This window comes from Lactuca serriola, chromosome 2 (assembly GCF_051521515.1).
Source record: "Lactuca serriola cultivar US96UC23 chromosome 2, Lser_US96UC23_V15, whole genome shotgun sequence".
NCBI classification, from domain to species: Eukaryota; Viridiplantae; Streptophyta; class Magnoliopsida; order Asterales; family Asteraceae; genus Lactuca; species Lactuca serriola.
Window position 1 is genome coordinate 61,755,934 of NC_136409.1, and position 72,089 is coordinate 61,828,022.

The following is a 72,089-nucleotide window of genomic DNA, read 5'->3' on the forward strand; positions in this document are numbered from 1 at the left end:
TTAGCCAAGGAACCAAGGGATCACGGGAGATCCAGACACATCGACAGAAAATACCATTTCATCAGACATCGGATCGAAGAAGGACTCCTCGTGGCAAAGAGGGTATCATCGGATGAGAACCCAGCAGATCCCCTCACGAAGGGACTGAGTAGGGTTAAGCATCTTCAGCATGCTCGGAGCATAGGGCTGAAGGATGATATAAGTTTTAGTAGTTAGATAACCCGGAAATTTGTAAAGTGTAATTGACATTTGATGATGAATAAAAGGTGTTTTATTTATGAGTAAAGTGTTGCTATCTCTTGTCAATCGTTTACTATATTTCTTTTGCATGTTTTGACTTCCAGAATAATTTTGTTTGGTATAACATATTACTCAAACCTCCACAGTCGGTCATATGTTGGAAGTAGATATGAATCAAGACTGTCATGTTTGGTTGTAGAGGTCTTGGACAAGGCTACAACAATCATGAGTGCTCATAAGTTCTGAGCATTGGACACAACCCACGCTCACTGGAATCACTTCATGGAATTTTATCTCGAGTGATCGTGAGACGGTAATATCATATAAGTCTTCAAACCTAGAGATATGATTTGTTACTTACAAGTTGGTTATGCATTGACTGTACGAAACCGCATTGGTAACTCGATGTTATAAAACGTACTTTTGTGTGTAATTCAATAAGTGGTAGAACAAACATATGAGTCGAAGTTTATCTGTTCCTTCTTGGATTAGAAACTGGTATCTGGGCCCCTCGATGATTTTGTTTTGACCCATGTACCGGGCCCGGTCAGAACTAAGTTGATGTGTTCAATTAAGTTCTGTGTCAAACAAATCGGAAATCGGGAAACAAATGTTGGACAATAAGCAAGACATGTTCCATGTATTTGTCTGGCTGATATCTAGAAGAGAGGATTATATGATCACCTATCTTAAATGGCGTATCATCATCTTCTCAGTTCCGAGAGACCTTGAAAGAGCAACGATTGCCGGTCGGTTCCTGAAGTACTAGAGATATAGTTATTAGACTTATCCAAGTGGGAGACTGTTGGATAAGGTGTCTAAGTCCATAACTATTTCGGGCTTGTACTTGACCCGACCCGGCATGGTCCATTTGGGTTGCATGGCACCATGCAATTGGATAGACTAAATGAGAGAAATAACACTTGGAGATTACTAATATATTATAAGTTCTAATATATTAATAATAATATTTAATTAGTTGATCAAAGAATTAATTTGGAATTAATTAAGTGATCAAAGGATAACTAATTAAATATATGGGTTGGTTATGTAAATCATCCATATCTTGTATAGTGGGCTAAAAGGCTCCATGGATTATCAAGTTAGGTTCTACCCATAGGATGCTCCATGGATGCTCCATGGGAGTTACAAACCCATGGGTCATGGAAATGAAGAGTCATGACACGTTAGGGTTTACATGGTGTAACCCTAGATGTGCCAACACTATATAAGAGTCCCATTCTCCACAAAATTGGCAACACAAGTTGAACACTAAGAAACTAGAGGGCTTGGCCGATTTTGAGAAGTGTGTGTTATCTCAAGAGTCTTTCCAAGAGCATTTGGTGTTGTGTGAAGCATTTGAGGCATCACACTTGGGGTGCTAGGCTCACAAGGTTTCAAGGAACACAAGCAACAACAAGGTAAGTTATTCTATCTATGATTCAAGTTAAAGTTGTTCCCCATGTATGCTAGATAGGAATATAACCTTGGAATTCAACTTTGCATGATAATTAGACAAACATAGATCCAAGGTTATTAGGGTTTCATGTACACTTAGGAAGTGTTAGAATGCTTAAAACCCATCAGTGACAACCCGAAATTTCCATTCTGAACAAACCAATTCAATCCAATAAAAGTTAGAACAGTTACAGTGAAAACTCAGGTTTCGAGTATAAGTTTTGGCAATTTTCAGGATTTTACACTTAAGGAGATATTAGGAGAGTGGATGCACTAGGTTTTTGTGCAACACTGTTATTCCAATACTCTAGGACATTAGGCTGTAACTATATCCGGTTGTGCATGGTCCTTTTGGGTTGCCTTCACCATAGCAACTTGATAGGATGATTTATTAAGAGAGAATAAATATTATTAATATATTATGGGAATAATATAATGAATAATATATTTGTTATTTGATTAATATATAAGTCATAGAATTAATTAGAATTAATTTGGTGACTTAAAGAGATTAATTAAATAAAGGGGTATAAACTGTCAATTGTTTGATAGTTAAGCTTTAGACTGTAAATCCATTAGGATATGGTTTGGACGGATTCTAAGAGCTTTAGGAAAGCTAAAATCGTCCATTAGAGTTATCTAGGAATGGATTTGGATAGCCTTAAGAGAAGATTATCTGATAGGGACTTATCTGTAATCCTTAAGGAGTCTACAAGTATAAATAGACCCCATGGCATAGGGAATTCGACACTTCTGAAAAAGCAAGAGAACTCTGGTCGAATTCCTCCCATCTCCTCTCTCCCAAATCATCCTCCTTGCTTTGGTGTTTGTAAGCCATTAGAGGAGTGACATTTGTGACTCTAGAAGCTCCAAGACCTCAAGATCAACAAGGAACTCAAAGGTATGATTCTAGATCTGTTTTAATGTTGTTATTTAACCTAATTAGTAATTAGAAGTCTTGGATTCAAAGCATGTTTATTAGAAAGCCTAGATCCAAGCATTAGGGTTTTGCATGCGCACATAGGAAAGTTCTTATGGCTAAAACCCATCAGTGGTATCAGAGCCTAGCTTGGTTTTCTGTAAATTGTTGCTTGATTAACTGAAACAAACCTGCAAAATTCGAATTTTTGGTTTCTGAGTCATGGACTCGGCGAGTCTCAAAGTGGACTCGGCGAGTAGGCCTGACTCGGCGAGTCCATTTGTGCACTCGGCGAGTCCAGGCGTCAGGAATGGCCAGATTCGGGATTTCTTTGTGTTTATCTTATCTTAACTTACCATAAACTAATTAGATCAATATTAATTCGTTTTTCTGATAAATATGACTATTATCTTGATCTAGTTAAGGGTAATTATCAACTAATTAAATATTTAATTTCCTTATATGATAATTAATTAATTATTTTAATTATTTTGGTAATTATCTTAAAAAGAAATCTTGAATAAATCAAATATAGATAATTAGGATATTAATTGTTAATTGGAATTATTTGTTATTTGATCCTCCATGTTTTAAATGTTTAAAACCTACCCTCATGTTTTGAAATTTACTTTTGTGATTAAAAGCTTTAATTTAGACAACTTAAATTTCAAGCCCTAGATTTTAAAAGTTTTAAAATACAACCCTATACTAATATGATATTACTAGAATAATATATATATATATGTATAACTAAATGCTAGTCTTACCGTTAGTAGGCCTCATTCACGAAGCCGATCTATAAGGTGGGTATAAGGTTGCGGCCTATAAAATGGCGCTTAATGGGTGTACACTCTCACCTACCGCTCGCTTGATTGGTGGAGGGTCGTTAGCCGAACGGGTAGGATAGGGCAACCTCATCCTCTCATTAAAAGTATAATAAGAAATATAAATTAACTACACATAAAATTTCCCAATCCTAGTTACTTTAGGAAAAGTGAATTGATGCAATCCCATGAAATTACACTTTGCACCTTGCTAAGATGTTAGTGGAGCGTGTGTGGTTTACCGGCACACTAATTGGTTCTAAGCGAAGGTGGCAAAGGGTGATTCGTTGTTTATCATAGTTCGATGGAGCGTGTGTGGTTTACCGGCACATCGAATAGGTGATTGTTACAATGAAGGCGCCATGTGAATTTGCATGGTAATTCACACCCGCTTTGTGATCCTCGGCATCCCAGTCACAAACAAGAGGGGCATATCGAGATTTAAACATGCCATTGAATAGTTTCAATGAATCTCATCCGAACCTAGGAATTCTCAAAAAACACTTAGGACTAATAGTTTAAGTTTCGTGATGGAGAATCAGTGAATCGTCATTCACTTACCTTCAATTTATTTGCATGTTAGATTACGGCATCCCTTTTCTAGTATGTAAATGTTATTGTTGGATCCTAGCCCTAATTTTCTTATTGGGTGATAATTAGGGATTCTTATTCTAATCTATCTTTGTCCTTTTCTAATTATAGATGTCGAACGCAAACAACGCTGCTGCTAGTTCTTTCACATTGATGAGCCTTTGCCAAAAGGTCACCTTCGATGGAACGAACTTTAGCGAATGGATAAGATACATTCGCACCATTGCTCGCTATGAGGACAAAGAGTATGTCCTTGATGAGAAGCTCGAGAAAATCAACACCGAAATCGCTACTCCAGCCGAAATCACCGCCTTTGAAACTCATGAGCGAGATGCAACGAAGGTACATTGCATCATGATCGCCACCATGAACTCCGAATTCCAAAAGTCCTACGAGGACATGTACCCGTACGAGATGCATCAAGACTTATTGGAGAGGTACCACCAAAACGCGAGACAAGAGAGGTACGAGATTTTCACTAACATGATTTCCGCGAAGATGGGTCATGGAGAATCTCTTACCGTGCACTTGCAAAAGATGCAAAGGTATGTCGACCGCCTTCGCAAGTTAAATGTTGACTTCGGTGAGGATTTGGCAATCGACATGGTGCTTCACTCTTTACCTCCGATGTACAACCAATTTAGGATGACCTATCACATGAACAAAGAAGAGGTCACCCTAAGCAAGCTCCAAGGTCTCTTGAGGGTTGCTGAGAGCAACTTTAAAGACAAGTCTGTTGCACCTACTCCCAATCCGCCCGCTGCTCCTGTCTTGGCTATTGGACAAGGGAAGGGAAAGAAGAGGAAAGCTTCATCGAAGAACTATCGCAAGGTGAAAGCCCGAGATGGTGCCTCTTCTAGTGGGACCAAAGTTGATCCCGCCAAGCCCTGCTCTAACCCGAAGGAGGCAGAGTGTCACCACTGCCACAAGATAGGACATTGGAAGAGAAGCTGCCCGGATTACCTGCAAGCAATCAAAGAAGGAAAGATCAAGCCATCTTTCGCAGGTATATATATACAATCAAATCTAACGATTCTAATCATGCTATTTCTTGGGTTCTTGATACCGGTTGTGGTTATCACATTTGTTCTAATGTGCAGGGACTAAGAAGAAGTAGGGATGTGGAGCAAGGAAGGATCAATCTAATCATGGGGAACAGAAGATCGTCGCCTGTAACCAAGATTGGAGAGTATTCCTTAGTGCTTAGGAATAGTTTAGTTTTAGATTTGAACAATTGTTGCTATTCGCCAGAAATGGCAAGAAACATCATTTCATTTCATGGTTTATATAGACAAGGTTTTAGATTTTCTTTTAATAATGAGAATGGTTCTATTTTGGCTTATCTAAATGGTGTCTTTTACTTTGAAGCTATACCATGTAATGGAATATATGAAACTGTTATGATTGTTGATGACTTTGGAAATGATGTTTTGAATATTGATTCTTCCACTAGTATGGATAAAGCATCCTTGTGGCATTGTCGTCTTGGACATGTCAACAAGAAACGCATAGCCCAACTCCAAAAGGATGGAGTGTTGGAGTCATTCGACCTTAGGGAAGATGACACATGTGAGTCTTGTTTGCTTGGAAAGATGACTAAGTCGCCCTTCACAAGTACTTGTGAAAGGGGCGAGGGGCTATTGGACCTAATACATACCGATGTATGTGGACCGTTTAGATCAACCACGAAGGATGGGAACCGCTTCTATGTGACTTTTACCGATGACTATAGTAGATATGGGTATATCTACTTAATGAAGCAAAAGTCAGACACCTTTGAAAAGTTCAAAGAGTTCAAGAATGAAGTGGAGAATCAATTGGGCAGGAAAATCAAGATGCTTCGATCCGATCGAGGAGGAGAGTACCTAAGTCTTGAATTCCACGATTATCTCAAGGAGTGTGGAATAGTTTCGCAATTGACGCCTCCTAGGACACCGCAGTTGAATGGTGTGGCAGAAAGGCGTAATCGAAGCTTATTGGATATGGTTCGCTCTATGATGAGTCGTGCTTCACTACCAATCTCTTTTTGGGGGTATGCCTTAGAGACTGCCGCCCATATCCTTAACCGAGTCCCTACTAAGAAGGTTGCCAAAACACCTCACGAGATGTGGACAGGGAAAGCTCCCTCGTTGGCACATATCAAGGTTTGGGGTTGCGAGGCTTTCGTAAGACGAGATACTCACGACAAGCTTGAACCTCGAAGTGAGCGATGTATTTTCATCGGCTACCCGCAGACATCCTTTGGATATCTCTTCTATAGACCGAAGGACAATGTTGTCTTCGTTGCAAGGAGAGGAGTTTTCCGAGAGCGAGAACTCATAAGCCAAGGAGACAGTGGGAGGCAAATCGAACTTGAAGAGATTCAAGAGTCGATGGATGAAGGAACCTCTACCGCTGGCACTCAACCCGAGGAGGAAACTCCGGTTGAACCAATTGACGAATCCTTACCTCTTAGACGTTCCGATAGAGTTAGAGTTCATCCCCAGTTCTATGGCTTTCATATTACTACCGAAGGGGACACGTATATTAGTGATGGTACACTAGTAAATCTTGATGAACCTAATAGCTACAAGGAAGCCATGGCAGGCCCGGAGTCTGTAAAGTGGAAAGAGGCAATGGATAGCGAGATCCAATCCATGTATGATAACCAAGTTTGGAATTTGGTTGATTACGTGCCCGGACGTAAGACCGTTGGGTGCAAATGGATCTTCAAGAAGAAGACCGACGTGGATGGGAACGTACACACATATAAAGCGCGATTGGTCGCGAAGGGCTTTACTCAAACTCCCGGAGTTGACTATGATGAGACCTTCTCACCAGTTGCGAAGATTAAATCTATTAGAGTGATGTTAGCAATTGCCGCATTTCATGATTATGAGATTTGGCAAATGGATGTCAAGACCGCTTTCCTTAACGGAAAGTTGGCTGAGGATGTTTACATGGCTCAGCCAGAGGGGTTTGTGGATCCGAAACATCCGGATAGAGTGTGTAAGCTTGAGAAGTCCATTTATGGACTTAAGCAAGCATCTCGCAGATGGAATCTTTGTTTCGATGAGAAAGTCAAAGAGTTTGGATTTGTACGAAGCGAAGACGAATCTTGTGTATATGTCAAAGCCAGTGGGAGTATAGTAAGCTTCCTCGTTCTATATGTCGATGACATATTACTCATAGGAAACGACATCCCGACTCTGCAGGAGGTAAAGTCCTGGCTCGGGAAGTGTTTCGCTATGAAGGACCTCGGAGAGGCCTCTTACATTTTGGGAATAAGGATAATAAGAGAAAGAAGTAAGAGACTAATTGGACTTAGTCAGAATACTTACTTAGAGAAGGTACTAAAACGTTTTAGTATGGAAAACTCAAAGAAGGGAGAACTACCGATACAAAGTAATGCCAAGTTGAGTAAGACTCAAAGTCCGAGTACCGAAGCTGAGATAGCAGAAATGAGCCGAGTACCATACGCTTCCGCAGTTGGCTCAATCATGTACGCTATGACTTGTACTCGCCCTGATGTAGCCTTCGCTTTGAGCATGGTTAGCAGATATCAAGGGAATCCTGGCAAAGCCCATTGGATAGCGGTGAAGAATATTCTTAAGTACCTTCGGAGGACGAAGGAATGGTTCTTAGTCCTCGGAGGAAGTGATGACTTGAAGGTGCGAGGGTATAGTGACGCCAGTTTTCAAACCGACAGGGACAACTACCGTTCGCAGTCGGGCTGGGTCTTTACCCTAAATGGAGGAGCAGTGACATGGAAAAGTTCCAAGCAGGAAACCGTAGCTGATTCAACGTGCGAATCAGAGTACATTGCAGCGAGCGAAGCGTCGAAGGAGGCAATATGGCTAAAGAACTTCATCGGTGATCTTGGAGTCGTACCTGCCATAAAGGAGCCAATGGAGATTTTCTGTGATAACGAAGGTGCGGTTGCCTTAACCAAGGAACCGAGGGATCATGGTAGATCAAGACATATCGACAGAAAGTATCACTTCATTAGACATCGTGTAGAAGAAGGACAACTCGTAGTTAAGAGGATATCATCAGAAGATAACCCAGCAGATCCGCTTACGAAGGGACTGAGTAGGGTTAAGCACTTGCAGCATGCTAGGAGTATTGGGCTGAAGGATGATATTAGCATAGATTAGATAGTATTAGAAACGTGTAATAGATAAATGTAATTGACATTTGATGATTAAATAAAGGAGTTTTATTTATGAGTAATGTTACTATCTTATGTTAATTGTTTAGCTATTGTTTCACTTTGCATGTTTTGACTTCCAGAATAATTGAAATTATTAGGAATAATAGAATTGTTCAAATGGTCCACAATCGTTCATATGTTGGAAGTAGATATGAAAGAAGATTGTCGTGAATTGGTGTGTAGAATGTCTAAATGGTGTTAGACATAGCAAAGGATTGCTGCAACGTTCATGAGTGCTTATGAACTAGTTTTGAGCATTGGAATAAACCCGCGCTTGCTGGAATCACCTTATGGAATAAGATAGAAAAGGTGATCGCAAGACGATAATATCATATAGTCTTAAAACTTAGATATATGGTTTATTATTTGTTAATTGATTGTACATTGATAATACGAAAACGCATCAGTAACTTGGTGTTATAAAACGTATTGTTGTGTATAGTTGGTAAATGAATAAGTAAATGCATATAAGTCGAAGTTTATCTGTAACTTTTATCTAATAAGGTAAAAGCGATATCTCGGCCGCTCGATGATTTGATTTGACTTATGTGTCGGGCCCGGTCAGAACTGAATTGATGTGTTCGATTAAGTTCTATGTCAAATAAATCAGAGATCGAGAAACCTAAATGCTTGACTAACCATTCCATAGGATTGTCAGCATGATATCTAACAGAGGACTGTACGTTCCCTTATCTAAAGGACAAGATTGATTAGATCAGAGTTGACAGCGTCTTTGAGAGCTATGATTGCAAACCGAATTGTACTTGTATAGTTACTAGACTTATCCAAGTGGGAGACTGTTGGAATAGTGTCTAAGGCTGTAACTATATCCGGTTGTGCATGGTCCTTTTGGGTTGCCTTCACCATAGCAACTTGATAGGATGATTTATTAAGAGAGAATAAATATTATTAATATATTATGGGAATAATATAATGAATAATATATTTGTTATTTGATTAATATATAAGTCATAGAATTAATTAGAATTAATTTGGTGACTTAAAGAGATTAATTAAATAAAGGGGTATAAACTGTCAATTGTTTGATAGTTAAGCTTTAGACTGTAAATCCATTAGGATATGGTTTGGACGGATTCTAAGAGCTTTAGGAAAGCTAAAATCGTCCATTAGAGTTATCTAGGAATGGATTTGGATAGCCTTAAGAGAAGATTATCTGATAGGGACTTATCTGTAATCCTTAAGGAGTCTACAAGTATAAATAGACCCCATGGCATAGGGAATTCGACACTTCTGAAAAAGCAAGAGAACTCTGGTCGAATTCCTCCCATCTCCTCTCTCCCAAATCATCCTCCTTGCTTTGGTGTTTGTAAGCCATTAGAGGAGTGACATTTGTGACTCTAGAAGCTCCAAGACCTCAAGATCAACAAGGAACTCAAAGGTATGATTCTAGATCTGTTTTAATGTTGTTATTTAACCTAATTAGTAATTAGAAGTCTTGGATTCAAAGCATGTTTATTAGAAAGCCTAGATCCAAGCATTAGGGTTTTGCATGCGCACATAGGAAAGTTCTTATGGCTAAAACCCATCAGTATAGTGGGCTAAAAGGCTCCATGGATTATCAAGTTAGGTTCTACCCATAGGATGCTCCATGGATGCTCCATGGGAGTTACAAACCCATGGGTCATGGAAATGAAGAGTCATGACACGTTAGGGTTTACATGGTGTAACCCTAGATGTGCCAACACTATATAAGAGTCCCATTCTCCACAAAATTGGCAACACAAGTTGAACACTAAGAAACTAGAGGGCTTGGCCGATTTTGAGAAGTGTGTGTTATCTCAAGAGTCTTTCCAAGAGCATTTGGTGTTGTGTGAAGCATTTGAGGCATCACACTTGGGGTGCTAGGCTCACAAGGTTTCAAGGAACACAAGCAACAACAAGGTAAGTTATTCTATCTATGATTCAAGTTAAAGTTGTTCCCCATGTATGCTAGATAGGAATATAACCTTGGAATTCAACTTTGCATGATAATTAGACAAACATAGATCCAAGGTTATTAGGGTTTCATGTACACTTAGGAAGTGTTAGAATGCTTAAAACCCATCAGTGACAACCCGAAATTTCCATTCTGAACAAACCAATTCAATCCAATAAAAGTTAGAACAGTTACAGTGAAAACTCAGGTTTCGAGTATAAGTTTTGGCAATTTTCAGGATTTTACACTTAAGGAGATATTAGGAGAGTGGATGCACTAGGGTTTTGTGCAACACTGTTATTCCAATACTCTAGGACATTAGAGTTCGTTCCAGGAATAAAAATATTTTCTGCCAAAAATATCTCTGGACTATAAATAGAATTCTGAACCAAATTGGTTCATTAGTTGAATTCCAATTAGAGAAAAGCCAAAATTCTCTCTCACGGATCTTCGGGTTTTTATCCCAAAATGTGAGTACTTCGATCTAGTTATGTTATATAGCTTAGATTGTGTTTAGAAATGCCAATTACATATCAAATCTATGAGACTCGGGAGTTTACCGCCCAAGAACGTTCTTGGGGAGTAAACTCCAAAAAGTGGCTTAAATGCTACCTAGTCCTTTCCCCGTGACTTGTAACTACGTTAGACTTGTATGCTACTGTGTATATGACTAGAAAACATCAAAATCAGATTAATACCCCAAGATTTGGGAGTTTGCCGCCCAAGAACACTTGGGGAGTAAACTCCATTTTAAGGTCCTAAAGGGTTCCAATGACCCTCAAAGCTTTAGAACTCGAACTAGAAGCCTTCATTTCATATTTAGGACACCAAAATCATTTCAAAACATGGAAGAAAGAGAGTTCACAGCCAATGATGTTCCAGGGCCGTGAACTCCATGTTAAGTGCCCAAAATGCCCTAAGTGCCTTCATTTAGCCAAGAGACTAGCCTAGCACATTACCTTGATGTGTCTAAGACCCAAAGCAATCAAAATACCAACACCTAGGAGTGTTCATGGCCATAAACACATGGCCAATTGGTTCATGGGCCGAAAACTCTAAATAGGGGTGTTTTGATTCCACAAACACTTCCTAAGGCTTAGGCTTAAATTAGGACAAGTACCCTAAAGTTTTTAAAGCCTAGAAAACATAAGGAATAACAAGTATTGAGGAGCTTACGGCCAAGAGTAGTTCTTGGGCCGTAAACACCTATAAAGGGGTCAAATGACACCCTAACTCCTTCCTTATGCCTAGAACCCAACATAGATCATTACCTTGAAATGTTTGAGACTTGAAAACACCATAAACACCCTCCCAAGGGAGTTTACGGTCGTAAACTCCAAGGGTATATGGTCCCCGGGCCGTAAACTCCTTAAAGGAGTTAATATGGCACCCCAAACACTTGATTTAGCCTTGAAACAATTCACCACATGAGTTGTATAATTGATAGACTTCATTTAGGGGCTTTGTTGAGAGTTTACGGCCAGGAGTTTACTCCCCTGGGCCGTAAACTCCAAGACATATGGTCATTTGACCATAAACTCCCATTAGAGGCATTGCACTCCTTTGTTGCAACCCATTAGCCTCCTAGCACTTGACCAAAAGTGTTTTCCTCGCGTTTAAATGTTTATAATTGTATAACTAGTGTTTTAATCACTAATTATTTATATACATATGTCTTCATATGTAATTAGGATCATTGTGTGTGTCTAAAGTCTTCACTTGACACCGAGCACTTGCCCGATCCTTCCTTACGATAACAGTCCGTTCAATTCCAGTCACTTACTGCAGGTGAGTTCATACCCCTTAACTAATGTTTTAAACTATTTTTAAATATTTTATGGGGGGGATACAAGTAGAATCATGCTACTTATTATATCAATCACATGTGATTAATAAGTAGAATTATGCTAGTTATTACATCAATCACATGTGATTAATATACAACATTCAAATGATTTGGCTACTCATTAGCCGTTTTACCAAACAGTTTCCTTCAAATGATTTTTATAAACATTTTATATGTTTTAAACTCCTTATTACACTGTATATTTTACTCTGTATATCACATTTCAAACTTATTTACAATTGTGTTTCAAACAAATGTTTCTTTATACTAAACTGTTTTATCAAACCCATGCCTTCAAATTGTTTTATAGGTTGACTTCAAGTCGATCTTTTCTTAAAATAATAATTATGTTTCAAATGTTTTACAAAACTTATTTATGCTTTTATATTATAAATTGCATGCCTCTATATGTATAGTTATATAAGAAATGTTTAAAAGACTTAGGAAGGCTATCCACCCTATTTCCTTTTCGCGCTTGAGATGTGCTCTGGTGGGATATCGGGTACTCGTCCGAAGGTCGTTTAAATATTAGTTATATATCATGTGTACATATATAGTCATAAAAGGTCCTTCCAGTTCATCCCATTCCCTTGGGTAGCAAGGGTATACATCCATGTTCATACATACCAGTTATATTACTAGTAAACTACCATATGGGTAGTTTAGGAAGATACTAGAACAATTACTAGAACGCGATATCATACAATGAGTTAGTTCATTCATGAGTCAATACTTTCTAGAACATTACAATACATTACATATACAACTATACTAGGAAGAGAACATATACAACTATACTAGAATGATTACATTACTATACTTGCTAGGTAGAGAGCACATACATTACAGCTAGAACAGTTCATTACATTACATATACAAGAATACGTTAATTATTGTGATTTAAATCGGAGCATGACTTAAATGTCATGACCCGAGTTGTAGCCAAAGTCTCTTGGAGGAAGAGCGTGAGTTTGCGTATAGATCTATACTGGATTGACAATCCTACACCTTGCTGCTAGCTACAGCCGGACCTGCAGGTCTGCGGGTGCCAAACGTCATTCCGTTATTACGACCATTCGTATGTCGTTGTTACTAGTCGATAGTATGGTGCAATTTATCACATAATGCCTTAATATAAATCCGGTTTAAAGTAATTAGTACAGCAGTAGTTCTTATAGCGCTACATTTTAGTACTACATTAATTTTCCCTGTACATATATTTAGTGATCTTTTCACTTAAACTATAAATGTAAAAACTATATTTTGATAATGATAGTTACACTTGGGAAAAATTACACACTTTTACAAGAGACGAACATATGGAACAGTTAAGTCTTGGTAGAAGACTACATAGAGAATCAGTTAAGTCTTGGTAGAAGACTCCCAGTTATAATAGTAGGAATCATAGGGATTCCTAGGGTTTTTCAAACGTTTACAGTTGTTTTACAAACATTTTCATACTTACTGTTCACATACAAATTCTTACATAAAAATTAAGACACTAAATACTTATGATCTCACCAGCTTCAAAGCTGATACTCGCTTTCAAAATTACTTGTATCCTCAGGTCATCATAGACAGGTACCGATGCAAGGAGAAAGGAAGATGGAGCTTGTTCAAGACTCATCTTTCATTTTGATTTATGCTTTAGTGTTTATCAAAATTTGATAGAACATTCTTGTATAATAATTCTATTATTAATGCAATGGGTGATGTTGTTGATTGTTTACTACTTTTCATTGTTGTGATACTGTACATGACGTCCTCCGCCCCAAAACGTTTCCGCCTTTCTTGGTTTTGGGGTGTGACAATACATGATCGAGCCAATAGCAGAAGCATATGGTAATCGACTCATCTCAGCTATCTCGGCTTCTGTACTCGGACTCTGAGTCTTACTCAGTTTGGCATTGTGTTGGTTCGGTAAATCCCCTTTCTTGGAATTCTGCATGTTGAACCTTTTCAACACCTTGTTCAAGTAGGTACTCTGACTAATTCTAATTAGTTTCTTACTCCTGTCTCTCAATATCCTTATCCCTAGGATATAGGCAGCTTCTCTAAGGTCCTTCATAGCGAAACACTTCCTAAGCTAGGACTTCACCTCCTGCAAAGTTGGGATGTCATTTCCTATGAGTGGTATGTCATCCACATACAATACCAAAAAGCTAACTATACTCCCACTAGCCCTAACATATACACATGCCTCATCGTTGCTCCTCGAAAAGCCAAACTCTTTGACTTTCTCATCGAAACAAAGATTCCATCTACGAGATGCTTGTTTCAATCCATAAATGGATTTCTCAAGCTTACACACTCTATTAGGGTACCTAGCATCGACAAAACCCTCTGGCTGAGCCATAAAGGAAAGCGGTTTTAACATCCATTTGCCATATTTCATAATCATTAAATGTAGCTATGGCCAACAAAACTCTAATAGAATTAATCTTCGCTACTGGTGAGAAGGTCTCATCCTAGTCAACTCTCGGAGTTTGAGTAAAGCCCTTCGCTAGCAGTCACGCTTTGTAAGTGTGTACTTTCCCATCCATGTCGGTCTTATTCTTGAAGATCCACTTCCACCCAACTGTCTTACGACCCGGTACATTGTCAACCTAGTTCCAAACTTGATTGTCATACATGGACTGAATCTCGCTGTCCATAGCCTCCTTCCATTTAGCAGACTCAGGGCCTGTCATGGCTTCCCTGTAATTATTAGGTTCATCCAAATCTATAAGTGTACAATCACTGATAAATGTATCACTTTCAGTAGTGATATGATAACCATAATAAAAATCTAGTGTGTTCCTAACTCTAGTGGAACGCCTTGGTGGTACGGACTCATCTATCGACTCAACAGGAGTTTCCTCCTCAGGTTGGTCGCTATTGTTTGAGGTTCCTTCACCACTTGACTCTTCAAGCTCTTCAAGGTCAATTTGCCTCCCGATGTTTTCTTGGATTATTAATTCTCTCTCACGAAAGACTCCTCTTCTTGCTACAAAGACCACATTTTCACTAGGTCTGTAGAAGACGTAACCAAAGGATCTTTGTGGATAGCCGATGAAAATACACCCATCACTTCGAGGTTCAAGCTTGTCATGAGACTCACGCCTCATGAAAGCCTTGCAACCCTAAATCTTGATGTGGTCAAGATTGGGCACTTTCCCAGTCCACATCTCGTGAGGTGTTTTGGCAACCTTTTTAGTAGGGACTAGGTTGAGGATATGGGCAACAATCTTTAAGGCATACCCCTAGAATGAGATTAGTAACAAAGCTCGACTCATCATGGAACGAACCATGTCCAACAAGGTCCGATTGTGCCTCTCAGCAACACCATTCAGCTGTGGTGTCGTAGGAGGTGTCAATTGTGAGACTATTCCACATTCCTTAAGATAGTTAAGGAACTCAATACTAAGATACTCTCCTCTCCGATCGGATCGGAGCATCTTGATGTTCCTGCCCAATTGATTCTCGACTTCCTGCTTAAATTCTTTGAACTTTTCAAAGGTTTCTTACTTATGCTTGATTAAGTAGATATATCCATATCTGTTGTAACCATCATTAAAAGTCACATAGTAGCGATTAGCATCCCTTGTGGTGGTTTTGAAGGATCCACACACATCTGTGTGTATGAGGTCCAACAAACCCTCACCCTTTTTACAAGTACTAGTGAAGGGTGACTTTGTCATTTTTCCAAGTAAACAAGACTTGCAACTATCATCCGACTTTAGGTCAAATAATTCCAAAACTCCAGCCTTTTGGAGTTGGCCTATGCGCTTCTTGTTAACATGTCCAAGACGACAATGCCATAAGGATGCTTTATCCAACCTAATCGAAGAATCAATATGAAATACATTATTTCCTAAATTATCTACAATCGACATAGTTTCATATACACCATCCCAAGGTAATGCTTTAAAATAAAACACATCATTATAAAAAGCATCAATAGCACCAATTTTATTATCAAATGAAAATGTCAATCATTGCTTGTACAAACTATGAAGGGAAATAATATTTCTCGTCATTTCTGACGAGTAACAATATTTATTCAAATCTAAAGTTAACCCATTATTAAGCAATAAAGAATAAACTCCAATCTTGGTCACAGGTGATGCTTTCCTATTGCCCATGATAAGGTTTATCTCCTCGTGCTCCCCTTCTTCACTACTTCTTAGGCTCTGCAAATCAGTATAAATGTGAATACCACAACCTGCATCAAGCAACCAAGAGTTAGTATGCAATGAGTTACTAGAAAATATAGTATAAATACCTGCATGGGTGGGTTTAACTTTCCCATCCCTTACATCCTGCAAGTATTTGGGGCAGCTTCGCATCCAGTGCCCCTTTTTGTGGATGTAGAAGCATTGTGCTTCCTTTGGGTTTGAAGAAGGAGGAATGAGACCATTCTTGGTCCCACTTGAAGAGGAGCCATCAAGGGACTTTCCCTTGGTACCCTTCGAAGGCGTCTTCCTCTTCTTCTCCTTTCCCCGCCCAATTGCCAGAGCAAGGGCTGTTGTAGGAGTAGGAGTAGGGGTAACAACCGATTTTCCTTTAAGGCCATTCTCAGTTGTCTTTAAAAGCCCTTGAAGTTTGCTAAGTGTGACTTTCTCCTTGTTCATATGATAAGTCGTACGAGACTCATCATAAGTTGGAGGTAAGGAATGGAGAATGATATCAATAGCCATGTCCTTAGGGAAGTCCACATTGAGCTTTAGCAACCGGTCCACGAACCTTTGCATTTTTTTGCAAGTGACCGGTGATGGGTTCACCATCCTTCATCCTGGCTGTTATCATGGAGGAGATGATTTCATACCTCTCCTGATGCGCACTCTAATAGTACCTGTCCATCAGATCCTGTTGCATCTCATAGCGGTAGAAATCTTCATAGGATTTCTGGAGTTCGAGAGTCATGGTAGCCAACATAATGAAGGACACTTTGGTAGCATCCCTCTCATGTGCAGTGTACACCGCAACCTCCTCAGGAGTAGCAGTGGACTCATTGATGACCTTAAGCTCCTTATCAAGGACATATTCCTTATCCTCACAGTGGGTAATCATCCTGATGTTTCTAATCCTTTCATTGAAGTTAGACCCATCAAAAGTGACTTTCCCACACAAGTTCATGAGGAAAAAGGAACCTTTAGGGTTTGAGCCAGCAGTAGTGTTGTTAGACATTTGAAAAGAAAGAAGGACAAGTTTAATTAGATAAAGAGTCCTTAATAAATCACCCAAATGAAATATTAAGGCTAGGACCCTACAAACTATTTCATAACTTGGAAGAGGGATGACGTAATCCAAGCTATAAAATATTTGAAGGTAGGTAAATGACGATTTACCAATTTCCACGATGAAAACAAAATAAATTATTAAGTTTTAATTAGATTTGAAATTCCTAGATCTTTTGAGATTCATTGAACTTTCAATGGCATGTTTAAATCTCGATTGTGCCCTCTCAAGTTTGTGACTGGGATGCCGAGGATCAGAAACAAGGTGTGAATAACCATGCAAATTGACTTGGTACCCTTAATTTTATCACCTAATCGATGTGCAGATTAACCACACATGCTCCACCGATCAATGATAAAACTTAAGTCACCCTTTACCACTATTACTAGTCCTTATTAGTGTGTCGGTTAACCACACACGCTCCACTAAAGACTTGGTAAGGTACAAAGTGTCATTTCATGGGTTAGCACCTATTTCACATTTTCCTAAAGTAACTAAGATTGGGAATTTATAAAGGTTTAGTTAATTTATAATTTCATTATACTTTTAATGATGTTTAAGGTCCTATCCTACCCATTTGGCTAACGACCCTCCACCAGTTAAGGAAGCGGTGGGTGAGAGTGGACACCCATTAAACTGCCATTTTATAGGCAGTAACCTTATACCCCCCTTATTGACCGGCTTCGTGAATGAGGCCTACTAACGGTAAGACTGGCTTATTCTTATACATATATATAATAATTAAACTTTTAATACTATAGAAGTATAAGGGTTGAATTTAAAATTTAAAATTCTAAGGATCAATTTTGGAATTAAAGTATTAATGTGTGAGACGTTACAAATTCCAAAACTTAAGGTGAAGTTTTGAAACTATTCAAGGCTCTTCAACTTCATAACTTATGAGTTAATGGCCAATAAAATGAAGACTCTTCATTTTATGTAACCTATGAGTTCTTTAAATGATTTTAATGAAAAAGACATTTGGTAATCCATAACTTGAGGACAAATTATGGACTCCATTAAAACATATAATCATGGATTTAACTAAGCATACTAATCAAATAAACATACATACATGATCATATTCAAACTCATAGTGCAAGACAATTCATATCATAAAATTTCAAGACATTTAGCATAATCATATTAACACTAATCTTGAAAGTATGACAATTACCTTGAAATTGGATTAGGATATTCATTACCATATCATAAAAAATAGTTTAAATGATTCAAAACAGTTATAGGTAATGATCCTAACCCAATTCTGGTGAAAAACTCGAACAACATGCAGTCTGCTCAACAAACTCGTCAAGTTCCTTGAAGAACTCGTCGAGTTCATGCCCCAAGTCATGAAATCGTCAAGTTTACTACATAAAATCGTCAAGTTTTGCAGTCTGGACAGATTTCAGCTTTGCAAAATCACATAAACATCAATATAACAGAAAACAAGCCTAGGCTCTGATACCACTGATGGGTTTTGAGCATCCTAACAACCTTAAGGTACACATACAACCCTAGAAGCTTTGGAACTATGTTTTCTATATTATACATGCAAAATTATTTCCAAAGCCTTAACATATCTAGCATGCAATCCTAGGTACATGAATAAAAAAAATTCTAGATAGAATTACATACCTTTTCTTTGTAGTGAGTAGCTTGGAGTTTATGAGCCTAGCACCAATAGTGTGGATGCCTCAAATGGTGTCATAAATCACCAAAACAAGTTGGAAACTCTTGAGAGAATAAGAACACTATATGAAATCGGCCCACCTTTATGCTCACACACACACTAGTGCCAACTCTAGAGCCAAAGACCCCTTTATATAGTATGGAGGATTAGGGTAAACCCTAATGACCATGACTCTTCGTTTACATATGATCCATGGGTTAAAAGCTCCATGGACTATCCATGGACTTCATATACTCTTAGCCTATCCTAAATAAATCTTAGGCCAATCCATATACATGTACGAGTCTATATTTAATTAGCCTCATTTGATCATTAAATTAATTCCAAATTAATTCTTGATCAATACTAATTAAACAATATGATTTCATATTAATATATTATAACTAATAATATAATAATATATCATAAACATCTTATCCTCAAAAGTATATCCATACAAATTGTTTGGTGAAGTGCAACCTAAATGGACCATGCCGGGTCGGGTCAAGTTGATATTAACTATAGTTACGGACTTAGACACCTTATCCGACAGATCATTCCAAGCTTGATGATAGAGCTGTTGTCACATCCCCATTTTCACGACTAGAAAAGACTGATTTTGTTTATGCTTTATAAAAATCAGAGTACTTCTTTTAATAAAAATGTTGTGGAATTTGTTCCTAGAAAAACATGATAAACGTGTTATCAAAGTATTTCCGAAGAAATGTATTTTATTCCTTTTAAAACCTTGGGATGCCATCGTCAATACAGAAACATAAGCTTAAATAGAACTTACATTCATTTACACTAGTGATCTACGTCTCCTTAATCTCTCAGTGTAATGTAACTTCATATCGACACCTGTGATACAAATAAGCTTGAGTGGGTCAGGTTGGGAAACCTGGTGAGTACATAGGGTTTTCAACCCACAATAATATAATTATTATGTTTAAACATCAACAGTCAACCCAATTACCCATCTCCATTATCTTCCTTACTCTTAAGGATCTACCCTAAGAATCATCTATCCCGCATTCATTCATTTCGAAGCCCATTGCTTCCAGGGTTTATATGACAGGCACTAAGTCTATAGCTGCCAATGCTTGTTTGCAAAGCACTAATTCCATAGCTGCTAAAGTTCATTCATCGTGTACTAAATCCATAGCTATCGGTGTTTATCTAGTAAGTACTAAATCCATAGCTACCAATGTTTATCTATCAGGTACTAAGTCCATAGCTACCAACGTTTATCTATCTGGTACTAAGTCCATAGCTACCAGCGTTTATTCAATTGGCACTAAGTCCATAGCTACCGATGTTATTTATTAGCCACTAAGTCTATAGCTAACTATGTTCACTCATATCATCATTCATCTCCCCATGTTTACCCAACATATTTGTAGATATAAAATACATATATAGTTTATATCATTTAAAACATGTATAAAAACGTTCATCCAACATAGACAGCAAGTATTCAGACAGTATGCACACATAGCATGTTGTTTATATAATATACTTCATATCTATGTGTAAGATGAAAGTAACTATGCACTCACCTGATAAGGTGGTGACTCGGTTCTCGGACAACACTTCGTTTACTTTAAAACAACTTCTTTTGACAAAACCTAGTATCATTACCACTAGAGTTTAGTCGAACGTTCAACGAGACTAATTAAATGTCTAATTATTGTTACTATTATATAAGTGTTAACATAATACTTTTCACCCACTATGTACAAACAGGGGCTAGACATGGAACACCGGAGGACAGGATCATTTTGGCATAGAGCACTTCTGAAATCCAACAACCCAAGCTGCCCTCCAAACCAGATTCCCCATACCACGAGTGGTTAAAAATATATTATAACGACACTTATATAACTCATAATAATAGCCCAAATACTAATTTTAAGGTCCTAATAACATTACTCTATTGAAACATAAGTTATACTAAAGTTAGGGTAGGCGTAGCTCATTTACAGATAGTTTTTCTCAAAACCGGGCTCCACTGGAGCAACATTCCCGAGCCGAAAGGCTCTTCTTCTCGGAGCCGTTGGGTGCTCCGGGGCTTCCTCCTTGTGCTAGGGAGGTTCCCTAGGCTTTTTGGGGGGTTTAGGGGCTAAAGAGAGGTTCTAGAGAGAAAGAGAAGTGATCGGAGGTGTGACGAAGAGTGGAGGCCTCACCTCTTATTTATATGGGGTTGGAGGGTCATTCACGTCATAATTTTTATGATGCGCACATCGTGAGCCAGCTGGAGACACCCAGGCACAGCCTAGTGCTGACACGTGGCGTCGCACACACAGTGTAAATTAGCTGATTTACAAAAATTCATAACTTTCGCATACGAGTTGCGTTTTCTATGTATTTTATATCCACGCGTAGGTAGAAATAACATCTACAACTTTCCTCTTGACTCCGTCGGTTAATTCCCAACCGTTCTTAAATTTAACAGTACGAGGAGAATATACTATTAAATGTCCGCATAAAATTCATAACTTCTACACACGGACTCCGTTTCCGTCTGTCTTTTTACTATTGAGTTCCTATTAATGAGATCTTCAATTCTCATTTAGGTCGCGTTGGGCAAAAACTGCTCGATCTAAAATTCGAGTTTTGGGTCTTGCACTGCTAAGCCAAATCTTAGAAAAACCATAACTTCTTTATACAAAGTCAAATTTGGGTGTTCTTTTTATGTACGCTCTCGGTTTAATGTATACTACAACTTTGGTATAGATTAATAAGGCCAAAAATTCCTCTATCGTAAATTCATTATTTTACGGGTCTTGGTGTCGTGCCGGTTTTACTGTGAAACTTCGACCGGTCATAACTTCTTCGTTACAACTCGGATTTCAGCGTTTTTTATATGTACGGAATCCTTGTAACGTATACTACAAAATTTATTAAGACTATTCCTTCTAAATAGTCTTCCATCAAAAACTCATTTTTGATGTTCATTGTCTCTAAATTGACTAGCCCGGATCTTCGGGCGTTAAAGTTATCTCCCCCTTAGGATGTTTACGTCTCAGAATCATCAACAAAACATGACTTGTGTAATGATTCCATACGTTATCTCTTCATCCTAAGTAATAACTGTAATTTCTTACTTAGAATGAGTATCTAACTCTTGAACTCCTTGACTGCAGGCGGTGCTCGATCTTGTACCTGCTCCCCATCTCATGTTATTATGACCTTCAAGTCATAATCCCGATCCTTACTGGAGACTGCTTCTTCTTCTTAACAAACTTAACATAAGTTGTTTGATTTCTATAATAGATCGATGGGTCACGTTCTAATAATATCTCATCGTAGGTTGCAATAATTAGACTCAGGTCTCTTAGAGTCAAATTCTGGAATGGAATATACTTTCCTTCATGTTCAAATGTGATATAATCACATTTCAATACGTAGCATTTTGTCACAACCAGCAAATTAGGGTTATATTTTTCTATCCTTGTACAAGATAAATTCTTAGTGTAACCTTGTAACTCTACCCTCTGACTTAAATCAAACTTCAACACTATATAAGTTGCACATTCAAGAATCATAATCGAAACTTCATTGTATAAACCCAAAAATCGATCCAATAAGCCAAACTTAATCATTTTGGGCCTTAGCCAAAGAATCCTCAATCCAAAACCTTTATTGGACCAATATTTCCTTACTGGGCCCTATTGGGCCAATAACCTCTCATTGGACCCTAATGGACCAAAAACTTAGGGAACACCTATCCAACTCATAAATAGGAAAGGGTAAGTGTCCATAGGACCACTGACTACTAAGAATAAAATGAAACCATCATCAAGGATCTATATCCCCTATCCTGAATCGAATACTTACTCAACCCACCCCCAGAAACAAGCAAAGATACACCTTCCACTAGTTCAGAAATCCCATAGTAAGAAACTCCCATGCAAACTTAAGAAGTATGAGGCCAACTATACCGCACGGAACATTAACTTTAGTAACAATAGTGTTCGCTCTAAGGTTTAGAGGCACTACTTTTGGGGTGTCAAATACGTGATCCTCATTAACCGCGACCATCCATTCACTTCACTATATAGGACACAAAGGCAGAATACCTCTGTGTTGGAATGAGATGAACAACACCCAACTAACCAAAGGAGCAGGGTCAAGGGCTGGTACCAAAGGTCCACTAAGATCACTAAGCAGGGACTTAAATTCTCCTAGGAACGAAGAGACTAGACAAAACCGAGACACTCACACTTTTCCTTAGTACTTGGGATGTTGCTTTAGAATGAATTTCGGGACTAAATTCCCTTTAACGTGGGGATGATGTCACAACCAGCAAATTAGGGTTATATTTTTCTATCCTCGTATAAGATAAATTCTTAGTGTAACCTTGTAACCCTACCTTTGACTTAAATCAAACTTTAACACTATAAATGTTGCACATTCAAGAATCGTAATTCTAGTTGAAACTTCTTTGTATAAACCCAAAACTCGATCCATTAAGCCAAACTCAATCATTTTGGTCCTTAGCCCAAGAATCCTCAACCCAAAACCTTTATTGGACCAATATTTCCTTATTGGGCCCTATTGGGCTGATAACCTCTCATTGAGCCCTAATGGACCGAAAACTTTTATTAAACATTATTGTGGGCCGAAAACTTCTTTGGGCCAAGTTAAGTTCGAAGCCCATTACTCTTTTGGGCCATCATATGGGCCGAGAACCACTCTAAACTTGGTTAGCCCACTATCAAAGAAAAAAAAGGAGAAAAGGGTGATTTAACTAAGCATGCCACCTCACAAATGTCCACCATATAACCAAGCACTTCAACTTATAGAAGTCAAGTCTTATATCTCTCTGCCCTCCTCTTCTCTATCTCTCGGCATATACACACACACACACACTTCAGAAATCCCACTTTCCTTCTTATCCTCTCAAGCATTTTCCTCCTTATCCTCTCATTCAATTTCAAGTTTTTCATCATCTCGGAGGGATTTCAAAGATCCTAGGTAAGTCTACGATAAACTCCATTGTTTTATTTCAAGTTTTTACAAAGATCTTTCCTCTTACAACTCCATTTTCGTGATTATGCTCTTAGAACACCAAAACTTCACAAATATCATCAAGAACTCAAGCTAGGTTCAAAGTTTCATCTTCTTCTTCATCTACATCTCAAAAACCCCAAGGTGAGTTCATATCCCCTTGTTTTCGGTTTTATAATGTTTTTGGGGGGAGGATACAAGTGCTTTTTTGTTAGATCTATCTATTTGTGCATGTTTATGTGTTTAACTTTTAGATCTTTACTTGAACATGAAGTTTATCACCTAGATCTTCATAAAAACCATGAGAAAAGCATATTTTGTCTTATATATTACATGTAATCTTGTAGATCTGAGGTTATACACCCTAAATAGCAAAAACAAGTGTTGTGTTCAAACATCTATAACCTAAACCCAAAAATCAGCCTTTAACAGAAACAGTATGGTCTAATTTCGGACTGTTTTGACCACCTTGATGATAATATTTTTCAAAACTATTTAATATGCAAAATTTCAGGTTTATATCTTTAAAATGACTACTCGCACGCATTCAAACAATTTTTCTACAATTTTTGGCGATTTTTACAAAACTGCCAATCATTTCCGGAATGATTTCGGACCAGTCTGTGAAAATGAACATTTTCACACTAGTTTGAGGACATTAAAAATCTTAACAAACATTATGAGAAAATTAGACTCATTTTCCAAACCCTCAGAGTTTACGGATCCGAATTTTGACTTACGATGATTTTACTATAATATTTCTAAAAACAGGGACAGAAAGGTCAAAAACAAGAAATTATTTTTATCATGCTAAAAGCTCTTATACATGTGTTAGATGCAAATTTGTATAACTTATATATATACTTCTAAAACATTTATAAATGTTAACTAATATGTACTTAATATATATATATATATATATATATATATATATATATATATTAGACCTGACAATTTCAGACACGAATCTGTTAGAGACACGACACGACACGAATACACGACACGAATACATCTTAAAAATTGAGATAAAGCTTATTTCTCATTGTGTAATCGTATCATGTCAAATTCGTGGCTGACACGTTTTCATGACACGAATACACGAATTGCCATTATATGTGTATATATATATATATATATATATATATATATATATATATATATATTTAAATCCTTATTGGGCCTGGAAATAATATACATGTTTAGTGGGATTTAGTGTCCTTTTACATGCTTAGTGGGCCTTAGTGTCATTTTGCATGTTTAGTGGACCTTAGTGTCCTTTTACATGTTTAGTGGGCCTTAGTGTCCTTTTACATGTTTAATGGGCCTAATTTGTCCTTTTACATGTATAATGGGCCCGGGATATACATGTTCATTCCTTTTGTGCCTGGAAATAATATACATGTTGAGTGGGCTGTCACACTCCAAAACCGGAACAGCGGAAACGTTCGGGGGTGGAGGACGTCATGTTTAGTATCATAGGATATGCATCATAGTAACCAAAGTAATAAACAACCATTTCATTAGAAAGAAAGTGTTTACAAAGTATGTGCTCACATAACATAAACTACAAAGCAAATAAAAAAATAAGACATGAAGCTATTATGATCCATCTTCTGAATCCCAGTGCGCGTACCTGTCTATTGGTCTCCTGAGAATACAAGTTATTTTGAAAGCGTAGATCAACATTTAAGCTGGTGAGTTCATAAGATATTACTATATTAGTGATGTAAGTAAGTTGTAAGAAAGTTGTAGTAACTTGTAAGTTCTTTTAGAAAAGTTTGCATGTTCCTCCAGATATCCTATATTTCCTGCTTTGATGAAAGATAAGTAAAAATGACTCTACAATCCCTTCTATAAGTACTAAATGGATACAAGTTATATACAACTCAGAGTAAACAAACAATCAGTTGTGTGTATCTACCCTAAGCCCACAACCAAAAAAGGAACAAGAAATGAGGCCGAATGCACACATCCCATTGGTTGTTAGATCATCGTTGTATATAACCCTGACGTATTCACTTGGTACTCACGGAATTAACTGTAATACTTCCATTATAATTGAAGAAAAGACACTTTAAGAAAACCCTTATTTCTTTTATTAAAAATGGTAGCCACAGTTGTTCCTTCTATAATCACTTAGTTTATACTAGCTATATATAATCTAATATCGAATAGATAGTTAATTGTGTGAATCTACCCTAAGCCCACAACCAAACAAGGAATAGGAAATGAGGCGGAAAGCACACATCCAACTACCTATCAGGTATTAATTATATATAACCCTGATGTATAAACTAAGATATTATAGAGTTAACCACCTAAGGTCCTTTAACTTTATACTGGTTTAATAAAATGGATTAAACCCTTTACTGGTAAGTTTCTAGTTTTGTATATCAAATGTTTTGATTGAAAAGTATGTTTTGTACTAGAAAACTATGCATTGAATTAGTGTCCTATGACCTGACACATACCTGGTACCCCTTATGATTACTTGGTGTATACAGAATATATATATATATATATATATATATATATATATATATATATATATATATATATATACTAAGATCGAATAGATAGTAGGCTAGGTGAATACCAAAGGGCTTGTAGCCCAGCGGTATCAGGTGGTGCCCTCCCTCCTTGAGGTTGAGGGTTCAAGTCTCGTCGTGGGCATAGGTGGAATAGGTGTTGTTAGCTTAGGAGTAGATTAGATTTGCCGGTTCAAAAAAAAAAGTAGGCTAGGTGAATCTGCTCTAAACCCACAACCAAACAAGGAACATGAAATGAAGCGGAAAGCACACACCCTACTACCTGTCGGATCCGATTAATATATATCCCTGATGTATACACTAAGGAATCATAAAGTATGCATTATAGGCCCCCTTTCTACTGAATGTACTAGACTCGACTGTTTTGTTTGTCGTTTGTAAAATGTAAGTTTTCCCTAGTTTATAACTATCCTAACTCGAAAATAGTTTGCATTAACTTTTAAGTGGAACTGTCACAATATGAAAGTAATGGGAAAATGTAAGTACACAGTTGTCTTTTGAATTGACATCCTGACATACGGATTACCTTAAAACATGTTTGTTTTATTAAGGTCATAATGTGATGGATAGTACCCATACTATATGCTCTCCCTGCAAGAGATTTTGGGGACCAAACGCGACTTCTGCAAACAAATTGCTACGTCGTGTAAATTCACATTAAAGTTATATGATCATGTATACCTAATTTACTATCACATTTTGTTTAGAAAAATGAGTCAGTGATTATTGGTATAGTTAGATCCTGTAGTGTTCTCATGCTATAGCATTTAGTATGTCCGTTCTGTTATAGTATCTCAGTATGTTCTTCCTGTTATCATGTATAGTGTATAGTATGCCTCTCTGATGTATTGTATCTACCTCCCTGTTTCTCTTTATAGTATGCTCTAGTATCTAGTATGAACTAAACCTCTAAACTATACCCCTTATAGTTTACTAGTGTTTTACGTGAACTGTTATTGAAAAGACTCATTTTACTACTAAGTTATGCTTGTACTTTAAAAACGGAGTTTTGTTAAACTATAAAGTAACATAACCTTAAAAGAGTTTTTGAAATGTTTTGATCAATTATAAAAGATATAAGCAATCTTTTGAAAGATGTTTATAACAAAAATTTACACAATTATCATTGTGTTCAACTTGTATCCCCCCTAAAAGCATTTAAAACAATTAAAAGATTCATTATAGGGCTATGAACTTACCTTATGTGGGTGATTCAAACGAATATGCGTGTAAGGATGAGAAGTTCCACGAATGAAGTCCCGAGACACAACAAGTCCTAAAGGACATATAATGGCATATATTGACATGAATATAGGGTTTAGAAGCAACTATATGAAAGGTAACACCCCTAGGGACTGGGACTAAGTGATGGAATCACATGTGATTCATCAAAGGGATGTTTATGGCCAAGAAATGGTGTTTACGGCCATGGAGCTTTTGGTCCGTAAACTCATGGTAAAAGGTGCATAATAGGGTGTTTGAAAGGTAGAGAAGCTTATGGGACTATTGCTCTAGAAGAGGGTGAGAAAAACTAACCTTTTAGGAGGTGTTGAGGTGTTTCTGGCCACACTAAGAAGTGTATTGCCATAAACTCTCCAAATGGTCTCATTTTGGGTCATAAAGCCAAGGGTTTTCAAAGGTTCAAGTGTTCCAATGGTTAGCAAGTGTCTATAAGTGTTTAAGGCTCATGTTAAGACCAAAACAAGGGTTTACGGATATGGGAGATACTCATGGACGTAAACTCTCTTTGATGTTGAGTTTGGTGATGTTTCAAGGCTAGGACCTAGTGATTAACATGTCTAACTAGATGATAGATGAGTACTCACATTTTTGAGGGCCTTTGAGGAGATTACGGCCACCAAGAACAAGTGTGTGTTCTTGGTGTTCTTGGTGAAAGTTGAAGATCTATCCAAAAGTTGATTTCCATGGATGAAATTAACGAGTGATTCATGAGTAAGAAGGATAACAACAACTAGAGGGAAGAATCACTTACATTTTGGAAGATCGGGAATGAAAATCTTGATGATACTTGAGAGAGAAGTGAAGTGTTCTTGAGGTGGAAGTGTAATAATGAAAAAAAAAAGTGAAGGGAAGGAGTCTTATGGGGGGAGTTTACGGAGCACCTTGAGTTTACGACCGTAAACTCATGTGTTGTGGCCGTGAACTCCTTTTTGGTGGTCTTAAGGATTGAATGTTGCACAGTGTCTCTAGCAGGTACATTCTAACACTCATTCCTTAAGTGTACTAGGCTAACACTCCTTAGAAAGACCTTTAACAAGGCTAGAAGGCGATAATTTTTTGGGTTGTCACATGGGCCTTAGCTGTCCAGTTACATGATTATTGGGCCTGGAATATACCTTATATGTTCTTCTTTATTTTCCGTGCACGATTTCAATTAAGGATCTAGTGAGACGTGTCGATTGACACTTATTGAGTGTATGATCGTAGCCTGCAGTTATAACCAGATTCTACTGGAGAGAGAGCGTGAGTTTGTGTATAGATCTATACGGGGGTGACGCCCCACATATGAGTTGTTCGCTACAGTTAGACTAGGCAGTCTAGGGTGACAAACTGTACCTTATTCCGTCGGCGTCTGAAAGATGTCATTACAGGCGAAATTGTCAATATCAAGTATGGTTATAATGGACCACTTAGAGGAATTAATTTTATAAAATTTACGGGGAAACCATTCTCTTTTCTTTTTGGATAAAATAGTAACCTATGCGTGCTGGTACTCAACCTCGGTGGTTGAGATTCCAGCATTCTCTTACGCAGACAAAATTGGGTTGTCTCGGATCATTCTCTTTTTATTTTCGCAAACATTAACACATATGTATTAATATAAGATCGGACACAAACATTTCAAACCATTTTTTTAGAAAATATCGGATTTTCTGGGAACGTTCTCTTTACTTTTATAAACAAAAGATAACAAAGGACATGCATGCATATATTCACAGTTTTAGAACAAGACTTTCAAACTATTTTATAGAAAATATCGGATTTTTTAAAAACACTATGAGAACTACTCTAAACAACTACCAAACCATTTTATACAAAAATGCTTATGAACTCACCAACTTTTTAGTTGGCGGTTTTCAAAATGACTTGTATTCATAGGGATCCAATAGCAGGTAATAAGCTCGGCTATGAGATCAAGTGGTGCGATTTCAAGAACTTTTACTTTTCTTACTTTTGTGTAACTGATGAACAAGTTCAATATGTAAACTATGTAAGTGTGTATTTCCAATGTATGATGTTTGGTTGATATGTTTCATTCATATTCCATTGCTATGATATTGTAGATGAAGTCATCCGCCCCCGGACGTTTCCGCCATCCCTATTCGGGGGTGTGACACATTTCTAGCTATCAACTTCTATAACTATGAGTGCGATACTTCTATTGATCGCTTTAATTATCTTCCACTTCAATCTTTTGGCTTATGTCAGATGCTACTTTGAAATTGTTTCTATGAACCACATAACACACTCATCGGACTCAATTTGATATGACCACTAGGGTCATAATAACAATCATCTTGTTAGTCATCACCAAAGCGATGGTAACGACATACTTGAATAAAACAAAATAAATTACTAGTTTCTTGGTAACCTTTTGACTTTCCCTGATCCAAGTGCGAGTCCTATGCTTCTGGTAGTATAGGCCTCTACTACCATTCACACCTACTCATACTTGTCCCAAGTATTGTCTCGCAGTCTTCTAAGTCACTATTCAAGAAAATCACATAACAATTTAACACACCGGATAAGAAAATGAAGGTTTTATATTATTCCTTGAAACGATTACATAGGTGCTCAAGTTCACCATACACTATGCCCCTAATAGGCTACATTATATGATACTATTTGCGTAGCTACTGCATAACTCGATCTTCGGATATGAAGTCTTCATCCTTGATTCCTCACGTTGTTATCTGCTTCGTCGAGGATTATGTGGAATGCCCTTGGCTTTGGCGGTGCCTCTGGCTTTGCTGCTTCATTTTTCTTTGGGCAGTCTCTAGACATGTGCCCCTTGCCTCCGCATCCGTAACACACCTTATCATTATGTGTACAATCCTTGGAATAGTGGTCGATTCTCCCATACTTGTAACAGGTTACTTCTTTATTGCACCTTCCGAAGTGCTTCTTCTTACACTTTTCACACCACTTGGCTCCATACCTTTGGTCATCCATGTTAGACTTTGAGAATTTTCCCTTCTTATCAGGTATTGAGGATGCTTCAAGCTTCCTTTTCTCACCAATTTTAGCTTTGTCTAGACCCTTTTCCCTTATTTGGGTCTCAACGTTCTTGGTTGCCCAGATAGTGACTTTCAAAGTGGTTTGCTTGCTTGACCATTGGACCAAAGTTCGTTGGTAATCCATTGGCAAACTTGTTGACCATGGAAAGTTCCGTTGGAACTAGGTAGGGAACAAGCTTGATCTTCTCCGTAAAACTTGCAGCATACTTGGTGACACTCATCCTTCCCTTCATCAGATTCTGGAACTCATTGTCGATCTCCAAAAGATCCTGATCAGAGCATTACTGCATTTTCAGTTGCACCAGGAAATCTTCCCAAGATATCTTGCTTGCTTCTCCCTTGGGCATTGTGTTTGCCAGTAGCTTCCACCAACTTAGTAGTCTAGACTTTAATTATCTGACTGCAAAGACGGTTTTCTGCTTGTTGCCACAGTCACAGCTCACAAACACCATCTCCATTTCGGAGATCCAATCCATAATCTCAATAGGCTTCAGGCTTCCTGAGAGACTCAATGGTTTTGCACTTAAGAAGTTCTTATACATTTGCCCATCCTTGTCGTTTCCCCTCTCCAGGCCATTCCTTCATTCTCCCTGAGTTCCAGCTTGACTCATAGGGCGGCTAAAGTTTCCTTCCTCTGATTGCCCGGGGATCAACTCAGGTTGCTCAAAGGGCATGCTAGGTTTGTTCCTATTTTCATGCAAGATCTGCCTCATTTCTTCCCTTTGTTCAGCTAACATAGCCCGAATCATGGCTTGTACTCCATCCATGTTGATTGGTTTAGGTGCAGCTTCTACTACAATAGGTATTTGCTCAATAACTGGGGGCTGTTGATTCTTATTTCCATTTGCGTTCCCCACTCTACTTCAGGTTCTTTCCATTTCGATCTATACACCAATTCAGACGTTCGGTGCGAAACGACGAGAATTAAGATAAGAAAGATTTTATTTACGATCGACGTGTAAATCTCCCTATTACTCCGAAAAGTTACATGCCAGTTCTAATACCATAATTAAACGTTTAGAAATCTGAACACATAAAATTTCCAGATCCGGTTGGCAACAGACCATAGATCCGATCAAACGATAACATCGTAAACATCACAATTCATTTAACACATAAAAGCATGTTAGGCATTTTCCCTAAATTTGCTAGTGCTTGTGTCTTTTCAGGTGTATTACCTAAAATTTATTAGACACACTCCTCACCATCATGGCTTAGCATTCTAAGTTTAAGTCTGCAAATAAATCCATATTGCTAGTTCGCTTAAACTAATGTTCTGATACCAACAGTGACATCCCCATTTTCACGGCCAGAAAAGACCGATTTTGTTTATGCTTTATAAAAATCAGAGTACTTCTTTTAATAAAAATGTTGCGGAATTTGTTTCCAGAAAAACATGATAAACGTGTTATCAAAGCATTTTTGAAGAAATGTATTTTATTCCATTTAAAACCTTGGGATGTCATCGTCAATACAAAAACATAAGCATAAGCAAAACTTACATTCATTTACACTAGTGATCTACGTCTCCTTAATCTCTTAGTGTAATGTAACTTCATATCGACACCTATAATACAAATAAGCTTGAGTGGGTCAGGTTGGGAAACTTGGTGAGTACATAGGGTTTTCAACCTACAATAATATAATTATTATGTTTAAACATCAATAATCAACCCAATTACCCATCCCCATTATCTTCCTTACTTTTAAGGATCTACCCTAAGAATCATCTATCCTGCATTCGTTCATTTCGAAGCCTATTGCTTCCAGGGTTTATATAACAGGCACTAAGTCCATAGCTGCTAATGCTTGTTCGTAAAGCACTAATTCTATAGCTGCTAAAGTTCATTCATCGGGTACTAAATCCATAGCTACCGGTGTTTATCTAATAGGTACTAAATCCATAGCTATCAACGTTTATCTATCAGGTACTAAGTCAATATCTACCAGGGGTTATCTATTAGGTACTAAGTCCATAGCTACGAGCGTTTATTCAATTGGCACTAAGTCTATAGTTGTCGATGTTATTTATTAGGCACTAAGTCTATAGTTGCCTATGTTCACTCATATCATATTTCATCTCTCATCATTCATCTACCCATGTTTACCCAACATATTTGTAGATATATAAAATACATATACAGTTTAAAACATATAAAACATGTATAAAAACATTCATCCAGCATAGACAACAAGTATTCAGACAGTATGCATACATAGCACATAGTTTATATAAAATACTTCATATATATGTGTAAGATGAAACTAACTATGCACTCACCTGATAAGGTGGTGACTCGGTACTCGTACATCACTTCGTTTACTTTAAAACAACTTCTTTTGACAAAACATAGTATCATTAACACTAGAGTTTAGTCGAACGTTCAACGAGACTAATTAATAGTCTAACTATTATTACTATTATATAAGCGTTAACACAATACTTTTCACCCAGTATGTACAGGCAGGGGCCAGACATGGAACACCGGAGGGCAGGATCATTTTGGCATAAAACACTTCTGAAATCCAGCAACCCAAGCGGCCCTCCAAACCAGATTCCCTGTATCGCGAGTGGTTAAAAAGATATTATAAAGACACTTATATAACTCATAATAATATCCCAAATACTCATTATAAGGTCCTAATAACATTACTATACTGGAACATAAGTTATACTAATGTTAGGGTAGGCGTAGCTCACTTGCAGTGGGTTTTTCTCAAAACCGGGCTCCGCTGGAGCAACGTTCCCGAGCCAAAAGGCTCTTCTTCTTAGAGTCGTCGGGCGCTCCAAGGCTACCGCCTCGTGCTAGGGAGATTCCCTACGCTTTTAGGGGGTTTAGGGGTTAGATAGAGGTTCTAGAGAGAGAGAGGGAGAGGGAGAGAGAGAAATGATGGGAGGTGTGAAGAAGAGTGGATGCATGATGTCTTATTTATAGGGGGCTGGAGGGTCACTCACGTCGTGAGTTTTATGATGCTCACATCGTGAGCCAGCTGGACACACCAGGGCACAGCCTGGTGCTGACATGTGGCATTGCACACAGGGTATAAATCAGCCGGTTTTCAAAAATTCATAAACTTCGCATACGGCTCCATTTTCGACAATCTTTATATCCACGCCTAGGTAAAAATAAGATCTACAACTTTCCTCTTGACTCTGTCGGCTAATTCCCGACCGTTCTTAAATTTAACAGTACTAGGAGATTATACTGTTAAATGTCCGCGTAAAATTCATAACTTCTACATATGAAATCCGTTTTCGTCTGTCTTTTTACCATTGAGCTCCTATTAATGAGATATTCAATTCTCGTTTAGGTCGCATTGGTCAAAAACTGATCGATCTAAAATTAGAGGTTCGGGTCATGCACTGCTAAGCTAAATCTTTGAAAAAATTAGAACTTCCTCATATGAAGTCAGATTTAGGCGTTCTTTTTATGTACACTCTCGGTTTAATGTATACTACAACTTTGTTTTAGATTACTATGGCCAAAAATCCCTCTATTGTAAAGTCACTATTTTACGTTTTCCGGTGCTGTGCCGTTTTTGTCGCGAAACTTCGATGGGTCATAACTTCTTCGTTACAACTCGGATTTTGGCGTTCTTTATATGTATGGAATCCTTGTAACTATGCTAAAATTTTTATTAAGACTATTCCTTCTAAATAATATTTCACCAAAAACTCATTTCTATGTTCATTGTCTCTAAATTGACTAGCCTGGATCTACGGGCATTACAGCTGTGAAAAACTCTTTCGCATTCTGCTTTTGTTAGCATATCTACAAGTTGATCTTTCGAATTTACGTGAGGAAGCTCCATAGTTTTTCGTTCCAAATGGTCTTTAATAAAGTGGCGATCGATCTCTACAACAACGGTTTTCATTTAAACCTAAATGTATATATATTATTAAAGTGCAATTAGTCATGAACCCTTATCGGTTTTCATTTAAACCTATATATAACTGGTTATTAATCGGTGTGTTTTTAGTCATGAAAATAAAATAATTGTTTCTTCATGTTTAAACAATGTGTTGTGTTAAAAAAAGAAACATTATTGACATGAAAAATAATAATCCTATCAACTCATCTTATACTTACAAGAAAGAGTTATTGAAAAAGTAAAACTAAAAAACATAAATAAATAAATAAACATCTCGGCCAGGGATTTTGGTTAAATATTTTGAACTTTTGGATGGTGATGATTTTGCAAGGGTGCTAATTTTAACTTTGAAATTTTTAAACAAGAATGATGCTATTAACAACTTCAAGTTTCCAGAAAGACATAAGGATTGATCATCTTCCCGCTTGTTCATTACATTCTCTAAATTCAATCTCTAGATGCTTCTGTTCTTCGTCTTAAATTTGATCCTCCAGTATCTTTTCTTCTAATCGTGTTTACTATATTCCATTTGAATTTCTTTTCTTCCTATGAAAATCTTCAATGTTGATATTAATTTTAGAGAGGGAAAAAATTCAAGATTCAAGAACGACGAAAGGATTAATCATATCACCTTCCCACTGGTTCATCACAGTCTCTAAATTCGAACTGTACATGCTTTTGTTCTTTTTTTTTAATTTGATTTTCTAGTTTCTTTTCTTCTTTTCGTATGAAATTCTTCGTTACTTCTGTGTGAATGTCTATATTAATGGATTGTGGTTTATAACACTTTGAAACAAGAAATTCGTAAAAGGAACTTAGGGTTTAGATAATTACCTGGATTAGCTGATGAAAATGAACTGGAGTTGATAACTACCATCACAAAAGAAACAAATTGACAAACTAAAAATCCGTAGATGATTCTCCAACTCCAAAATCTTTGGTGACTTTTTATGGTGATCAATTTACGATTGGTTGAAGAGAAAAAATTTCAAGAAAGTTTTGAAAATCATACTGCTTCTCACAATTCAATGCAAAATAAAGAGGAAGATTTTTCGATGTTGGTAGGTGGACATAGCACACGAAGACAAAGGTGCCTATGATAAAAATGACTCTTTATATGGGAAACAATAATACTTTTATTAAGACACTTAAAAAAAATTTCACTTTGTGAAACCACTACACACTTTGCTTTCTTTGAGGCTTTCTTGGATGGATTGGAGCAAATGATCTCCATACCTATTTATATGCCTCTTAGGAAGGTTCTAGATACTAGTATACACTTACTACATACTAGATAACTCTAGAACTATCTAACCTACTCTATATGCTTCTATATGTTTCTAGAATATTCTACCATGTTCTGGAGAGGTCTAGAATGCTCCAGCGTCTTCTAGAATGATCCATAACCTTCTAGGGTGTTCTATGTCGTTCTAGAGTATTCTAGATTCTTCCGATATATTCCGGAGTCTTCCATAAGGTTCTAGAATCTTCTAGAGGGTTCTAGAACAAGCTAAAGTCTTCTAGATAATATATGTTCGATTGGGCTAGTGATGATCGTTAACACTCCCCCTCAACACTAACCCCCATTCTTCGTACCATGTTGAGCTGACAACGAAAACCTTCACATTTTCCAGTACTCAGCTCTTTGGTGAACAAGTCTGCTATTTGGTCGTCGCTCTTGATCTGTCGCATCTCAATTTCTTCCGTCAAGACTTTCTCTCTGATAAAGTGATAATGCACTTCCACATGCTATGGTCTAACATGAAATATTGGATTTTCTAGCAACCGTATTGTAGATTGGTTATCGTAGTTAAGTGGTACCGCATAGTCAACTTTTTTGATGTAAGTCCCTATATATATATATATATATATATATATATATATATATATATTATTCAATTAAGACTTATAAACTGGTAATCATATTCAATTTAGCTTTTTACCCGATCAACAGGTCATCCAACTTTCAAAAATTACATTTTTGGCCCAGATTTCAAAATTTATTACAAATTTGGTCCAAAATTTACACTTTTGGCACAGATTTTAAATTTTATTACAAATTTGGTCCAAACTTTACCCTTTTGGCCCAAATTTTAGAATTTTGTTATGAATTCATCATAAATTTAGTTGTTTTTATAATTTTTTTTTCTAAAAAAAAAATTCAAATATGATTTTTTTTATAAAATCACGTTTATAGAAAAATATATATATATTTTCACATAAAAAATCTTATATTTTCTATATTAAAACTTTTAAAAAAAAAACGTTTTTATATACGAAATATCTATTATAAAAATAGGTATTTATTAAGTACATAAATACATACAAATATTTCTTATAAAAAAATATATACAAATACGCATTTTACAAAAAAAAATGTATACAAACACGTATTTTAGTATAAATACATTTGTATGCAAACACATATTTATAAACAAAAAAATATAAAAAAACACCTATTTCATAGTAAACATATATATATATATATATATATATATATATATATATATATATATATATATAGACACACACACACATACACACACACACTAGCCGTCTACCCGCACAATGCGACGGGCGACGAATAGTTTATTTCGAGAATTAATTCAATTCGAAAACGTATTATCTTTCACGGAGCGCAAATCAAATACATATTGCTATTGGTCGGACTTTGATTGGTTTCAGTTTAACAATAAGTATGTTGATGTTTTAGGTTAAAAACAAGTATGTTGATGTTTTAGCTAAACAAATTATTTTCATTTTATAGCTAATTAATCAAATTTGCGTGACTCTTTTTATGCGTAAAACAATGAGAACAAACCTCATATAATTTTTTCATGTTTGTATTTTTAGTTGGTTCACTTTTAACCCCTCAATACATTACACGCTTCATAAATATTTGTACTTGAAGACTTCCATATAACATCAAATGCATGATTCTTCATGGAGTAAGTTTACTTGAACACTTACGTAGAAGATAGTAAAGTAATGCGATTAACCAACCTTCTTGTAAAAAAAATGTGTTGTACTAATGACATTTCAAAAACTTTTGTGGCTCCTTTTTCTTAGCCTTTTTAGTATCACAAAAAAAAAAAAAGAAAAAAAAACCTTGTGAACTAATAGTAAGGAAAGCACAATTTAGTGTATATTAGTTTGTTGCTTTCATGTATAACATTTGAAGTTGATAATTACCTCATCAATTCCGTATACAAAAAAGTTTTTGAAAAAAAAGTTTTATAGAAAAGAGAAAACTGCAATCAAGCCCTTACGCATTGGCCTCATAATAGATCTAGTCCCTATATTTTTTTATTTAATTAAGGGGTCGTTTGATAGTTGTTAACTGGGTTAGAGATGACTGTGGTTAGAAACTGACTGGATTAGAAGTTCTGACTGAGTTAACTTCTGACTAAAATTTTTTGTTTGATTTTATATCTGACTGACTGTGCAAAATGATTATGTTGCCCACAAAATCTATATAACCACCAACAAAACTTGTTTAATCAAAATACATTATTAATATATGCAATAATATCAAGAACATCAAGATTAAAAGAAGAAAAAAAAATAAAATATTTGCTTGTGATTGGGGTTTTGGGTTTTAGTTACATTAACAAACATTTTTGCACTACTTAACACCAAACATTCAAAACAAATTTAATTTGAGAGTCATAAGTTGTTAGATAATCATATTGATTAGCTTCATAGATTAAAAAGTTTCATACTTTTTAACAATATTTAACACAAACATTCACCTTGCAATACACTAAATGATCACTTTTATGTTTGGTTGCTGATTTTGGCTCTTATTCTTTGATGAAATAAGAAAAAACATTGCATCTTTAGCACCCCAAAGGTCTAGTTATTAATATATTTTTGTTTTTGACTAATCTCAAATAAGATATCAGACAAAATTGTTGATCATGAAAGAACATCTATACCAAGAATCAATAACGAATTATCTGAATACTTCATCCATGATCAATTTTGACTGTATCCATTCACTTCAACAATAAACATCACGCTTTAATAATCATTGGAATGAAAGAAGATCATCAATCCCAATGTAAATATGCATTAGCAACTCACATATTAAACTCTCATTACTTTAATAAAAAGGCAATAACAATTAAGTTCAAAATTACAACTTTACCTTGCAACAAGGAGAACTAATGCAAGCACACCAAACACATACCGATAAACCTTGTATTTGGATCTAACACGAACATCAGCTGGAAGATTGTGTCTTTCTAAAAACTCAAATTAAGATCAAGGTAGTAAAATAGACCCTAGAAGAAAATCAGTTAAGAATCCATTGATGTAAAATTATAAAAAAAAATGGCAAAATTCCAACAACTAAGCTGACTGAAAGATGAATGAAAGCAAATCAAAACTAAAAAATTACGATTGAAAAAGGATGAATGTAAGTAAATGAGAAGTAAGAAACGATTGAAAGTTTTGGAGAAAGACTAAACGATTGCAATAGGGTGGAGAAAGAAAAAACGTCATACCTAAAAGAAAGAAGATGACGGAGGAAGGAGTTCTCGTTGTGCAGTGTGTGTGATCTTGTCTGTTCTTGCGTTGAGATGGTAGGGCAAAACAGACATATTGGTATTTGTTCCCGGTCCTTGAGATTTCAGTTGTGGACCGAGTTAGGAGAAATCAATGGACCGAATCCTAACTCATGGATTGAGTCCAGGCTTTTTAATGTTATAACAAACACGTTAATTGACATTTTCGGACCCAGTCTATATTTTGATCTAGTTAGAAGCTATATCAAACACACCGTAAGTCCCAAAAACCGATAATCATATTCAATTTAGCCATTTGACCCGGACAATAGGTCATCCAACTTTCAAAAATTACATTTTTTGCCCAAATTTCAAAATTTATTACAAATTTGGTCAAAAATTTACACTTTTGGCCTAGATTTTAAATCTTATTACAAATTTGTTCAAAAATTTACCCTTTTGGCCCAAGTTTTAGAATTATGTTATGAATTCATTATGACTTTAGTTTTTTTACAACTTGTTTCTCAAAAAAAAATTGAATATGTTTTTTCTTTATAATATCATATTTATACAAAAAAAACATATTTTCCCATAAAAAATCCTATATTTTCAATATACAACCTTTTTTTTAGTATATGAATACCTATTTATAAAATTAGGTTTGTCTTGTAGATGGTTTCATGAATTTCTCATACATAGCATTGTAGTAATTTTTTTGAAAACAATTTAAATCAATTGATTGAATCTATTTATATATGAAAATTGTTTTGAGTTTGCAATTTATTTTTTTTATATTAACTACAGATAACTATTGAGAAAAATAATTAAGAAAAAAAACTATTTTAAGTTATGAAAATTAGTTTATTTAAATATAATTTATTTTAACAGTAAATATTTTTTTCAAACCTTCTTTGGAAATATCTACAAACCTTTTATCTTTTAAAACACAAAAAAACACTTAAAATGAAAGAATTGCTTTTAATCACTTTCATATCATAAAATAAGTATGTCTCTAGATTCAACAGACAGAAACATAATCAAGACCATTGAATCCATGTTAAATGATTGTTGAGTTTTTTTCTCCTTTGAGACTTTTTCATCCATATTATATTAGCCTTAATTATTTTTCTTTTTAATTATTTTAGAATACGTTATAACAAAATTAAATTAAATCATAGCATAACGAAAAATCAGTTACAAAAAAGAGATAAAAATAAAATATATAAAAAAGAATCAAAATAGGATCTCTTTTTGTTTAACATTATACTCCCTTTTAATTTTAATCATCGCTTGAAAATATGATCTCTTTTGACTATATATTATGTTATTTTCATTAAACCGGTTTTAATTACATATTATATTAGTTCCATGTAAACTACAACAAATAATTGTTTATATAGCTATCAAAAAGATTTATAAATGGAAATGTAAAATATAATTTATTATGTCAAACGAAATTCTTAAATACGTCTATTTATGTATTTTATAAATACCTAATTTTATAAATAGGTATTTCGTATACAAAAAAAATTGAAAAAAGGTTTTATATAGAAAATGTAATTTTTTTTATGGGAAAATATGTTTTTCTTTTGTATAAATATGATTTTATAAAGAAAAAACATATTCGATTTTTTTTTTTGAGAAAAAGTTGTAAAAAAACTAAAGTTATGATGAATTCATAATATAATTCTTAAACTTAGGCCAAAAGGGTAAATTTTTGACCAAATTTGTAATAAAATTTAAAATCTAGGCCAAAAGTGTAAATTTTTTTACCAAATTTGTAATAAATTTTGAAATCTAGGCCAAAAATGTAATTTTTAAAAGTTGGATGACCTGTTGTCCAGTAAAAAGGGTAAATTGAATATGATTACCGGTTTTTGGGACTTAATTGAATAAAAAAAAGTATAAGGACTAAATCGATTATGAAGCCAATACGTAAGGGCTTTATTGCAGTTTTCCCTAAAGAAAATATAAGATTTTTATGTGAAAAAATGTTTTTTTTTGTATAAATGATTTTATAAAGAAAAAACATATTAGAAAAAAAAATTTTGAGAAAAAATTTGTAAAAATAAAAAAAAATAAAAAGAAAACTGAAGTTATAATGAATTTATAACAAAATTCTAAAATTTAAACAAAAAGGTTAAATTTAGGATCAAATTTGTAATTAATTTTAAAATTTGGGTCAATAGTGTAATTTTTGGACCAAATTTGTAATAAATTTTGAAATCTGGGCCAAAAATGTAATTTTTTAAAATTGGATTACCTGGATAAAAAAGCTAAATTGAATACGATTATTTTAGGACTTAATTGAATAATAAAAATATACAAATTAAATCAATTATAAGAACAATATTTAACTGACTTCATTTTTCCGTAAACAAAATATACAAGATGTAAAAGTTTATCAAATTCCAGTGCCCTTCTTCGTTACCAGTCTCTTCGGTTTCTCGGTCTCTTAAAAGTCACTCTCAACCTCTGTCTGCCACTAACCATTGTCGTTCTCTCTCGGCACCTCCGTTTCCTCTTCTTCTTTTTCTCTCATTGATCTAAGCTCCCCTCGCAGTACCATCTACCATGGATTCATCACTATCGCATCACCACACCAGTCACCACCACAATCTCATGTCACTCACCACCATACCACTGTCGCAAGTCACCCTCAAGAAAGTCTATATCTCACAATTACTATCACCGTAAGCCACCTCTTATAGGTGAAGAATACCACAAAGGAGAGCATGAAACAAAGAAGATCAATGAACACTCTATCCCATATCGAGAAATTAGGGGTTCTGTTTTAACAGAATAGCTAGGGTTCTTCCCTTCAATCACCATCTCCACCATCGTCGATGCCTTCGAAAACCGAAGCTAGGTATTATCTCTTTCTGTACCTGGTTTGCTTTCTTTCTTTGCCAAATTTCTTTAATTCCACTGGACCTCTCTCTCTCTCTCTCTCTCTCTCTATATATATATATATATATATATATATATATATATATATATATATATATATATATCTCCTTCTCTCTCTCTTTGCAAGTTTTAATTTATCTGGTTCGATTGTGTTGTTATTTGATTTTTATTATTTCATCGTAGGTGCTATTGTTTAATAATGTAAGAAATGTGAGAAGAAAAGGTGAGTCTCTATTTAACTTTCTATCGAGCACTATAAGCATTTTTCTTTTATGTTATATAATGCCTTTATGCTAATCATTTTGTTTTTACTTGGTACAATCCATTTGATCTACTGATGTGTGGAGGCAAAAAAAAAAATCCATGTCGATGGTTCCTAATTCAAGCAAGGTGTATCTCCTTAGAAATTGTTGGTACATTTGTTTATTTTTTTTAATTAATTAATAGGGATTTTGGTAAACACTTTGTCTATAAATGAAACAGTGGTTGGCGAATTCCCAAATAATTTGGCTTTTTTTACCGAAAGGTGTTATTATTTTCATTTCCATATGTTACTCCTCTCCCAATTGCATGCACGCTGCTTCTTAACTATTGAGCTTAATCAAGTTAGAAAAGCTTAATAAACATAGGTTTTAATTGTTTTGGAGTCTGTTTCTATTCCATTTTTTGCAATTAAGTCACTAATTCGTTAAACAAATATCAAATCCTGTTAGTGAAGGGTTTGTCCTCATAGAAATATATGAGGTTTTGCAGGCTCGAACCTGAGGCAAACATTATTGAAGACACAATAAATGGTAGTTTCATCACAGTTTGATGCGAAGTATTACTGTTTGGTCCCACATTTTTTTTTGCATAGACTTTATTACTCTTTAATCCCATGTTTTTTGTATAGTCATTATTGTCAAATTTGAATAAAAATGCACATTGAAAGTTAGTGTTTTCTATAATCCTTTGGAGTCGTGAGAACCTACTCAACCTTATTGTCAAATTTGAGTAAAAATGCACATTCAAAGTTAAAGTTTTCTATAATCTTTTGGAGCCGTGAGAACCTACTCAACTTTATTGTCAAATTTGAATAAAAATGCACATTGATAGTCAGATTTTGGATATCAAGATAGAAAACAATCTTGTTCATATTAAAAATAGAAAATATGTGTGATGGAGCAACAAAAAACTACAAGATGAGATCAAATTTATCAAAGCAGAAAAGATTTTCCTCTTCAAAATAAGATTCCAACAGCAACTAGTGATTTGCGAACGATATTGCAGGTCATTAGCATCAACTAAGGTGATATCAAGGCAAAATATTTCATTAAAAATATATAGGTTTTTGATCTATTATTTATTGATGAGCGGAATGAATATTTTTGTTCTTCAAAATATTTCATTAATGGGTTGTGCTGTTTAGTTGTGTCCTAAAGATCATTGATCTTTATATATGGAAATTTGTAATGTTATACCTAAACAATAATTGTATTTTTAGGTTTTTGTATGATTTGGCTAAAGTTTTATTTGAATTTTTTATTTAAAAGGTAATTTTTTATTATAATGGCTAGGAAATCTTATAAAGACAAACAAACAAGCGAGCATATAACAAACATAATAACCGAAAGTATTAGCTACGAAGCACATATTAAGAATGTCACTAAAGTGAAAGGAAAAGTATTAGCTACCAAGATAAACCCTAAAATAACATCCAACTTGTATATTCTAGAAGAATTGATCTAGACATCAGTGTGAAACAACAACCCAACTATATTTTGCTTCTTTGAAAATGTCACACCAAAAATTTATAGCAACCAAATTTGAATTAGCACATGAACAACTTTTTACGTTTAAAAAAGCACCATATCAATACTTGATTGTGCAATAGTGATGTTAAACAGCACAACTTGAAAGCTTGCTCGGGATTGACTGTTTTCACATCGATTAGAAGGAGTAGGAAAACAATTCAACGACAATTTATACGAGGGACAATCTAGAAGAGAAAAAACAAAGAAAAGAAAAAGTAAAATACTTGAAAAGCATCATAGCAGCATGAACATCTGATATAAGAAATGAAGCAGGAACATCGATTTTAGTCTAAAACTTAAATATTAAAAAAATGGTTATTTTAGAGTTTGTAGTTCTTTTGATCTATTAATTTTGAAAATGTTACATTTCATTCTCCTAACTTTACAAGTCGTGGTTTGACTTTATCTATGTAAATGATTTACCTAACATCGTTGTTTTTCTGTTCAAATGCAATGTTTGTTAGTGGCAGTTTAATTTATAAATTCCACAATGAAATGTTTATTGTCCTTCCAAGATTAATTAACAAATAAGATTCTATACAACATTTTCTACACATACATATTTTTTGTCAATTAAATAAGTAAATTACACGAAAGGTCCTATGGGTTGCAATATTATTTATACTTGCTCAATATATATATATATATATATATATATATATATATATATATATATATATATATATATATATATATATATATATATATATATATATATTAACTACGAACATCCCAATGGTGTGGTTTTATTTTCGGTTAGTCATGCCGAACCAAAAATATTATTTATATTTGCTCAATATATTTTGTTAACTAGGAACATTCCAAAGGTGTAGTTTTATTTTGTGTTAGTGAACCAAAAATATCTTTATTGTCTTTTTATATTTTCTTTTTATACTTATTATTTATTTGTTTGGTGTAATTTTAAAACTTAAATTTGACCCATACCTTAACCTACCCCCTATATTATATGACATTGTTCTCTCTTTATCACCATCTCATGTCAATGTCGTTTATCACCATCTCATGTCAATGTCGTCCCACCGGATTGTGGAGCAATGAACCTAGCCATAAACTATATGCAAAATGGGAACTATCTAGCATAAAACAGTTCGCCAAAAAGCCGAAAGGTACTATATTCTGAGAGGAACTAGCTAGTGACACCGCATCCCGCATGTACTCCACTAGTATATATATATATATATATATATATATATATATATATATATATATATATATGAAGTATTTAGATAATTAAGTGTCATGTGTGCCTATAATCGTTATTGGAACCTTATGTGGTAAATGAAATTGTATGAGCTAATTTTTATTTAACCATATATATTTTTATACTTATAACATATGGGGTAGTATAGGGTAAAGATAGATGAAAATAATAAAGAGAGGTCGAACTTTTATAGTACTACCAAATTAGTAGTATAGTTACCTAGCAGGGTATTGATGATGAACACAGACTGTTCTAGACAAGTCACGTCAAACATGGGCAGATACACAACCTATAGATGTTTATAAGTCAAGCATGGATAGACTTGTAACCTGTAGATGTTTGTAAGCCATACACGGGAAGGTTTAAAACTTGTAGGTGTTAATCGATCATACATGAGCAGGTTTACAACCTGTAGATGTTAATGAAATTGTTTACGGGGAGGTCTACAACCTATAGGAATGGATGAACAGTATGCGGATAGATACACAACATGTAAGTGTTACTAAGTTATACATGGGCATGCCCAACATGTACATGTTAAGGAACTTCATACAAACACGACTACGAACTGTAGGTATGAAAGAATTATTCTCATAGATACTTTATTCACCCCATGATTGTCTTATTATCACATATTGATAAGGAATCCTCGAAGTTGTATTATCAATTTAGAGATCCTCTATGATAGGTCCCTTGAGATCATCGATTTAGGATTAAAGATTGTGACTAAAGGGAACGGGTAATCAGGCTATTTGTTTGATGCAAAATATATATATAATTATAACAAATTAATTATAATACTGTGGGTTGAAAACCCTATGTACTCACCAGGTTTTCCAACCTTACCCACTCAGCTTCTTTGTATCACAGGTAGCGGTACGAAGATATATGATGTTTGGATTTGTTGAGAGAATCCATGAAATATAGGCCGTTAGATGTTGTAAGGTCAGTAGTGACTATGTTTATGCTTATGTTTCTGATATTATTTATGGCATCCAAATTTTTTTAATCAATCAATGAAAAATATTTCTTCGAAATTATTTTTATGTGATAAATTTCGCAATATAAAGAGCACTTTATTTTAAAATAAACATAAATAAAATGGTGTTTACTGACCTTGAAAATGAGGATGTCACATCAAACCAAGAGACTTTTGATTGTAGTATATGGAAATCTTATTGTTATGCCATTTTTACACACAAACAAGTCTATTACTTTTTAGTTTTTAAGATTTTAAATTAGGCATTGAGCAATGTACTTGCAATAATCCATTTTTTTACTAGTTTTAACACTTTTTTGTTTGTACCTAGGCCCAAAATATCCTAAAACCGGCCCTGTGAAAAAATTTCAACTAGTGTTTGGGATGAAGTTATAGTTGTTTATCTATATGGTGTTTTATTCTTTAAAAAAATTAATTTTTTTTTCTCACATGAACATTTCTCAATTTATGTATGATTTCACTTTTTGGTTCTATCTTGAATGGATATGTGTTTCTGGTCTTTATAGCTTTACTCTTAGTTTTGATGGGTCTATTTTTGCTATGAGACCGCTCGTGCATTCATTATTGGACTAGTTCTTTTTGGGGGTGACCTCGTGGTTTAGCTTTGTGGTGTTCTTGTTATGGATCCTAGTGGAAGAAGGTTGATTTGCTGAGTTGTTTACTACCTTTTGACGTTTTAACAACTAGGTTTATCTTTGCATCTGTGGGGGTGTTTTCTTGATTGGTTTCTCTTGTGTTTTCTAGAGTTGTTGGTTTGCATTCTTTTTTTCCTCCGACATTGCTTGTGCTTCTGGTTGTTGTGTAATATCAAGATAATAGGTTTTTGTTTGTTCCATTTCTTAACCTTTTTACCCGGCTTGGATTTTTTCAAATGTGGTGCTTGTTGATTGAAGATTTATGTTTCTTTTGTAAAGTTGGCCTTTTGTTCTGGCTTGTCTTGCTATGAAGGTTGTCGGTGGACTAGATTTTCACTATTTAGACCTTTTTACCATAGGAGGAGGGGATCTTGTTCTTGCTTAATATTGTTCTTTGTTGTTTGGAACTTTAGTTTCTTATGTTTTTCTTGTAGATCGTTGTTTACTTTGTTTGATTTGTATGCTTTGCTTCCATCTACCCGTTGCTGGTGTTTGTTGATTATTAAAGTCTTAGCATTGAAAAAAACTTATCAGCTACTCCTGCGTTCTTTTCCGTAGTAAAGTGTTTCACCTTGAAATTAAAACTTATAAGTCAATGGTTAATTTTAACGCACACTTTTTCTATACTCAATGTTACATGTGCCAAGTTTCAAGACTATCGAGTGAGGAATTTTCAATAGTTTTGATGTCAATTTAATAATTTAGTCTTTGTTTTCCTACTCTTACATTCCGACTACGGAGTGGTATTAGTATATTTAAGCTCAATCATTAATTAAGCCACATTTATATTTGCTAAAAGAAGTCAAAAAGCCTGATTGTTTAAAAATGGGTTATATAGCTACATGAACGTGTCTCTTATAGTAATAGAACTCGATTATTTTCTAGAGGCTGGGTCACATACCCATATAGCTAAAAGCCCCAATTTTTATGTTGGTAACTGTGTTACTTGAGTATAACATACAGCCGGGTTCATTGAGTTGAACCGGATCATATAGCATTTCTCTTTATAAATCCATGTTCCTTCATAACATATCTCGATTTTTCCAAAAACCAGGTCCTATTTAACAAGTCCTATAACGTGTTTCATAGTAGTGAATGATCGGTACTATGATGAACTCGAAAGAATGAGTCCCCATTTGCTCGAGGTATCACTAGCAATAATATTATATAGTATTATTGCATCCATTACCTGGATATAATTAAATAATTTTTTGAGATTTATAATTATCATGGCCTTATATAAATGGACCGATGAGCAAGTTTTTTCATACACGTAACCACACACAAATACATCCACATACTCTTTAAGAACAAAAAGATACATGTGATTTAGATCATTAAAAGAAGTAACCAAGAATACTATCAATATATAAAATCATAAATTGCCCAATCGAAAAAAAAAAGTTAACTGCTTGTTTAAAGTAGATGGAAAAGAAAAACAAAAATTTATATATTTTGTTGTACAAACAATAACCAAATACAAAATAAAATTAAACATTAAGTTAATGCCAAACAGGAAAAGATAAACAACAATTCACACATTTCGAGATGAAATCTTAATACGTCGAAGGTTAGTTTATAACTAATAAATGTTTTATACAAGGTTGCTTGTGTTATCAAAGGAGTACCCATGACAAAGAATCAATATAATATAGTAACCGACCAAGAATCAATATATAATATGTAAACTATGATTAATATTGTATTCCATAAATCTGAGTTTCCGCCTTATCATCTTATGCCTTCTTCTCTTTTTTTAATATTAATATTATGCTTCCATACGATGTTAATGAAAAAAAGAAAGGCATAAGATGAAAAGATGGAACCTGAGCCTTGTGAAAAACACAGTAGGAGACCAACATTTCTCTGATCTTGGTGAAGGAAAAAATAGGGAAAAGTGAAAAAGAGAAGTTATCGATGATACAAGGCATATTAGGCTAAATAAGTAATTATGTTTTTTACTATTCAAATAAGGTGTTTCAAATAAGTAAGGATAAACCAATTTATTGAAAACTTTTTATTTAACCTAATAAACACTATAATTTTTATTTAGCCAAACACTAAATATATGTACTTATGTGTGAAATTTGTATAAACGAATAAAGAGGTGAAATAAGCAATCCCATCTTCAAGCATAAGATGGATGCGTATGTATAAATCCCACCTATTTCAACGGAATACTATATATATATATATATATATATATATATATATATATATATATATATATATATATATATATATATATATATATATATATATATATATATATATATATATATATATATTTACGCTTTTATATACCAAATTCTGTTGATGGTTAAAAGTTATACAATATTATTTTTTTCCTAAGCTAAGCGTCGATCAATTTCATAAAATATAGGCAATCTGAAAAACCACATAAGTATAAAATGATGGTTACAAGAAGATCAAAGCTCATCGTGTTGAAATTTTTTTCCTCGGATCTTTTGGCTACATGAGGGTTCCGAGCTCAAACCTTTGAACCAAACATTATCTGCGGCAAATGATGCTGAGTCGTTGTTGCGGTGCCATGACCAATGAGCATGTGTCTCATTCATTATTCTCAATCGACCATGTCCGAAGCTTGCCTCTCGATAAAGTGATATTGAAGGGCTAGGCTCTTTGTATCTAGTTTATTAAATATATATGAGCATAGTAACATTAGCATATGAAGACATCAAAAGAGACTTAAGTAACCCACGGATTTTAATGTATACTGGACCTGAAGGGTCGGATAAATAAGCATTCACGAGGAGAGTTTTAGACACTTACGTCATGGCAAGACCTTCTCTATTCCCTCCATCGCCAATGGTTATGTATATTGGACCACATGGATCAACTTTGTTGTCATACACCCTACTCTGAAATAATAACTTTTATAAGTGAACATGCTACGAAAATTAAAAGTCCAATAAAAAATAATATAGAAAATAGGATATGGGTCATTTTTGTTCTATGACTAGTTTCTATGTAAGAAAAAATCCCCAAACATGAAAAAGAAAACCTCCCGTAGCTTTTACACTATTACCAAGATAAGTCCATTATGAAAATTTATTGCGGATCTGGGAAGGCTTAGAGCTTACAAATCGTTCGTATGCATGAACATGGCCGGCAAAAACCATGTCAACACTGGAGTTACGCAACATCTCTTCCATTGCTACCCGCATACTTTCACCTTCTCCTTGATGAGCCAGATTGGAGTTATACCATGGTGCATGGAGGAGCACGATAACCCATGGTGTTCTTGATCTATCAATTTTAGCCACGTCATTTGCTAACCACTTATATTGATCCGAATCAACACTAAAATCCGCGTATGAACCTAACATAATGATGTGAGTTCCCACAACATCAAATGAGTAATATAGGTTTGATTCAGAACCACTTTCTACATGTGGCATGGGCCAACGCGCGTTGTAGGCTTTGAACCCATTGGGGTAGATGATCGGGACTATTTCTTGTTCATGGTTTCCTTCTGTCACCATCCATGGCCTTCGGCTTGCATATGGCTCAACCAAACGCCCGAATGAGTCCCAAAGTGGTTGTTGTGAATCTGCATAAGATAGATCACCAGGGAGGAGCAAAACGTCGTAGTTGCTTGCATTAATATGGGCAAGGGTTGAGCTTGTCCATTCCGTTTGTCCAAGGTCACCTGAGTTCACATGTTTTTTTAATATTAAAAAATTAAAATACTACATGTTGCACTATATAAAGATGTGAATCAGGCATACCAACAATTGCAAACTCGATGGGAAAGGTTGCAGGCGGTGTTCGAAAGTTAAACTCTTGTCCGGAGCCACCACACCTATAGTAATAGGTGGTAGCCGGATCTAGTGGTCCGATTGTGACATGGTGGATCTCCCCCGAAGTATAGAAGAAATAGTTGTAGGACGAATGTTCTCCGGTGGCTGATGAGTCATATTTCGACTGAACTTTTCCATAGTCGACTCTAGAGGGCACATCAGTTTCTTCGGTTACCCATGAAACCTTCATGAAATTCTTTCTGACCAATGACACATGCACCTAAAAATAATACGGTTATCAACTTATCATTAAATTAAACCAATGTTTGCGCTAAGAAATATAAGGAATACAACTTAGCCCATTTCATATAAACAAGATTCTAAAGAGGTACAAGATATTAGAGATTTCGTCATTGAATTTTAAATGAAATCATTATGGGTATCAGTTCTGACACAACAACAACACAAGCTTAATTTCATATGAAAAGAAGGGAGACCTGTTGAGGATGAGATTTTGGACCATCGTGAAGGGTGTAAACTAGTGGTCGTGGTGGTTGACGGAAAAACTCGACGGACCCATGGTGTGGTACGACAAAGGAAAGGATGGGGAGTATGAGGAACAGTAACTTTGCCATGGTTGCGGTGGACCAGTTGATGAGACTGAAATAAATGTAACAAGCGCAATGGCTACCAAAAGAGACGGAAAACTTTATTTATATACGTTTATTATTATTATTACTATTATTATTATTATTATTATTATAATTATTATTATTATTATTATTATTAGCCACCATAGAAAAATCTGATTGTATTTAAAAGTAATTGTATAATTTTAATATTGAAAAATATATGTTCTTTAATATAATAATTTTTACAATAAATTGATATAAATATTGAAATTATTTGTCATAAAATATAAATTTATTGAAATTACTATCGTCTTAAGCGTATATTAAGGGTTATACTTATATATAATCTTGAATAAAATTTTTTACTTATGTTTTATGTTTAATAGTAGACAAGATTGATAATTCGCATTAAAATGATAATAGTTTGTACCGATAATATATTTAAATTAGTAAATTATGTATATTAGGTTAATAGTTGCATAATTAAAATTAAATAAATTTAATGCTTTGAAAAAAATCAATTTAATATATATATATATATATATATATATATATATATATATATATATATATATATATATATAGGTTTAAATGTTTCCAACAAATATTGTGTGAATGGATGCACCAATCACAATTTAGCAAATTATTAATTATGTAATTAAATATATATGGGTAGTTATGTAATCTTTCATTTTAATTCTTTATTTAGTCTGATTGTTATCCCTTTATATTAGACAATGATTTATGGTTGATTTACTTATCATTAATTTGAATTTCTTTATATATCTGATTGAAACGTCCCCCACATACAGATCATAAATATCGATTCCATTATCTGCTCAATAATTTGTTTTGCACAATCGATGGATGTTCATACTGGAAATCGGAACCAGGTATTCATTTTTGTTCTTTCATATTTATATGTTTTTACTGTTTTTTCATATACAAATGTATAAAATCTATTAATCTTGCAGGATAATAAAGATCAGAATCCCGGGAAGGATATGGGTAATGTCAATGATCCAAACAATCTTGTGAATGTTGTTGTGAAGGAAAAAAGAAGATGTAAAATATATTTTGGATTCGGTCATGATAGCAGGAACTGTCCTTTTGGATTGATGAAAGCATAGAACTACAAGAAATTCATCAAATTTGACGTTTTTAGATATTATTATGTTTGATTTGGGTTAAATAAAAGTATGTTCTAATGAACTATATGCTATTATTAAGTTTCATTTTAGTATAATAAAACTATGGTTTGATGAATTTTATGTTTGTTTTTCTGATATATTCATGTTTACATCTAATAAATTGTTTGTGGTTTTCTGATATGTTTATGTTTCATACAATATGCTCATTCAATCAGAATGTCAAAAAACATGTTCATTTTATTTCATATAATCCGTTTGACAGTTTCATAAAATCAAAACACATAATGTCAAAAACAAAATGTGTAAACAATGAGCATATTTTGAATTTTGATGAATTTATAATACTCTTGATCGATTAGATCTTTTAACAGGCAAATCAAGAAAGTAATAACAGTATAACACAAAACCACAAGAATGGATCTGAATGAGTCGAATGATTCTATTAACTCAATCCTCAGCAGAGCTCGATGAAGAACTTCCGCTGTAGAGGATTATAGGGTTACAAAAGATAAGAACGTAAACGCTTATAAAAATCTCTATCAAATCTTACGTTAAAGAATGCATGCAAGTATCTATATATAATAACCCTACAAAGAACTCACGGATGGACAGGCCTATACTGTAACAGTCTGGATTCCCAGGTATTATTTATTCTTCTTAATTTTGGTGTTTTGTGAGGAGACTCGCCGAGTATGATCGCGGTTTGGGAAAGGGTTCGCGTCCGGACTCGGCGAGTCCACGCTGTTTAATGAAACCCTAAATTTCAGGGTATGAGACCTATTTAAAGGGGCTTATGGCCGTCATTCGCGGCCACTAACCCCAGAGAGAACCCTAAAAGATTCCTTGAGCGTTTAAAGGGGCTTATGGCCGTCAAGAGGTGACCAAAGGAGGTGCTAATCCAGTGATTCTTGAGTCCAGAGACTTCATTTGAGGTAACCATTCTTTCCTTTCTCAGCCCTTGGTGTAAATCTTAGAGTTAGGGCTTCTTTGTGGAATGATTCATGGAGTAATTGGCCTCTTTTTGTGTTGATGCTTTAGATCTGGACCCAAAGAGGTCCAGAGACTCTTTTCCCTCAAGCTTTATGAGTGTTAATGGAGGCCATGAGCTTAGAATAGCATTCTAGAGACCATATCATCAAATAAGGCCTTTGGACCTTTGCATGAGCACCAAGATTGTAACTTTACGTGATAAATGTGCTTGGAAGGACTGGATCTATGAGTTACTGGAACGGATCCGACCTCAGGAGTGAGTTTGAGTTCATGCATGGCTTAGACTCGCCGAGTCCGAAGAACAGACTCGGCGAGTAGCATGAAGATTGTCCATAACCACTCAGCGAGTGGTCTTACCGAGTTAAGGGTTGACTTAGTGATTCAGGGAGAGTCATAGAGGTTTGACAGGTGGACTGAGTCAAGCTGGAACTCGCCAAGTTGTTCTTGAGACTCGGCGAGTTGAGTCGTGGTGGCCCCGCGATTCATGCCAGGTGGAACTCGTCGAGTCAGGGAAGTACTCGACGTGTCAAGAGAGGATCCTAGGGAGTCAGTGAACACGTATAGACTCGTTGAGTCGCTCTAGTGCACTCGCCGAGTCCGGTCAAAGTTGACTGTTGACCAGTGTTGACTTGATAGGGGTAGTCAACCTTAGTTGTGAAAGTGTTAATTAGAGATATATTGTGTTATAGGAGGATTATAGCTCGGAGGATCGAGCACGAGTGATTTCCGGGATTTGCGAGTTATCGAGATACGCGAGGTGAGTCTTCTCACTATACTTTACCTTGAGTAGGTAACCAGAGTTATGTGACAGAATATTTGTATGCTATGTGTTGTACTGCATTATTTCTATGTGATTTATGTTGTGCATGTTTACAGAGTTAGAACCGGAAGGTTCCCAGAGTTAGAACCGGAAGGTTCACAGAGCTAGAACCAGAGGGTTCATAGAGTAGGGTCCACGGACCCACAGAGTTATAGCCTCGAGTGGCTAATATGTGTTATGTGTGGTATTTTGGGGAACTCACTAAGCTTCGTGCTTATAGTGTTTTGTGTTATGTGTTTCAGGTTTCTCTCAGGATCACGGGACGGCACTGGCTCGATTGTACACACCAGAGAAAGAGTCATGTTTTGAGGATACTGGTTTATTATGCAAGTGAAAATGGAGTTATGTTTTGTAATTCGATTATGAATGAGATTTTAAGCAAAGTGTTTTTAAGAATTAAACGATTATTGTCACAACTAGAAATTTTGTGTCTTGTAATCACAACACTCAAGTAAAATGTTGAATCAAAAACTTAAGAGCATGTAAGATACTTACTTCATGGCAACAAAATTTCAATCAAATACACCATACAAGCATTTCAAATAGTCAACAAGTAATTGGAAACCCTAGAAGTTCTTGTGTAGGTCCATTTTGGACTAGGACTTCCTTATTGGGCCCAATGGGCCAATAAGCTTCCAACTTGACTATCTTGGGCTTAGAACCTTAAATGGGCTCTAATTGGACCCACTTTCATTTATTTTCAACATTTTGGGCCTTATTGGGCCTAGAATGAAATAAATCAATTATATGAACTACTATGGACCATAATTAACCTAATCTAGCCTAATAAAACATAAAAATCACACTTATATTTTATAAGGCCAACAATCATTCAACCTAACTCTAATATGGGCTTAGGGGCAAAAAGCCCAAAAATCCTTTCTCTCCTCTCTCTATTCTCGGCCCAAGACAAGCCCAAAAGAAAAGGAAGAGTTGACTTATTTCATGACACCTCATTTTTGTCCTTAGGTTTTCCATGCAACACACATATCTCCATGCAACAATCTTGTCAAGCTTCTCACTCCTCCCCTCCCTTCTTGTTTCGGCCGAGAGCACACACACACACACACACACACCTCACAAAAACACTCTCTAAATTACTCAAGAATCACCCACTCTCTCCATCCAAGATCTTGAAAATTTGGCTAGAAGCTTAAGGATCTTCATAAAGTGATTCATCATCTAAGGTAAGTTAATGGCTAACTTATGATCTAACTCCCTCCGCTTCATAAAAATCTCTTCTAAATTCATTCAATCTTGTGATCTTGCACCTTAGAAGCTCCTAAACTCGAGATCTTCAAGGAAAGGTTGCTAGGGCCGAAAAGCACCTCATTTCTTTCCATCTCTTCTCCAAAAACCAAAACCACACCCAAAGGTGAGCTTCATACCCCCTATTTTTCGGTTTTTATAAGTTTTGTGTGTGTGTGTGTGTGGGGGGGGGGGGGGGGGGGCGAATACAAGCAAATGTGTAGATCTATGAGTATATGTATGCTTTGTGTGATTTCTATGTTTATTTACATGTTCTTATGTGATTATGGTGTTGGATCTAGTCAAAAAGGAACTCAAAACCGAGATCTACATTATGTTGAATGAAATAAGTATAAATCATATTATTTCATACAAATCAACTCTAGAAAAATAACCAAGTTGGTTAATATGAACTCCTTTGGGCTAAAATCCCATTTTTTGACTTTAAATGTTAAAAATATAAAGTTAAATGGCCCAAAATGTCAAAATACAAATTCTGATGGTTGAGATGAGTTAAAACAGTTTCAAAAATGTATTTTCTGGAAAATTACTCTTTTGAAGGACTAAAGTGGAAATTTTTAAACCTAATGGGCCAAAAATGCACTTTTCGGCCCAACAAGGCCCAAATTGCGAGATTTTCAAACTAGAGGGGCTGAATCTGTATTTTTCTGTAAAACAGAGGACTACTAGTGCTCCAAGTCCATTTCAAGGGTTAAAAATACTTTTCATATTCAAAAGGGACTAAAGATGCAAAAATTTTCTATTTTGGGCCAAAAATGTAAAAATTGCGAAAATTGAGGTTTCAGCCGAGAAAACTTCATCTTGAGGGACTAAAACTGTTTTTCAAATAAACTTGAGCTGAAAAATACCCTTTCAATGAGTTTTGATACTAAAGTGTCTAGAAAAATGGTTTAAGGACTAAAACGGAAATTCTTTTATACAAAGGGCCAAAAATTGAAAATTTATCCAAAAGAAAGGGGCTGCAAAAGAAAAATTCTAGTGATTTTAAACAATAAATCTCTTAGGATGGAATACTAGTACCACGACTATCGACGAAATATAATACACCTTCAACACAAAAATCGTTATCAAACGAACTGATTCGGTCTCGAATCAATAACGAATCCGAACTTAATAACACGACACTACTTCAATACACACGCAGAAATTTCAAAAAGTCAATACACATGTGGGAATACACCAGACGTCGATACACCATCTTTGGGCCCGAAAGTTTCAAATCGTGCTTGTTGGGCCTAGCTAGCCCAATGACATGATCTTTAGGCCCGAAGGAAACTCGCCTACATGTAGTTGGGTCTTATACGACCTAATTCCGTGTAAAAGGACTTTCAATGGCTTTTGTGCTGTTGGGCACCAAGGGCCCTTTGGTACTGCTAGCAAAGTCGAGAATTCACCAATGCAAGTTGGGCTAAGGGCCCTTCGCATTCACGATAGCCTTGAACGACTTATGGAAATATCAGGGGCTTCGTACCCTCTTTTCCTCCTCGGTTGTGGGGCTATGAGAAGTCAGGGTGGTTGGATTAAGTGAATAGTACGAACGACGCCTAAGGGATCGTTTGTATAGTTGTAAACTAGTCATTTTCATTAATGTGTGATTATAACAATTCACAATCCATAATTAACCCAATGTCACCGGGACTCATCGAATACACACGTCGCAACGGAATAACAAAATATAAAACGCTTAATTCAAAGTATTAGGAAAACATCGGGTTTTCCTAGGATTTTCAATTCATACACCTACGAGATGCATACCAAGTTTATCAAATTTTTTTACATTTATAGAAACAAACAAGCATACTTACGGATCTTCACACTTTTTATACTATGCTCTTTTCAGAAAATATCGGATTTTCTGGTGGTTTTCAAAACAATACAGAACATTATATTTCAAATATTACTTATGAACTCACCAACATTTCATATGTTGACGTTTTTCAAAATACTTGTATTCTCAGGTAACAGGTAAATCGAAAGGGAAAAATGTACTCAGTAATGTCTTGTTGTTTGTTTAATTAGTATCGAACAATTTACTTTTGGGCACGCAATGTTATGGATCAATGTACTGAATGTAAACGCTACCAGTTGTAATATTTCAATTCTTGGTGATGTATGATGTTATGTTTCATGTATATTCATTGTGATGGTATTCAATTGAGTCACAATAGCCCTCGGACGTTTCCGCCGTCTGGTTCGAGGGTGTGACAATTATTTTTAAATGAAAAATTGTTTTGTAATTTTCGGTGTTACACATACCAGAGACAAAACTGGACTAGCTAACGAGCCCAAAGATGCAACACTAACTGGACCTAACAATCTCCCCCTTTGCATCAATTGGAGCGAGACTATCACTTCTTCTTGCTGGGTCCAGCTGCCGGAACCTTCTTGGTGGTATCAAACAGACGAGGGATAAGAGCGAGGATTGTCTGTCTGAAGCGAATGTACCCTGCACTGGATCATATCATCAAAGTACTTTTTGTCATCAGCTGAGTTTTGCTTGCAACGATGAATAATCCCTAAGACATGTTCCAGACATGCAGTGGTTTAGAGATGTTTGTCTGCCAAAGCGAACAGACATTTTTGGCCTTCGTTTCTGGTAAACATAACATAATTTCTCTTCGGGTCTATCTTCCCCATCTGCATCATGTTCAGATCACTTGCTGAGCCAACAGGAGAAATAGTAGGCTTTTTCTTGAAGACACTCGCGATCTCCTGATCCATCTTGGCAACTTCCATGATGTAGCAGACAAGCATCCTCTTGAAGTGGTCAATGATCGGACCATATTTTGCTTCATTTGTAAGAAGGATGTTGTGCAAAATTATCCAGTTGTGTGGATTCAAGTTGGGAAGATCGGCAAGCGAAATGGCATGTTCGGTCTGGCAGAACCTCTCAGCACCTTAAACCGAACGTTGGTGAAGTTTCCTTCCCGATACGGCTTGAGGACCCGAACGTTGATAATCTTCTGAGCGCTCCATGTTTGATATTGTGGTTGAGCAGCCCTCAGATAGAATTCGACCAAATCCCTGTCAACCATAGGATGAGGATGAGGGATATCTGCAACGTTGTCAAAGGCATGGAATATGAAGGCCTTTGGGGTCAGTGGCATGTCGAACTGAGAATCGACAGAATTAAGGTGATCTAGAGAGATCACCGGTTCGAGCCACAAGATGCTTGGTGTTTCAATTGCTTCCTTCAGCAACTTCTCAAGAGTCCAAGGAGGAAAAAGAGTTTTCCTACTCTCAAGAAGGTCGTGAGCTTCTTTCTGTTTTCTTTCAGCTTCTTCAGCCTCTCTAGCAACCCGAGCGCTGATATCAGCATCCTTGTCTCGAGCTTGCTTTTTCAAAAGATCAGCAATCGTCTCTTTGTCGTCGTCACTATCTTCAGCAATTTGTTTCCCTTTGTCTTTTACACCCGAACCTGAGGCTTGACCTGTTGGAGGAGGTTTGGTTGTTTTTGTTGCTGTAGAAGTGGGAGGCGGTTGAGATATATTATCTCCCCCTTGTTTCGGAATGGACACGAAGTCAAGGAGCCCTTCAAGTTTGCTCAGGAGAGAAAGGGCAGGAGCAAGCTTTTCTACGAGAGTTCGCCTCACAGAGTAGTTTAGTATCGGGTCATGTGCTTCCAGGATGTTGGAAATGGCTGCGTGGACATCCGAAACACATGATGAAATCACCTCTCTTTCAGATCGAAGAGACTCAATCTCCTTTTGAGAATTGGAGAGTTGAAGACTCTTGACCTTAAGAGCAGTGGTCTTTCTAGCAAGAGCGTCCATGAGAGAGTTCTCGATAGCGAGATCTTCTTGAAGCTTGGTGAGGCGCTCCTCAATGGTCGCCTTAAACGCCGAGTTGTCGTCAGTGAGAGTTTGACGAAGAGTGGCGAAGGACGTCAGTTCAGAGGCAACTGAGGTAGCCAGCTTGTTGATGATGGGGTCAAGCTTCGTTTTAGAGGCTTCGGCAGTTTCCTGTAAAGACTGCAACAGAGAGGAAGCATCAGTAAATAGTTTTTCGACTTTTTCGGTCGCAGCAGCACAGGCTTTGGTGGATGCATCAATTGCGGCAGTAGCTGAGCTGAGAGAAACTTCATGAGCCTTGGAAAAAGCATCAACAATCTTCTGAACAGTAGCTTCAGAAACGGTAGAATGTGATGAAGAAGAGGAAGCGATGAGAGAATCAATCTTCTCGTGAAGCTCCTTGAGATGCTTCTTGGTGATGGGAGCATCATCATCGTCGTCACTCTGCACCTGATACGGACTGTAATAAACCGAATCAAATGTCATGTCCTCCCCACCAAGAAATGGTTCTTCGTCCTCTGCTGGCTGAGGTGAGGGTGGAGGCTCAGTAGTGGAAGTAGGTTCGGTAGTGGGAGTGGGTTCGGGTGCTTTAGTAGGAGCCCTCATATCAGATACATTGGTTCTTACTTTAGCGGTTGTTGTGGTAGCTTCAGTGAAAATGGGAGGGGGTACAGGGATAGAGGTAGGTGGTATTTGAGTGGTGGAGGTTATGGGGGGAATGGAAATAGGAATGGTGATCGGTGGAGAAGAGATAGGTGAACTGGAAAAATGTACTTCTGGGGTAGGCGATCGTGGAGGAGTGTTACCACGAGGAGACTCGTCAGAGTCTGAATTGTCTTCCTTAGATTCACTTGAGGAGGAAGCAAGTATCAGCTTTCGCCTGGGTTGGGTTTTTCTCTTCTTCATTAGAGGGGATTGAGCAGCTTTGGTGGTTTTACGTTTCTTGGGAGAAGGACCTTTCGCTCCCTTGCCAACCTGCTTGTCTTTGCCTTTTTCATTCTTCTTTCCCCTTGGAGCAGGCTTATCAGCTTCGAGGATGGATTTGATCATCTCAGGAGTGAGCTCTCTAGGACCAGAGCGACGAAACTCCTTGTAGGTTTGGATGATACGGCTTTCAGCAGGAACGTCTCCAAACATCGACTTAGGGATGGAGCCAATAAACTAAAATTTTGACGCATGGAGACTATGATCTTCTTGGTATGGAAAGTACCAATCGAAGATAGTGGAGAACCAGCAACAATGGGGACGTGATACTTGTCCATCACCCATTTTGTGACCAACGTCCAGAATCGAGCGTAGGAGATTTCGGAGTGTCGAGATGTGGATGCAAGGCTCTGGATCAGTTGCTGCCATAACACCGACCCATAATCTAGGTTGAGACCGTTGTAAACCCCACACAGAATCGTGATGAATAGACAAATCGCTCCATCCAACCCAGCACTGCGTTCAGATAACCCCTTGAACAGCAAAGTAAATAACCCGTTCCATTGAGGAGGCAGGCACGCTTTCTTGAACTTAGTGACCGTTGTCAGCACCTCAGTATATCCCATATTGTAGAACATAGAAAACATGTGACCCACTGGAATGGATTCAGGGTTAACCCTAGATGAATCAGGTTCAAACCCTAAAAGTGAGCAGAATCGCTGCTTGGAGATTGACGCCTTGTGATCAAGAATGTCGAAGAAGATCCTATCGACAAACTTGTCGTAATGAGCAATGGCGAAAATTTGGGATAAACTCTCCATAGGAACAGCTTCAGCTTTGGTGAGAGCGGGAGCAAGCGGCGAGTATTTGAGGCATTCGATGATCGGGAACATGAAGGCATCATAAACCTGAGGAGTAAGATCGATGATCAAACTCTGTTGGGGACGAATCGGCAGGATGTGGGAAGTGGCATGAACAAATGATGAATCCGCCATTGAAGTGAAGAAGTTGGGAGAGATGATGAATAGTAGAATCCGTTCCCAAATCTTCGAAGGAAATACGAAGGGTTTTTCGGAGGTGATTGATGCGTGACAGTTGGTATCCCCGATGATTACGCAGGAGAGAGAAAACTGTCCCAATTCACACGCCTTCCCATCAGGCGCCGTTTTTAAACGAAACGGTTCCACTTCACACACCTGTCATTCAAGTGCCATTTGAAAATCAAATCGATTGGACTCCCGCCTAAGTCAGCATCTTATCCTTTTAGAGTAAACGTCATCTTAAAGCAAAATAACCACGTGGATCAATATGAGCCACAACTCGTTTATAACTTCAAATCCCATTAAAAAATGGCTTGTAACTAATGAAACCAGAATTTTGGAAAATCAAAAAGATTTTTGTGCTTAGTGTGTAAAAGAGAAGGAAATAAAGCAACACATATGAGGGAATTTGTGATGTCAGTAAAGACACGAAACAATGGATCCCGAGCACGAATCTCTTCCTTCAAAGTCAAGAGAGACTTTAAAGTGTTTGTATGGTTTCCCGTTGAATAACGATCAGACACTTATTGAGAAGTGTTGAAAGGCTTCTTTTAATTAGGCTGATTTGGGTGGCTTTTGCTTCAGTTCAGAATTCCTGATCTTGATATAAGATAGAAATCGAACGAAGTACTTGTGAGACCAATGTAGTCTGTTGAACAAGTTGGTTTGAAATAATTTAAGTGGCAATGTTAAATAGTTTATGTAAAATCTCAAAAAAAAAAAATTAAAACTGGATTCCATGGGAAGAAATGTTATGGGAATTAACAATTTCATAGGAATCACACAAAAGGAAATTAAAGATTTCACTTTCCATCCCCATGGATAAGTCCGTCAATTCGTTAGTGAATGCTAGAGCAAAGTTGATTGTTCACCATCAAAGCATAGTAGGGATTGAATTGTGGGTTTCACTTAGTACGTAGTGGCACGAAGCTAAGATCATGAACACAGAAGTTGTGTAACCATAAACCTCAGTGGTAATATCTGAGAGTCTCAAGGGTTACGTTTATGAAGCGAATGAGATGGAGAAAAGTAGTGTAGATGGTGTAAAGAGACCAAAGTACCTCTGCTATTAAAATAAGGACCAAGCAGAAAACTCTTGTCTCATATGAGAAGAGAGTAAGGTAGCTCATGATTAGAATAAATATAAAAGCCTAATTGGGAAGACAAGGTTTGTATATACCAAGTCAGTAAGGCTATTATTCTGAATCGAGGGAGGCTTTGGACACATACAGCAGCATGCTTCTAGGGACACTTAACTAATGAAAGAATTTCCACACAAATAGCCACACAAAAATATGAGATAAAAAAATTTTGTACAAAAAAAAAAATGTTTTTAGAGTTTTTGACAAAAAAAAAAGATCCAAAAAAAATTTGGAACCGAACCCGAGCGTTCGGTCTAATTCGGTTGCAAAAAAAAATAAGTTTGAAAAAGAAAAGAACTTTGAAAATGAGAGAGATGAATTTGAGAAAATGATACAAAAGGTTTACAACCAAAGAAACAACCTTTGAGATAAGCGAATATCAGATAATAGGACCGAACCCGAGCGTTCGGTTCATTTCAGCACACATGTGAACCGAACCCAAACGTTCGGTTCATTTCGCTTCCAACTTTTAGTTTTGAGAGGTAGTTTTTGGTACTGACTCTGATTCCATCATTCCAAGCCCTTGTAGAATTTTATTGAAACTCGCTTCAGGAAGAGCTTTGGTGAAGATGTCAGCCAGTTGATCAGTGGTTCGAACAAAGTGAATTTCGACGTTCCCATCTTCCACATGATCCTTAATAAAGTGATACCTCAGTGCTATATGCTTTGTCTTGGAATGTTGCACTGGGTTATGAAACATCCTAATGGCACTTTCTGAATCACAATATAGTGGGATCTTTTTCATATTGAGTCCATAGTCCCGGAGCTGGCTTTGGATCCAAATCACTTGAGATGTACAGGAGGCAGCTGCGATGTACTCTGCTTCAGCTGTAGACAGAGAAACACATGTCTATTTCTTTGATTGCCAGCTCACTAACTTCCTGTCTAGGAATTGGCAGCCTCCAGTGGTGCTTTTCCTATCTAAACCACATCCTCCAAGGTCTGTATCTGAGTAGGCTTGAATGAAGAAACCTAAGTTTGATGGATACCATAGACCGAGGGAGGTGGTTCGTTTCAGATACCGGAGTATGTTTTTCACTGCAAGCATATGTGGTTCACGAGGATTCACCTGAAACCTAGCACAATAACATACAAGAAACATTATATCAGACCTGCTAGCAGTAAGATACATCAAGGAACCAATCATCTGACGGTATAACGTGATATCGACTGCCGGTTTTTCCAAGGATGGTGTGAGCTTGGTGCCGAACGCCATTGGAACTTTGACCTTTGAGTCTCCCATCATGCCAAATTTAGAAAGAAGAGTCTTGGTGTAGGCTTCCTGGTTGATAAAGATGCCTTCGGGTCCCTGTCTAATATTTAAACCAAGGAAAAAGTTAATCGGACCCATTGAGCTCATTTCAAATTTAGTCTCCATCAGCTTTCTGAATTCAGCTGTTAAGCTAGGATTCGTTGAGCCAAAGATGATATCATCGACATAGATTTGAACAATTATAAGGTGGTTACCTTCCTTCTTACGAAAGAAGGTTGGGTCAACCAAACCTTGTTTGAATTTTGAAATCTTTAAGAACTTAGTTAGCGTTTTATACCATGCCCTAGGTGCTTGTTTCAGACCATAAACTACTTTGTCCAGAATATAAAAGTGATTTGGGTACTTTTCATTGACAAAACCAGGAGGTTGCTCCACGTAAACCGTTTCTTCAAGTTCTCCATTCAGAAAGGCGCATTTCACGTCTATTTGGTAGACCTCGAAGTTCTTGTGAGCAGCATAGGCCAAAAATATTCGAACAGATTCCAGCCTCGCTACCAGAGCAAAAGTTTCTTCGTAATCAATTCCTTCTTCCTGGCAGTATCCTTTCACCACGAGACGAGCTTTGTTTCGAATCACATTGCCTTCCTTGTCCATCTTGTTTCTGAATACCCATTTGAGACCAACAACTGATACATCTTTAGGAGTTGGAATGAGGCGCCATACCTTATTTCTTTCGAACTCGTTGAGTTCATCTTGTATAGCTTGAACCCAGTCAAAATGATCAAGAGTAGTATTTACTGTCTTCGGTTCAACTTTTGATACGAATAATTCCACAAACTGATCGAACAGATTAGCAATCGAGGCCGTGACTTGACCTGATTGAGAGAAAATCTCTCCAATTGCTTCTTCAGCGGCCTTTAGCTTCTTGATGTAGTTATCATCGAAAGTCGCACAATATGTTTCTTCGATCTTCCTAGAACGCTTGTTTAAGACCCGATATGCCTTTGAAGTAAGAGAGTATCCCAGAAAAATTCCTTCATCAGCTTTAACGTCAAACTTGTTACGATTTTCTTTGGAGTTGAAGATGAAGCATCGTGAGCCGAACACATGGAAGAATTTTACGTTTGGCTTCCTGTTATTGATGATCTCATAAGGAGTAAGAGAGAAACGCTTGTTGAGATAAGACCTGTTCTGCGTAAAACATGCTGCAGCAATAGCATCAGCCTAGAAATATAAAGGAAGAGAAGCGAAACTTAGCATCATTTGGGCCGCCTCACACAAGGATCGGTTTCGTCTTTCGACAATTCCGTTTTGTTGAGGCATGTAGGGGGCTGAGAAGTTGTGACTAGTTCCTTTTTCTGCCAAAAAGTCTTCAAATTCTCTGTTCTTGAACTCCATTCCATTGTTGCTCCTAATGTTGCGAACGACTTTTCTCAGTTGCACTTCAACCTGCTTGATAAACATCTTTAGCTTAAGAGTAGCTTCAGATTTGTGCTTTAGAAAGAACACCCATGTAAAACACGAGAAACCATCAACAATAACAAGAATATACTTGCTACCGCCAATGCTTTCGATTGATGATGGACCACACAAGTCAATGTGAAGCAACTCAAGTGGTTCAACAACTTTTGTGTTTATAATGGATGGGTGACTTTGATGACTTTGCTTCCCCATTTCACACGCAGCACACAAATGTTCTCGATCAAACTTGAGCAATGGGAGACCCCTAACATGACCTCCAGTGACAAGTTTGTTGATGTCTTTGAAGTTGAGATGGGAGAGCCTTCGGTGCCACAACCAGCTTTCGTCAGAATGAGTTTTGGATAGAAGACATATAGCTGGATTTCCTTTGATTGGTTTGAGATTGAGAGGAAACATTTCGCATTTGCGTTCTGATTTGAGAATCACCCTTTTTGATTTCTTCTCTATGATTTCTGAACCTTCATCTTCAAATGAAACTTTGAGACCGGTACCTCCTACCAGTTGAGACACACTGATGAGATTATGTTGTAGCCCTTCAACGTACGCCACCTTTCTTATTGTGAAGTCTCCATTGGTTATCATCCCATAACCCTTTATCGCTCCATAAGAGTTGTTGCCGAACTTGACATTCCCACCATTCTGAAGAGATCGAAACTCCCTTAGCTCTTCCTTCCTTCCTGTCATGTGACGTGAGAAGCCACTGTCAATGTACCATTCTTCGTCGAACTGCTCATCACTTATAACCTGCAAAAATTAAGCAGATTTAGGAACCCAAAGTTTCTTGGGTCTACGTGAGCCTTTCACAGGAACAGGAATAGTAAGAGAAACGTCAACAAGATATGTTCTTTTTATTAATGTTGTTTCATCTTTTCTTTTAATGGTAAACACTTTGATTTTGTTAGGATTAGCAACAGTTGGTTTGGTTTCAGGTTTTGGTGTTTGGGCTTTAGACTGCTTTCGGTTTTCCTGGACTGAGGAAATCTTCGATTTTCCTTTCAAGTTCATTGATGATTTTGAATTCTGTGTAGGAACGGAATTGGGTTTAGAAGAGAATTGAGAATGAGAAGAATTAGAATGAGAATTTCCTCTGACTTGTGGTTCGAAATGACCCTTTTGTTTATGGTCATTGGAGGGACCAAACCTGGACGTTCGGTAGCTGTTGCTATCGGGACCGAACCTGTCCTTTCGGTTGCTGTTGCTTTCTGAACCGAACCTTTCCTTTCGGTTGCTGTTGCTCTCATTACCGAACCTAACCTTTCGGTTCTATTCCTCATGTGGCCCGAAAGCCTTTTCTTCTGAATTTGAATTTCTATCATGATAAGAGAAATGAGTGTTTTGAGAGCGCCAAAACTGCTTTCGCTCAGAGAGATTCTTTTTATATCTTAGGTTTCTTTGCTGCTTTTTATTTTTCACTTGTTTCGGCTGTCTGTGGATGTTAGCCTTTTGTTTCAGCTTCTTTTCATCCGGTTCACTTTTCACAGATGATGTTTCGCTTGTGGAAGTGACTTCTTCTATAGGTATTTCTTTTGTGCCACTTGTGCTTGGCACGTCAAAGTTGTCAGGCTTGTTCAGCGGCTCTGGTACATATTTTCTTTTTTTTTTTCCAGGACGTTCGCTCTAACAAACCAACTGTTTCGTCGGCATTATCTATAGGAGCAGACCAGAAGAACTCATCACAGCCATCTGCGTTATCTTCGTTCACAATGGCAGTGAGTTCGGCTGTTTGATGTTCGGTTACTCCTGTGACTTTATACACCTGATTTGGAATAGTTCTCACCTTTGGGTACACTACAGCCTTTTCTTCAAGAATCGGGGACTTATTTTGGGACAAACGAGCGAACTCCACAGAATTTTCAGAAATCAGATTTTTGTGGTTTTCGGTTTCGCTCTTGACAAACTCTGAACAGTCGACTACATCCTCTACATAAATCTCACTCATATCATCGTCCTCATTAAGTTCAGATGCGTTTTCAACATCAATTTTATTTTCTGAACTTAAATTAGCACTCAATGAGTCGAATTTTTGTATGGTTTCGGTCCTTAGTTTCAGCTTATCGTTTTCATCCAAAAGATTTTTCAGCATGTCCTTATGGTCTTTGGACTTTATAAAAGATTCTATTTTGTCCAGACCGTATATGTAAGTGGGATTCACATCATCAGACGATACAACGATTTCACAGTTGTATGCTTCAGCATCGATTTCATCCTCCTTAAACTCAAGGAAGGGTAAAATCATGCGATGTATTTTCTGCCCTATTTCACAATTCAGATGCAGTTGAGTAATGTTAGCGTAAAGTCTTTTAGCAATAAAAAAAACATTTCTTTGTTTTAAAAGTTTCAAATTGTCTCTTTGTAAATAAATGTTTTCATCCTTAGACTTAATTAGCTCCGACTCCTTTTGCTCAATCCACATCCTTCGCTCCTCACTCTTGGATGACACCCTGCTTATTTGGTCAGTTAGGTTAGAATTGGTGATCCGTGTTTGAGTTAAACAACTATCCAGATTTGAGATTCTTGAATTTAAGTTATTTAATTCCTTTTCATATGATTTCTATGGAAGTTTGAACGAGATAAAAAGAGATTGTACCTTCTTGATCAATTCATCAAGTTCATTGATCTGCACACTGAGAGGTTTTGCTGTGAAGCATAAGTCCTCTCGTTCCTTGGTGTCCTCATTTCCACCATTTGTATTGTATCTCCTTATGTGAGATACATCAGTCACCATCAAACACTTTCCGCTGCTTTCACCACCTCTTGCGACATACGCCTTTCCATGCGAATGCTTTCTCACCTCATCATCTTCTGAGTCGGTCGACCACACCTGCACGCCACTGAACTCGTCATCCTCTGCCAAACCCTATACAATAAGAGCATTCATAGAAGGATTAGTATCAGCTTTCTTCCTCTTAATCTCTTCTAGCTTTTTCATCAGGATTGCCTCTTCATCTTTCTCCTCATCTTTCTCTGCCATTTTCTTCAGAACACAATCTTTGGCATAGTGATTCTTTCCTCCACAGTAATAGCAGCTGACACCGGAATCTCCTTCAACCTTCGCCTCTTTCTTTGGTTCCTTAATCTTCAGCTCCTCTCTTACTTTTTCTGAGCTGTAGCTTCCCTGCCAATTTCGGTTCTTATTGGTAGGAAACCTCTTCTTGATGAACCTTTTTGGATTGGACACCATCATAGCATAATCTTCTGAAGTAAGATCGTAGTCCTCTAGGTTCAGATGTTCATCTTCTACTACATTCTTGCTTTTGGACAGGAGGGCCAAGGACCCCAAGTTTGAGACTACACTCTTCTCTTGCATCATAATCTTTTCTTGGGATTTCAGAATTCCCACCAGTTTCGCCAACGAATATGACTTGAACTGCTCGTGAGCTTTAACTGTAGACACAACAGCTCTCCATTCGGATCTTAAGCCATTCAAAAAGGTAACCTTCTGTTCAATCAACTTCCTTTCGATATCATGTTTGATCATCTTGCTAAGAAGGTGATTGAAGCGATCAAACGTCTGAGTATCGGACTCATCGGAATTTTGTTTAAATTCTCCAAACTTAGACAAAAGCAAAGTCTGAATAGAGTGATCCAAATCTTCATCTGTAGAATACAGCTCTCGCAGCCGATCCCAGATTTCTTTAGCTGTACTGCAGGAACTCACCAACCTAAACGTGTCAGACTGAAGAGCGAATCAGATCAGTCTCAATGCTTTGATGTTGCACTGAAACTTCTCCTTTTCGTCTTGAGCCACGTCTTTCACATCTTTTAACAGATCATTATACTCTTTCTGAGTTTTAATGATTCTGGATGTTCCTGAATGAGCAAATGGTCCAGACACAATAGCTTCCCATATAAGATACCCATTATCTTCAGATCCGATGACATAGTCTTCAAAATGATGCGCCCAAACTTCGTAATCCTGGGTGTAAAGAATATGAATCTTTGTTGTTGATCCAATACTGTTTGAGATGTTGATAGAATTAGATTGAGAATCGTCCATGCTTGATCGTTTTACCTGTTTGAAAGATCAGACTTGTAATATGTAATATTAGGGCAAAACAAATAAATACTGAGATACGTCAATTATGGAGTGACGGCTCAATAAATATCAGTTAATGCGGAATAAACCCTAATCACTACTTTTACAGAAGAGATGTGTATGAATTACACAGCCTCCCGCTCTGATACCAATTGATGAGTTTATAATACTCTTGATCGATTAGATCTTTTAATAGGCAAATCAAGAAAGTAATAACAATATAACACAAAAACACAAGAATGGATCTGAATGAGTCAAATGATTCTATTAACTCAATCCTCAGTAGAGCTCAATGAAGAACTTCCGCTGTAGAGGATTCTAGGGTTACAAAAGATAAGAACATAAACGCTTATAAAAATCTCTATCAAATCTTACATTAAAGAATGCATGCAAGCATCTATATATAATAACCCTACAAAGAACTCACGGATGGACAAGCCCATACCGGAGACAAAACTGGACTAGCTAACGAGCCCAAAGACGCAACACTAACTAGACCTAACAAATTTATTTGGAGATAACACACAACTAAAGACTTTTGTTAGACATTTTGCTATATTATTCTAATAGAATGATATGCATACAATACAATGTGCATAGTTTTATAAGCCATGTTTATACATCTTATCAGCCATATTCTTACAATATTCTGATAGAATGTTTTCGGGGTAACAAACAGTGATAAGTTTTATAAGTCATATTGCTAAATTATGCTGATAGAATTTTGTTGTGAATAAATTAATATGCGGATTTTTAGAATCAATATTGATATATCATTCTGATAGAATTATTTCGTTAATAAAATGTTGTGCATATTTTTTTTAAAAGTACAAAATAATATTTTAAAGTAATTAATTTAACGTACTATTGAAATGTTTTATATTTGGAATATGAATAGAGTACCCTATGAATATTTTTATCTCTAGCATGTTTTAAAAAAGAATAAAATCGGAATCATTTTTTTTATCAATGATCCCTAGTATCAAGCCTTTTAATTTGCATAGAATCTGTTTTCATCCTTATTTCTTTTCTATTTCAGTTTATCATTTTTTATTTTTTCAATTTCCAAAGCATAGAGAAACACTGTCGAGATTTCTTAGTTATGGGCGATCAAGTACCAGATGTCAATAATCATATTTATCATAAATATTATTTGGCTAGTGATGATGAAAATGGAAATGAAGATTTCAATTTTTCTTATAATGATACACTATATAATGACAAATTTCAAATAGGAGAAAGTAGTAATCCTAATTTAGGTGAGTTTTTGATTTTTTTTTTGTTTAATGACGAATTTCAAATAGTAGTATTTCAGGTTGTATCTTGTAAGAAACGTGTTTAATAGTAGATGTTAATATTTTCATTGATGAACATATAGAGGACGCAAATCATGAAGAAGACGAAAATCAGTTCCTTGATGAAGATATAGAGGTTAATATTGATTTTAGTGAAGGTAGTAAATTCAACTTAGGATATTGAAACTTTTACAGAATAATAAAATTCTTTCAGAATAATATTTATAAAATTCTTTCAAAATACTTTTGTATTTCTTATGTTTAAACAAGACAACTACATGTTACACATGATTACGTTTCCTGGTGGCACCTTGTATTGGACCCCGATTGTTTCAGATGATTTCACACTAAAAGTTACATCAAAATTTGATTCATATGGTAAAGCAGTAACAATGTATAGAAACTATGCATTAGAATCTGGTTTTGATGTCAAGCTTGGAAGAGTAAAAAAACGAAAAGCGGGATTATTACACATAGACATCTGGTATGCAATTGGGAAGGTAATCCAAATACTAGTAAAGTAGATACTCTGGACATTCAGGATAATCAGACTCAAAGAAGGAAAGATTTATTTAGGAGGAATTGTAAAGCGAAAGTTGTTTTAGATATAATTCTCGGCACTCTTAAATATGTTGTGAGTGATTTTGTCAAGCAACATAATCACGATTTGTTTAGCAAAGGCAATATGTATTTATCTCGTTCAAAGAGAAAACTTGATTATTCGTAGGAAATTTTCATTCATAATTTGTCAAAACAAAATATTGGTCCTGTAAAAGCACATAGACTATATAGTGTTCTTCAGGTCGGTCCTTCGATTCGAGGTGGATTGGTTTCTGATTTCAAGAATGTTAGGAGAAATCTAAATTGTTACATAGGTAGGAGGGACGCGAAATTCCTTGTTGACAAGATGAATGACAGGAAGAAAAATGTACCATCATTTACTTTTGAGTATAAAGTGTTGAACGAAAGATTGAATTCTCTATTCTGGGTTGACGAAACAACAAAGTATAACTACAATTTGTTCGGAGACGTTGTATCACTCGATGCAGCATTCAACATGAATAACTATTTCTAACCTTTAATACTTTTACAATAAGAATTAAATTGTTGTCAGTTATGTAAACTAATATTTTATTTTTAAAATAGGAATGATATGGTTTTTGTTCTGTTCACTGGCATTGATAACCACAAAAAATGTGTAGCATTTGGTGCTGGACTTTTAAGTAAAGAAGATGGAGTTTCTTATGAATGGTTGCTTAGAGCATTTTAGAAAGCTTTTAGAAAACAACCACAATTGGTTATATCTGATCAAGATCCAGCTTTGAAAAAAGCTATAGATAACTTTTTTCCTGTTGGCACATCATAGGTTATGTATGTGACATATAATAAAGAAGTTGCCAAATAAGGTATGCATAGAAAGACTATTATCCTTATTTTTTGTCATGATTCTATAATGATTTACTCATATTCTACCAGACTTAATTGATTTAACTTTTTTATTTTACTCATCCTCATTAAATTTCAATTTACACATATTTTATCAATTGAAGATGCAGCCACCAATCAAAAATTTCGAATGCGTTTTACTCTATAATTTGGAATTCTAAGCTAGAACCGCATGACTTCGAGAATGTATGGCATATGATGTTACCATGTATGGTTTGTGAAGATCTTGGATCCCCGCATTTTTCAAGCACATTTCAATGTCTGGTCTTATGCGAAGTACATCACTGTCTGAAAGTCAGAATTGGTCATTTCAAACCACCACATTAATCGGTTCTTATCTTATCATGTTTATGATGACATTTGATTCTTTCATGGAACAACAAAGACATAATCAAATTCTCAATGATTTTAATACTACCACCACTTTTCCTAAA

At 36.1% G+C, this 72,089-nt stretch overlaps 1 protein-coding gene and 1 long non-coding RNA gene across 2 annotated transcripts; one reads left to right on the plus strand and one right to left on the minus strand.

Moving 5' to 3' along the window:
- Positions 1 to 41,463: 41,463 nt before the first annotated feature.
- Positions 41,464 to 42,557, plus strand: LOC145086300 (uncharacterized). The gene is made up of 2 exons (XR_013700370.1): positions 41,464 to 41,969; positions 42,194 to 42,557. It is a non-coding gene; the product is annotated as an uncharacterized LOC145086300 (long non-coding RNA).
- Positions 42,558 to 48,976: 6,419 nt separating this feature from the next.
- On the minus strand, positions 48,977 to 51,089 carry LOC145090315 (purple acid phosphatase 22-like). Its single transcript, XM_079028594.1, has 5 exons — positions 50,922 to 51,089; positions 50,413 to 50,704; positions 49,765 to 50,333; positions 49,454 to 49,542; positions 48,977 to 49,309 (listed from the first exon to the last, which is right to left on the minus strand). Exons 1-5 carry the CDS (start codon positions 51,057 to 51,059, stop codon positions 49,090 to 49,092), a joined length of 1,308 nt encoding a protein of 435 aa, XP_078884720.1. The 5' UTR covers positions 51,060 to 51,089; the 3' UTR covers positions 48,977 to 49,089.
- Positions 51,090 to 72,089: the final 21,000 nt, after the last annotated feature.

Coding starts and splice junctions, on each gene's coding strand:
- LOC145090315 (XM_079028594.1), bottom strand. CDS start 51,059: ATGGCAAAGTTACTGTTCCTCATACTCCCCATCCTTTCCTTTGTCGTA. Junction 50,334..50,412: donor CATCGAGTTTGCAATTGTTG/GTATGCCTGATT, acceptor ATGTGAACTCAG/GTGACCTTGGACAAACGGAA. Junction 49,310..49,453: donor AGAGAAGGTCTTGCCATGAC/GTAAGTGTCTAA, acceptor TTAATAAACTAG/ATACAAAGAGCCTAGCCCTT.